Consider the following 72,089-nt stretch of genomic DNA (forward strand, 5'->3'; position numbering starts at 1 on the left):
TTTAAATGCACAGAATGAGGGACTAAAAAGATACCAGAGAACGTATATGAGAGTCGGGTTATTACACTCTCCCTCTCTTAAATAAGTTTGGTCCCTCAAACTTGTTTCACCATGTAACAAATTAGAAATCCCAGTCTCACATCATTGTTCGATCCTGCTATAGATGTTCACGTAATTTCTCAGTTTGAATAGGTCACAGGTTAACTCGATATCTATCACAATTATTCCAAAGTTCTCAACATAATAAGTATCTCACAGTTTTACTCAACTAATCATTTTGATGTTTATTTCAGGCATATAGGGTACAAGAAAACAACTCCATATAATGATTTCATAGGATCCTGTATCGAATGAGATAATTCTACCAGAGTCCATTGCAAGGTATCTAAGGCATAAAGTCCTTAGTAGGCAGAGTTGACAATCACAATATTTTCCTGCCGATAAGTTCCATAGCGTCGATTCTCAAATACGGAAACATACAATTCTCAAATACAGAGATATAGTAGATACCGTTTCCTTAAGTACATAATTCATACATTCCTATAGCATGTCTTACTTTCAATCACAATAATAAAAAAAATGTTCTTTACTATGCTCACAACCGGATTGACCCAGTATTAATAGTTCATGTGTAAATTTCATTACTTGGTAACTCACCTTTTACGAGTTACTTAGAGATGAGTTGTTAACTAAAGTTATATATATTGTTTTCAGAAAGAGTCAACTATGTAGTTAAGTCCAAATCGTATTATGCATAATGAGATCAGATATCAGAACCCACCAACAAGTTTCTGCCTATTGGCTAAGATATATTTCATTCCAACGGTCACAAATACGTAGCCCCTAGCTTCATAATTTGTTCGCAATATTCTCCTATTTCCAAGAGCATTTCAAAGTTACACCAGTATATTGATTCAGAATAATATGTAATAGCTCTTAACACAGTCAGTACAACAGAAAGAAGGATCACAATATACATCGTTAATTCCTTACGACATTATTTCTGAGTACAGTAACACAAAGAGAATCATGCTCCGAATTAAACAGTTATGATAATATCAAAACTAGTATCGTATACTTTTGCAAATTCATGCAGATGTGCCATGATAGACACTTAATCAGACTATTTCAAGTTCGAATCAGAGTAATAGGAACAGATAGAGCAACTATCTTCTCAAGCAAAGGGAGCCATCCAAGAATAAAGCCAGAAATCGAATTCAAAATCATGTTCAATTAATCAGTCGTAGCAATAAGGTGTAATTTCTTCCCTTAATAAGCATTTCTCTCTCTTTTTTTCTTTTTTTTCAACTGTTCAGATAATTCTTCCTTTTCTCACCGTATGACACAAGATCAATCACATGGTTTCGTATTCACAATTCATAATTACAGTGGGTCAGCAGACAGCCATACAGAGATTATAGACCAGCCGTCCGGCCCAGTCAATTAATATAAATAGAGTATCTAGTTACTCCACATACGTAGGTTTGACCAGATCCATTCGTAGGGTCATAAATTCCATTAAGTATATAGTAATCACATCTATCCGGATTCCATAATATCTAGAAATTCAATAGTATAGCGACAAAGTGATTTAATCGACTAATATTAGAGTTAGAATTCTTAGCAATATTAGTTCAACATGATAGTAAATCAATTCTGGACCACGTGGCGCGTATTGTACGAATCTGTATATACATACGAGAGGAGGTAAGTACTCGGTACGTATCGTTAGCCCATCATCAATAGGGAATACCCCCTTAACCATTTGTTTTTATCAACATTCGCACTGTCACGCAGAACAGTTCACATTATAGCCTCCAAATAGGCAATAGAGGACTAATTTGCAATATCCAACATTGACATTATTTATTTATTTATTATTTTATTTTTTTTTACAAGTATCTTGTAAGCAGACACGTAATATGGGTGAGGTTCTTCATGTCGTTCAACCATTCCTTATAAGAAATCCTAATTATGGATTACAGATTACACATAACAAAACAAATTACAGATTTCAGATTTCCATAAACAAATTTCGATTACACATAAACAAAACTTATTTGACACCATCTACAATTCCCTCGGTTCCCCATCAGAAGTCATCAATAATTTTCTCGGCTCATGAAATCATATTAATTAAAACTTGTTTCGAAATCATAGTTCATAGTGCTTGACCAAATCGGTTCAAGGTTAATAACCAAATTCCCAAACATAACTAATATGTGCGTCATTTCCTTATTTCGTATAAACCATCAGTAGGGAACAAGGTCACAATCAATTACTTCCTTACATAATTACAAGGAGAGTCACTATATGTATAACTTCTTGTCACAGCCGGTTCTTTTTAACATATTCCAAAGCGTCATGCAAAACTTATTTTATCAAGATATTGAAATACAATGACCTCTCAAACTCACAGGTTAAAACATTACTATAGTAAGGGAGGCGTGGCTATGTTACAAAAAGTACACATCGCATATATCATCTTATTTAATCGCTAAATCTCAGGAATAATCACTAAATCTTATGAATATTCAATATTTAAGGTGTACGCAATCTATCTAAACAGATACTAGAAAGCACCATTATATCGTTATCATTTCCCGCAGGTATCTATCAATCCAAAAATAACAACCAATAATAAACATTCCACCTAACTACATGCATATAAATTACCTTCCCATTCAGCTCGAATTCTTACCACACTCCCACCGTGCAACTCCGTTGGTCTAATCATATCTGCATGCCTTACATTGTCCACCAACAATTTTCCTTTCCATTCTGTCTAACCAGGTGGAGGTAGAACCCTCCGAATCTTCCATCTTTATGCTTACCATGTTCTACATCACAATCGATCACTATATACATGAAGGATATACAATAGACATGGATAATAACCATTACGGTTAGTAGATATTACACACATAAGTATCGTTGCCATCAGTCTTTTTCATATGCACTAAGAATGTCATGCACGATGCCTAGGTCTTTTCTAGACATCCTATGGCTCAATGGATTTGTGTGTGAGATAGCAACTCATGCTCTGATACCACTTGTCACGCACCAAACCCGCCCCTAAAGGTTTGGGCATGACCACTTCAGAAACGGACACTTAACGCGATATACATAAGATATAGGGCCTGAACGGAAGCATTAATATAAAAAATGAACATAAAACAATATCCATTAAGCTACCACTGCTATGCCAGGATCACAAACATTGCATAAGGTAGATGAAGATATAGTGACGTGCATCTGAGAATTTAGCTATATACCTATACATATACAGAACCAGCCCCCAAGATTGGGCATATAACAGAAACATGGAAAAGTAAAAGGATTACATACACATCAACCTTAGACAGACATTCAGGGTACAAAGCCAAAAGCTTAGCAAAATTCCACAAAATGAGCGGCCTTCATCTAAGTGCCTGGACACTCTGAGGTTGACAAAAGAGAGACTGATGCCACGAGTTAAGACCGACCTCCAGGTGAAGTGCCTACAGAAACAGACATAACATAAAGTGAGCCAAGCTCAGTGAATAATAGTACGTAAATAATCCAATGGTTAACTTGAATCACAAAATATGTAAAGGTAGAGAACTTATAGTTACACTTATCCTATAATTGTTTTCAGAATGGCCATAGGCCCAGTTTTTAATCAGAACGACTTTAAGCCCTTGAACAGAGTGGCATTGAGCCCTTAAACAAAGTGGCAGTAAGCCCTTAAACAGAGTGGCAATAAGCCCTTAAACAGAGTGCAGAACGACCTCAACCCTGTTCATGCATGTATGAACCCAAGAGGTGTCTCGTACGGATTCTAGAGGTGACTCACACTGTAGCACTTAGTTCCGTGCAGCACTTTGTTTCATACCAGAAAATACGGATTGGCCTCATGCCTAATAGATCACACAGAATGGCCCCTAGCCTAACATACCATACAAAATGGCCATAGGCCCAGATTGGCTTTAAGCCCAGTTGATGTATGTATGGACCCAAGAGGTGTCTCGCACGGATTCTAGAGGTGACTCGCATTGCAGCACTTAGTTCCGTACAACACTTTGTTCCATAACATAAATCATTAGGTCTTAAAGACCGAACAATCCATATCATGTCATAACATAGCATAACCTGAACGGATAAACAGAAACAACACAATCTCAGTTTCCTAAGAATACCATTATACCATAGTGCACATAAGTTTCTCTTGGTTTAGTTACAGATTAACATAGTTGTCTCGCGTATAACAAAATAAGAATAGTATTTATTACAGAGAGCACATAATAATGTTAAACCTTTGCATTCATATCGTGGTTTCTGAACAACCTCGGGTCCATATGTAACCCAACAGAATTATTTCAGTTTATACAGATACACATGGCTTTTCCAATTATTCTGATTCTTCGAAGATATCCACACCCGATGGCTTATAACTAAACAACCTCAGGCCCATTGTTAGCAAAACGGTATGCTCTCATATTTACACTGAAATCATTATTCAATAATGAACATAAGTTCCTTTTCATTCATTACGAACGACATAATTTACTTACGAAGAATAGAATGTTAATGTTAACTATTAATCAGAATCATATGGAGGTATACACATTTGTTCAATCGTTCATGTCACCATTTCATCGTATTCATTAATTCAGTCAGAGTGCAACATCCATAGTATATGTCATTCTCGACAATTTTATATAAATGTTAACGTAATCACTTACGAAGCATAGAACGTTAATAACATTAATTATTAACGGTATGTAAAATATATGTCTACTATACTACTACTCACAGTATGGTGGCGGAGCGTTAGTCCCTTCCGGAGTGTGTCCTGCACCCATACATAACTTGTAAATTCGCTCATTTTTCTTTGTTAAATCATTTCCTGACTTACTTGTTTCGGATGAATTTATAGCTATCAAAAAGGCGTCAAATAAAGATTTCAAAAATATCCAAAGGACAAGCACGTAAAATGGAGCTGGTGAAATTTCTCAGCATGGGCCGCACGTGCGGCTGTGAGCCCCTCACCTGCGGCAGTGGCTCCTGCACGTGCGGCAGCAGGGTCTCGCACGTGCCTTTTATCAGTGTCTTTTGCCCAATTTTCCCCTGTTTTCCGCACGTGCGGTAAGGCTTCTCGCACGTGGGGCTGTGAGCCCCGCACGTGCGGCGATTCTGCCTGTTTGTGCAGTCCAAAATTGAAGCAACCCTCATCTTGGTGAACATATAATAAAGCTCAAAAACAAGTAAACTTAACATAAGAATATGGCTCAATTACATGTAAATAGGGCTCACAAACACATATAAGATGAATTTGAAAGATCTTTACTTCCTTGAGACTTATAAACATAATTCAATTCCATAATGATTCTCATTTCTTCACACATCTATATATTCATTCATACATGGCTCTTATAATTCAGTTCAAGCAAGAAAATTGTAGACATGGGATGTAAATTTTCACAAGATAGGTCCATACAACTCTAAATCATTCCAACACAAGAAACAATAACCCAGTTAATCACTTAACACATGATTGACCCATATGTAAATCCCAACTTCCATAGTATAGAGAAATTCTTACTCAAGTCAAGAAGAGAAGTCATTTAAAATGGAGTAACATACCCTGAAGTCAACATCTCCATAACCCTCTCAAAACTTCCCAACCTTCTTCTTGATGAACTTCTCTCCTTCCTCTCAAACCCTCTTCTTCTTTTGTTCTCACCCTCAGGAGATGTTTTTGAATAATGGCTCTTGATCAAATAGGTAAAGATCATATATATATATATATATATCTAAAATGTGGATAAGGACGAAATTTAATCAGTTTAATCGTTCCAAATTGAAATTTTAAAGAAAATCATATTATGAATTAAAAATCATGCCGGTTCCAAATGTAAAATCAATTTTAGGTTATCAAGCCTCTAAGGCGCTCAATTTCTGATTCTAACATTAGAATTGTAGCAGATACTTCTCACATGCGACAGATAGGGATCCATATTCATAAGATTCACTTAATTAAACGTAATTTCACATCAAATTTCACAGTAAGCTTTTAAATGCACAGAATGAGGGACTGAAAAGATACCAGAGAACATATACGAGAGTCGGGTTACTACAATGAGCACCCCTGCTCACCCGATCAAAGGATCGGCCTCTACTAGACATGATATGTTGTTTTGAAAACACATGTGTTCTTGTCTTGATTTATTAACCTAACTTACTATGTGATGCGCACAACACACAAGTATAGACTAAATCACTCAATTTGGAGCAAAACATCTCATGTTTGTTTTTTGAAAATGGTTTAAAGATGCTACTCGCAAGTAGGCTATAGCGCAGATTTGCCACCTTCAAGTGGCCATAAGAGAACATGATTTGCCACTTCAAGTGGGCTTAAAACACACATTTTGATGAATTGTTCCAATTCAAGTAATAAAGCCTTCATCCACAGGCATTCATGCATTTTATCAACTAAGCAAATAGCCTCATGGCAAGCATGCTAACATGGAAACGTGTGCATCTCATACAGTATGCTAAAGCGTAAACACTCACAGTGTACTCCAAGCCAAACCAGAAAACTAGTTAGAAATCATGCATGATCCTAGCTATGTTCAAGATGCCTAATGCAACGCATGCAAAATGCAACTAAATAGGCTCGACTATCTAAAATGGCATATGAATGCAACTTGATAACATGTATTCAAATAGGTATTGAAATACGATGCAGTATGAATGATGCGCCGATCCCAGTGCATGCAATACGATTGAATGATGCAAACATGCAAAGCGTAAGGTATGCTTATTGAAATATGCCCTCAACTAACCATCAAAAACGGATAAGTAAAAAGGAGAAAGACGTGGGGTTGGAAGACATTCACACACACACGCACACTTACTATAACATTTGCCCTCTCGACGGAGGGTCCGAATAAGCTAAGCTAGTCTAAGCTAAGCTAATTAACTAATCTAATAAAGCTAATTAGACTAATTATTACACAACCAAATTGGATAATAAGCAATCTACTTACTAATTATTACATCACTTCAACTAATTAACAAATTAGCTAATTAAATAAAAATTCAATGCTAACTAGCAAGTAAGCATAAAACTAAGCTGCTCTAGCTCTGTTCGAGGAAGAAGAGGATGCATGCTCGGTTTTTGCCCCGAAAAGCTCTCCGGTTGCTCCCTTGAGGCTCTGTTTGTAGGGTGTCCTTAAGAACTTGCTGCTGGATCTTACCAAAACCATGCTGGGGAGTGCACCAGTGGCCTACCGTCTATGAAAGGTGGCTACCGGCCAAGAGTGGGACTCTGCCGGCCAAGGATGGAAGGGTGCCGGCCATTAATGTGGCACTGCCGGCCACTGGTGTGCTGTGACACCATTCTGTAACAGAGCACAAAAACAGAGGAAATGGAGGGTCTCCCTAGGGTATGTACGTACAATACCACTCCTTATCATCTCAAAACATCAAGGGAGGGGTACCATTGGATCCAAAACCATCAATCAAGCATCTCAATGCATGATGGCCAAAGATCCAACTTGCACACATTCAATGAATGCAATGCAAACAAGACACTAAGACCACGACCTTATCATGAGTGATCAAAGGTAATGGAGACAAAGGGGATTGGCTCACTTTCATCACTTTGAGTATGAAATGGGCTAATCCACCTTGTGTTCAATGTAACGCCCGGTTGAACACGATGCAATGCACACAAACAACATGTTATGCAAACAATCATGCTAATCTTGACATGCTAAGATGGCATGCATGAGACTCTATCATGCAAGCAATGCATGCATCGCATGTTTAAAGGCTAAGGCATCAAAACTAGTGAAGTGCAATAGGCAAGAGACATGCAATACAATGCTCAATGGACTAAACCAGCCCCAAACAGACCTCATGCATGCCAAAACAAAGGCCTAAGCATGCTGGAATTGAAGCTCAAAGGACTAGACAAACATGCATACATGTTAGGCCACAAACAAGGCACAATGCTCAACTCTCAAACACAATTAAAGAGTGATAAACATGAGAGTATAACAAGGCTATATGCTCTGAAATTATGTATTAAATGATGCCATATCATGAAAACATCACATGTATAGCATGCAAGAGGCCCTAAAGCGTAAGGCTAGTAAAGAGCACTATACAATAAGCATGCACTACATGGCCTAAACAACCAAATCAGCTCTGGACAGAGCTCAATCATGCCAAATCAAAGGCCAAAATATGTTGAAATGATGGCCCAAAAGCTTAGACAAACATGCAAAAGTATTGGCTTACAAACAAGGCATAAGGCACATCTCTCAAAAGCATTGAAAGAGTGGAACATGTGAGAGTGTGACTACACTATGCGCACTGAAATCTTGTAAGAAATAGGGCTAGAGCATGCAATCATCGCATTCAAAGCATGCTAGCGACCTCCAACACAAAGCTAGTGAAGCCCAACTACACTATAGCTATACAAAGCTAAGCATATATGACCAAGACCACTTAAAACAGACCTCAAGCATGTTAAATCAGTGGCAAAAATGTACTGGAGCAAAGCTAACACATGCTAGAGTGATGAACTAAAACATGAAGCATGTTAGGCCATAGAGCATGATTGCACTACAAATACCAAAAGCAAGAAACCAATGACCAAATCAACCAAAAAAAGAGTTATGGTAGGTCCAAAAGGTCACAAAAACATGCTTGGACTAAGCTTAAAAGAAGTAGAAAAGCATGCTCAAGTATGAAGCCAACAAGGCAAGGAAGCAAGACAAGAGGAGAGGGGACCACCCCCTCTCATTTTGGACCTCAAAAACATCTTTCCACCACTGAAATTCCTCTGAGTTTTAGTGGTAGAAAGGCCATGCAAATGCCACTACAAAAGCTTCAAGGAATGGCTCCAAAGCTTAACAAATAAGGCATACAAGGGGGTGAAACACCCCCAACTCCCACAAGGCCTCAAACAATCATTTTAAACACTTAAAAATAAAGCTTTTTGTAGTTGAAAGCCAAGCCTAAAACAGCATGAAAAGGTGGCTAAGATGGCATACAAAGATAAGCTTAAAAGGGGAATACACTCACCCTTGAAGAACAGTAACAAAGCAGGCCTTCCTCTGAGCCAAAACTAGCCTTTTGAGTCCAAACAAGACCCTCAAGTACCTCAGCAACAAGTGATGGTGCTTTACTAGGTGTTATAGTGCAAAAGTGAAGAGAAAACACACTTTGAGACACTATTAAGCACAATATAGAGAGAGAGAGATAGTGAGAATTCCAGAGAGGGAGAGATATTTTGTCTCTAAAATTCTGTCCACCCTCAGATAGGGGGAGGGAGCTCCCCTTATATAGAGCAATGCAAGCACAAGCTTGCTTGACAAGCTTCAACTTGCCTCCATCCCTTCATAAATGTGTATGGAGGATGGCTGAGTGAGCCACAGCTGGCCAAAAGATCTAAAATATTATCTGTTGAAACAAGGTGGCCAGCCGGCCATCAGTGGTGGCCGGCAATGCCTCATTGATGGCCGACAGGGCTTAGAGCATGGCCGACAGCCCTGGATCATGGCCGGCAGTGTACTAAAACAAGCGATAGAGAGGGACCAAAGCATGGTCCAAAGACAGGGCATAAATGAAACAGGGTTTGGAAAGCTCAAACCTGTGATGTCCCGCTGCGAAGTTCGAATACTCGGCGAACAACCAAACTTGTTACTGGATGTACCTGCAAGCACAACCAAGTCTTGAGGACGGTCAAAAATGCGGTGTCCACACTGGGTTGAAAGTTTAAATCCCAAACCCATCCTATTAATATTTAAGACTGAAAATGTTAACCCAACTCAACCCTATAAATTAAAATAACCTACGATTATGTCAAAGCCCAGAGATGACCCATTTTCGACAAGGCCGAAGACTCAGGCAAACATTCAATATAAACATAGAGAGATGCGCCCGCAGGCTGGGGCAAAATGCAAATGACATGCATGATGCAAGAGCATAACATATGATTATGCAAAGAAAGCTGTAATGAAGCATTTATGCAAATAAATACAACAATTTAAGCAAACTGACAAGTTGCAGAAGTCTCACATATTTTAACAGAAAGGATGTAAGAAAATTATGCAAGCTTAACTACGCACCACGCGAGGAAGGCCAAAAGTGACTACCAGGGAACACCCAAAGTCTCAAATGAAGCACACCTCTTAGCGTATCACACGCGGGAGAGGGAAGACAACATCTCTTAACATATCACATGTGAGAGAGGGAAAGTCAACACCTCTTAGCGTATCACACGCGAGAGAGGGAAAGGCAAACACCTCTCAACGTATCACACACGAGAGAGGGAAGGAAAACACCTCTCAGCGTATCACACGCGAGAGAGGGAAAGGCAACACCTCTCAGCATATCACACGCGAGAGAGGGAAAGGAAACACCTCTCAGCGTATCACACGCGAGACAGGGAAGGAAAACACCTCTCAGCGTATCACACGCGAGAGAGGGAAAGGCAAACACCTCTCAACGTATCACACGCGAGAGAGGGAAAGGCAACAACTCTCAGCATATCACACGCGAGAGAGAGAAAGGAAAACATCTCTCAGCGTATCACACGCGAGAGAGGGAAAGGCAACACCTCTCAGCATGTCACACATGAGAAAGGGAAGGAAAACAGCTCGCAGCATATCACACGCGAGAGAGGGAAAGGAAAACACCACTCAGCGTATCACACGCGAAAGAGAGAAAGGCAACACCTCTCAGCGTATCACATGCGAGAGAGGGAAAGGCAAACACCTCTCAGCGTATCACACGCCAGAGAAGGAAAGGCAACACCTCTCAGCGTATCACACGCGAGAGAGGGAAGGAAAACACCTCTCAGCATATCACACGCGAGAGAGGGAAAGGCAACACCTCTCAATATATCACACGCGAGAGACAGAAAGGCAAACACCACTCAGCGTATCACACGCGAGAGAGGGAAAGGCAACACCTCTTAGCGTATCACATGCGAGAGTGGGAAAGGCAAACACCTCTCAGCGTATCACACGTGAGAGAGGGAAGGGCAACACCTCTCAGCGTATCACATGCGAGAGAGGGAAGGGCAACACCTCTCAGCGTTTCACACGCGAGAGAGGGAAGATAAACATCTAAGAGTGGTATAAACATCAAAAGACGTTCCAATGTTTCTAACCAAAGAAAAGAGGTATAAGCGTCGGGCATAGAGTCCAAATGCTTCTAACAGGGTCTTAGTGTAAACACCGGGCGCACCCGGGTGTTTCTAAACAATGGGGTAAGGGAGAGGAATGGTGTTACCCGAAATTCCTCTGAACGAACCATACATACAATATCGTGCATGTATGAGAAAGAAAATTGATAGGTACAATGCAATACAATGCATATCTCATGCTAAATGAAGGATCGCAACATGATGCCAAGGCATACTCAATGCTTAACATGCAAGAAATGAAACTGATGCGTGTTCTATGAGAGATAGTCAATGATGCATATTCAATGCAAGTTAATCAACGATGCATATTCAAGGCAAGATAATTGACGGTGCATAATCCAATGCAAGATAAACAACGATGTATATTCAATGCAAGATAAACGACGATACATATTCAATGCAAGATAAACGACGATGCATATTCAATGCAAGATGGTAATGCACGTTCAATGTAACTATTCAAAATACATACTCCATGCATCAATAAAAGCGATGTTCTTTCTATGCCACATCAAAAGCATATAATAGAAACAATTCAAAGGCGACTCCCGATTTACCTCTCGGAGAGTTGCACCATGCTTAAAAGGATACACCTTGTGTGGGTTGAAAGGCGATGACCTTCGCGCACTGCAAATGTGATTCTGAGCTTCCGCGGATGCATTCCGAATCAAATTTTGAACATACCCTGCATTTCTTGGAACCCAAGGATACATATCAAGGTAAAAGAGGCAAGGGAATATGGTGGATGCCTGTCGGCCATCAAGGGATGCCGCCGCCCCCCTGCCGGCCATCAGTGGCCATTACCGGCCATCGATGGCAGATTAGGGCAGAATGGTCCTTTGACCCGTGGCTCTTTAAGTAAAGGCAAAGATGGTTCATTTCCTTACAAACCCTTGCACAAAAATCATTTCTCTTGCTCTCTAGGTGTGTCTTCTCTCTAGATCCGCACGTTCTACGCGTTTCCCAACACCCTAAAAACATTTTCTTCGCGAAAACCCTTTCGTTCTCTTCGATTTGAATCGATCAAAATTAGATTTTGATGACTCTTCCGCCATTTCCACCATTCAAGGTTGATTTCCCTCGAGTTTCTCCCAAGGTTAGTACGCTTTTCTCGGGTTTTCAACTTTCTTTTAATTTTTCTCTCTCCTAGGGTTTGATTTGTTCAAAGCTTCACCCTTTTCCCCATTTTTGCTCACTTTTGCTCATTTCGCATCCATTTCAGATGGAAGACGATGTCCCACATGATGGGGGTTTCCCCGCACTACCTCCAGCAGAGTTTGCGGTAGACTTTGAGGTCGAGCCTGCGGTTGAGCCCGAGCCATTACCGCCGAGCATATGCCCAATCGACCTGATGAGGTACCATCCCGAGACGCACATTATACCAGTTACAGGAGGCATCTAGGCCTTCGTTGATTTCGGCGAGGATGTGCCAGACGACCTCTTACTGAGAGAGCCTATGTCTCACTTGTCGGGCACAGCCGTAGAGGTACAAACTTCACGTTTCTGTAATGCCATCTTTAACTGTTGCATTTCTTGCACTGCTTTGATTTGATCGCATCACACGCCTTGATCTGACTGTATTTCATACATTGCTACTTCACATTCAACTGTATTTCATACATCACTGCTCTGCATTCAACTGTACCTCATACATCACTGCTCTGCATTCAACTGTACTTCATGCATCACTGCCCTGCATTCAACTGTACTTCCTGCATCGCTGCTCCGCGTTCAACTATACTTCATGCATCACTTCTTTGCATTCAACTGTACTTCATGCATCACTGCTCTGCATTCAACTGTACTTCATACATCACTGCTCTGCATTCAACTGTACCTCAATTGCATTTTGATCTAATTGCATCACTTGCATTTACACAGGATGGATCCCGCTCCTTCCGAGCCTACAGTGCCACGACTGCTCGGGATTGGTATGAGGATCTTCCAACCGGGGTCCGTGACATCATCGACGGGATTGGCTTCGGTCTATTTTGCTCTAGCTTGACGCAGATCACAGTGAGCCATCCTCTCTTAGGGGCTCTTATGGAGAGGTAGTGGCATACCACCAACTCCTTCCACTACTCCTCAGCGGGGGAGATGACGATGACTCCATACGACTTTGCCATTATCACTGGCTTAGGCGTAGGAGGTGATCCGATTCCCCTCGATCCTGACATGGGAGAGTGGGAGGCTGCATGGGCTACACTTCTCAAGGCACAGCCACCGATACTTCGGGCAGGTATGGTTCGATACAACTGGTTTGAAGAGCAGTTCAGAGGAGTTGAGCCTGAGACTATTGAGCAGACCAAGCAATACGCCAGGGGCTTTCTCATGTTCCTCTTTGGCACCACCTCGTTCTCGAATAGGTGGAATACTATCGGTTTATATTTTCTGAGTGCATTGGTGGTGCTGTAGCGAGTCCCGTTCTACGACTGGGGCAGAGTTGGTCTCACCACTCTCTACGGATACATGAGCTCGACCTCCCAGATGTGCGGGCCTTTGATCGGCAGCTACTGGCGAGCTTGGGAGGTACAGAGCTTAGTTTCCCCCCCTCTCTTCACTTCACATTTTCGTTTAGCATTTCCTACTTTCACTTGTGCAACACATGTACTTTCTGCATTTTTCTATACCTTGCTCACACATTGTATGCTTTCTGCTTTGCATTTCTGTATGCTGTTCAAACACTGTACTGCGTTCTGCTTTCTGCATTTTCTGTACACTGTTCCTGTACTGTATTGATCATGTTTTCCATACAGCTATGGATGTATGCATACTTTCTGACTCTTGCCCCAGAGCCCATAGTGGATACCCCAGCGATGATTTCGTTCTCTCGGGTATTCGACGACCAGCTCCATCGTAGAACCTGGGAGAGCTTCATGTTCTTCTGACAGTATTTCGACACGGTCACTACGCGCGAGGTAGCCCAAAACATAGTCATGCTGCTTTTCAATTAGTTTGATACACACAGTAATCAATTGATAACGACTAATCATCTGTTCATTTTCTTATCTCCAAATCGCATGGCAGCCATGGGACGTGATACCGTCAGGGGCTAGATTTTCGTATGAGACTGCTAGGGTCGTGGCTCGCTACCACATCCTGCTGGAGGGACCGATCTGTCGCGCTTGGTTCTTGAGCGAGCGCTTTGTGCGCCAGACCTTGAGCTTGCCTACCCTGTATATGTCGATGGCACCTCCCGCATCTATGAGAGAGACACATAGGCTTTCTGACGATGAGGTGATCGAGTTCATGGTAGGACTAGATGTAGACCATTTTCGTATGGAGGGCGACTACGCGACCTTTATTCAGATGCATCTGATGCCACCTCTGACCGGCATTCGCGGAGGTAAGGGAGCGAGAGCTCTAGCTGCGAGAGGGAGAGACAGAGCAACCAGATCTCGTAGGAGGAGAGATCCAGTGGCGAGGCAGGAGATTGGATGGCCAGAGCTACTGACTACAGTGAGTTACGGGAGATGTTCTGGAGAGACTTGCCAGATCCCCATTGAGCCTGCACCAGTTGGTCATGCACTTGTTGGGATTTGGGGCCCGATTCCGATATGCACCGAACTTTATATTTTGCCTATTTACTACCTTTCAACTATGCTTTATAGAATACTAATCCTGCCAATGCACTTGCAGGCACCTATTGAGTACATAGGGTAGGCCCTTCAGCTTGTGGCTTCTTTGACAGACATGGTGCAGACATGCTTAGATCTGCTCAACCTCTACCGGATCCCGGTAATTTTTCAATTTGCATTTCATGCCACAAAGTCTTTCTGCTAACAGATTAGTACTGCGGCTGCTCCATGCTTCACTAATCTGATACATTGCACTAAAACACTACATCAATACACTGTTTCCGCACACTGCCCATGGTTACATTCACTGCAAATCTACTATTTACAGCACATCATCTGCAATCATTTACTGCTCAGGGCACCTCATCTTTTGCTTCCCATGAACACAGACTAATGCATTCTCATAAATTTCACGTTTTAGATTCCTTTCGAGATGCCAGCCCCATCGGATGCCCCTGCAGGAGCAGCAGCAACAGGACCTTCAGCGCCTCCCCCAGTAGCAGAGAGGAGAGGGAGACAGGCTCAGACAGGCAGCCGAGGTAGAGCTAAAGGCACCAGCATCGAGAGTGGTCCTTCAAAGCCTGTTCTGGGCGATGATGATGATGAGACGAGCGAGGAGGCTGAGGCAGCGAGTCGATAGTCCGAGTCATCTGATGAGGGAGACGGCGACGTTGGCTCGGATCTTGCAGGTAGTGAGGCTGGAGAGGCTGAGGAGGGTCCCGGTTCAGGCTCTGATCCAGCTTCAGACAACGGTGCTGAAGGTGGCGATGCTCCAGAGTCTGCGCCGCTGAGGAAGAGGACGAAGAGCGCCTCAGAATCCCTGGGCTTAGTGGCACCGACTTAGATGCTTTTTACTTTGTTTTCTTTTTGCTAGTAGTTTTTTGCACATTGTATAGCTTTAGGCAGTTTTATTTTCTTTAATACTTGTACTCTTTTGCAAAAAAAACCATTATGTCAATGAAAACAGCTTTTTGGTTCAAAAAGTGTTGCATTTTACGTTCTAAGCATCGCATCGCATTACACAGCATAAAAATGAGATTGATCTTTGTTCAAAAACTGCATAGACAAAATGCATTGGTCTGAATCAGGTAGTGAACCAACTAACAACCGAAAGAACAAAGAACGAATCGATAAACAACACAAGGCCTCCCAGGCCAAACAATGTATACATAACTCGATAAGCAAATTGCAAGGACTCGATAAACAACAAACGTACAACTTGATAAATAAGGTGCAACAACTCGATAATAACATACATACAACTTAAACGGACATGTCAAGCCCGAAAAGAGACAAAACAAGACCCCGAAGAATACTGATGACAGAATTCAACTACTAAAAATAGCTAAATCTTCACACTGGAGGTCAGTGAACACCAAAGAGGGGCTGCCGGCCATTGATGACCCCCTGTCAGCCATCACTGTGCTGTTGCCGGCCATCGATGGCAGAACCTCCAAATTATCGACATCTGTCCTTCACTCATTGCCTTATCTTCTATAAAGGTTCCAGCTTCATAGCTTCTTCATTCTAACTCCATTTTTTTTTGAAATGGAAGCATTTCTTTCCTAAAAACTCTCTGATTGGTTCGCACCTTTGGATGGCTCGGAAAAGTTAAATTTCTAGGGTTTTGGAATAAATGCACTATTCATGCTGAGCCACACCCTGCTACATTTTCTGTTCCTCCATGCCGCAGCTAGGTGTTGAAATCTGATAACTCATGTTTTAAGTTTTGGCGAGAAAGAGATGTGCCCCACTTTTGAAGATTTCCAAGCTTTTATGGAATCTCAGTACGATGAAGAGATCTTGCCTCAATTCCGTTTTGGCCACGTCCAACCTCTAGGACGGATGTGTGGGCTTACTTTGCATGACGCTTGGTCTTTGATTCGCGACAGAGAATTGGACATCCCCAGCTTGATTCATCGGTTTTCCGCTGCCAGTGACCGCGGCGACCATCTTCGGCAGAGTTTCCAGCGACATGCGCTTTGCTTGTGCATGTTATCTCTTTTATTGTTTGCCCCAGGCTTTGAAGGATCTAGCGTTTGTTTGATTGAGGTCGCCCAAGGCTTAAAAGAGGGCAAGAGCTGCATTCCCATGACACTAGCTGAGACACTGATGGGTTTGGATGCCTTCCAACGCCGGTAGAAAACTAGGTTTGTGGGGAGTCCACTACTACTTCAGGTAATGTTTCCCTCCCTTCTCACATCACTCGGCCCTCAGGCTTGGTTTTTCTCTCAAAACCCTTCTCATTTCTCTCCATGTACACCTCTGTATTCTTTAATCTCTCATTTTTCATCCCTCTCCAGATATAGTTGATGGACAAGTTGAGAGTGGTGGGCTCATGCCCAGCATATTCAGCAAGCGGCTATTTCTTTCGGCAACGACTAGTTGGCACCCCAGATAAGGGGTTGTGGTGTGAATGGATGTGCAGTCTGTTTGCTGTCAACATTGCTAGGCGCTGCCCCTGGCTTAATCTGCCGGCGATGAGTTACAGCATGTCTCGCTAGCCCGAGATTCAGTTGATCAGCTTGACACATTGTGTCTTTTACTTCCCATTTCAATTTCGGAGCCAATTTGGGCATGATCAAACTTGTCTGAAAGAGGGGATAGAGTACCCTACTGCATTTCTAGTCCGAGGCGCACAGCTAGCTCGGTATGCCACAACATGGAGGACGAGAGAGCTTCTGGCCCCCGCTCCCACTTTCAGTTGCATCCTTTCTGATGAGTGCATAGCTTGTCTCGATGAAGAGGCACAGGTTGGGCCTACTTTAGCATCAGAGGCTTCCACAAGCTCTGGGAGGAGATGCAGGAACACCTGACTATGCCCCGAATTTGTTTTCTTTAATCAGTTCTTTCAAGTTTCTTTATGAATGTAATAAAAAAACAACTTCAATTTGTATTCAAGAGTACGAGAACTCTGTACTGAAATCAATGTAATTGAAGGTTGTGGGTACTGAAAATTTTCCGTTTGGTCCAAAAATGGTCCAAGTCGTAAAAAGATTAATTTGAGCAAAATCAACTTTTATTAAAACTTTTCAAAACCATTTTCGATATGGATCACAACTAGACACGCCCGAGATCTATCACTGAGATGTACAAACCCGGATCCAAACAACTGGAAAGTTGCCCCTAGTCTGAACAGCACTACACTAGAGATCACAACCGAGCTCTTGAATGCAGAATAGGCAAAGATGACTAACATGATCACATGGACAAAGTCGATTTGGAAGTGTTTATGGCTAGACTTCAGAATGAAGTTTCCTACGTATTCCAAAAATGGGAATCAAGCCTTACGTAGTTCGGTTCAGGTTCACTCGTGTATTAACCATCTCCTTTTGCGCTCTAACTTTTGCGAAGGCCGCCCTTTTTGGGTTTTCAACCTTGCGAGCTCAATTTTTATTATTTCAAATTTTTCATGCTCTAACTTTTGCCTAAGTCGCCCTTTCGGGTTTTTGGCCTAGCGAGCCACTAAAGGATAGTATTTCTTCAACTGCTCCATGTTGATCAGCTGGGAGAACTCTAGGCCATTTAGGTCCATCAGAACGACAGCTCCACCTGACAAGATGGACTTGATGATGTAGGGACCAGTCCAATTGGGTCTGAACTTGCCCCTAGGGTCGTGGATGGGAGCTCGGTTGTCTTTATGCACCAAATTCCCCTTTTTCAAATTCCTGGACTTAACCTTCTTGTTGAAAGCCCTGGTAATTCTTCGTTGATAACCCTGGACGTGATATAGTGCTTTCAGCCTTCTTTTATCAAAGAGCATGAGTTCTTCGAACCTGCTTTGCTGCCAATCTGCCTCAACTATCTGACACTCAGCCAATACCCGTAATGATGGAACCTCAACTTCGATAGGCAAAACAGCCTCCATCCCATAAACTAAGGAATACGGAGTTGCTCCAGTAGAAGTTCGAATTGAAGCCAGGTAGCCCCAAAGAGCAAATGACTGCTTATCTGGCTAGTCCCTGTAGGTTTCCACCATCTTCTGCAGAATGTGCTTCATGTTCTTGTTAGCGGCCTCAACAGCTCCATTGGTTTGCGGCCGATATGTAGATGACTTATGAAAAGTCACGCTGTATTTTTCTAACAAGTCGATCACCTCCTTCTTGAAGTGGGAACCGTTATCCGAAATAATCTCATTCGGGACCCCATAGTGACAAATGATGTTGTTCCTGATGAACTTTGCAACATGCGAAGCCTTCAACACTGCGTAAGATTGGGCCTCGACCCACTTCGTAAAGTAGTCTATTGCTACCAGAATATACTCATGGCCGTTGGACCCCTTCGTAGTGACATCCCCAACCATATCAATCCCCCAGACTGAAAACGGCCATGGTGAAGTCATGTTGTACAGCTTTGATGGCAGGATGTTCATGCGGTTTGCATGGATCTGGCATTTATGGCATTGCTAGACAAAGCCAATACAATCCTCCTCCATGGTTGACCAGTAATAACCCTGCCTAAGGATCTTTCGGGCTAGCATCACCCCGCTCATGTGCGCTCCGCACTCTCTTCCGTGGATGGCCTCCATCAGACACTTGGATTCTTTAGCATCAACGCATAACTTATGCATCCCGAGATGACCCCTCTTGTACAGTTTACCGCCGTAGACGATGAACTGAGCAACCATTCTTCGAATTGCCCTCTTATCTTTGGCATTTGCCCTCGGTGGATATGCCTCCTTTTCCAAGAAGTTCCAGATGTCGTAATACTAGGGGTTTTGATCTTGTACCTCATCTATGGCAGCAATCAGCTCGTAGGCCGGCACGAATTTCTGTTCAATGATGATCGGACGCATCCAGACTCCAAAAGGGATGTCTATCATAGAAGATAGAGTTGCTAATGAATCGGCGAACCTGTTGTTCTCTCTTAACAGATTAGCAAAGTTTAGTTTTTCAAATCGAGGAATGTCCAAGGTCTAGTGATAGATTCTCATCTTTTCTTCTTTAACTTTCCAATCTCCTTTAGCTTGAGATATAACAAGGTTCAAGTCACCGATGACATCCAACCGTTTTGCCCCTAGTTCTAGGGCGGCTTCTAGTCCAGCAATACATGATTCATACTCTACCTCATTGTTCGATACTTTGAACCAGAGTTTGAAAGCTAAGGGTATGCGGGAATTGTCGGGCGCTATCAGCAACACCCCTATCCCATACCCATACTGGTTTGGCGCTCTGTCAAAGTACATCGTCCAAGTCTCTTCTTCGACATGTAGAATGGCCTTGTCTGGGAACAGATATTCAACTACTTTATCTCCCTCTACTGGGTGGTCGGCTAGGAACTCCGTTACCGCTCTCCGTTTTACTGACTTGCGCATCATGTGCTTCAGATCAAATTTGAAAAGCAGAAGCAACCAACGTGCTAGCCTACCCGTAAGTGCCGATTTCTCGAAGAGATATTTGATGAAATTTGTGGAGAATTGGTTTTGGGGATACTCTTCAGATCTTGGGGGACGGTTTTGATCCTCTTCTAGTCACCTGAAAAAGAAAGAACACTCCGGTCAGGGGTGCCGGAAATAGCACTCTGACGGGCAAGTCAGTCTCACACTCAAGATTGCTTGTATTCTAAGTTAAGCACAATAATTTTCACATACCTTTCTCAGTCTGCTATTCCTATATTTATACTCGTTCCCTGTGCCTCGGGGCAAGGCCCACTTTTCGCTCATTATCCTTCTATTCCCTCGGCTCCATATTTCAATAACTATTTGGCCTATCTATCCATTTTATTCGGCATCCTGAACATGCCGGATAGAGCTGAATGGTATCTGGCTAGAATATGCTTCTAATTCTTTTTAATATTCGGCTCCCACAATTGCCGCCCAAACACCCCACTAGCATCATCTAGTCGGCGTGGTTGGCTTTTACTCTGGGGAGACTAAAATTCGGCAGTTAATCCTCTTCCCGATGCGTGTTGGAACGTTTATACGCTTTTTGGTCATTATAACGCTTTCCTGCCTCATTCGTGCTTCTCTCGCATTTATTGTGATTTGAAGCTTAAGTCCCGTCGAATACATGCTTTTTCGAATATTTCGAACCTTCCGGACTGCCAATCGGTATTTCTTCTCTGGCGTTTTCTGCAACTCCTATCCGTCTTCTCCTTGTTTCCTTTACCTTTCGTAAGTCTTCTTCTCTTCTCTTTGCAATCCTACTTTTCGTATTTATTTTTTGATTTAGAATATCCTTGAGTCCTCACTAAAATGGCTAAGCATTTGAAAGACCTACTCCCCGAGGATCGAATTTCTGGGTTCCGGAGACATTTCTTCATTCCTGATAATGTCCATCTATCTCTAGTAACGGACAATTCCCCTGATATGGAGAGGGACGACCGAAATATAATCGTCTTTCCTCTCCTATCCATTGTGGAGGGCGGAGTTCGCTTTTCCCTACATCCATTTCTTAAGGCTGTCCTCCGACATTGGGGTCTGATTCCCTCGCAACCCAATGTGAATTTCATTCGAATCGTGATGGGAATCGTAGAGTTGAACCGGTGTCTCAGGATCAACCTTGGCATTCTGGCGATTTGGCACTACTACGCTTTAGCCAAATCCTCCGGTCAGCCCAGTCGTTCCATTCTCAGGGCCAAGGACACCGACCATCATCTGGTAACGATGCTTGCCAGCTCTGGCAAACGAGTTGACGATGTAATGGTCAATGTCCGACGCAACTGGGAATTCGGCGAAGGCGAAGATCGCCTAGACCCTATTCCTAGACGGACGGGAGAACCAGGTTGCCGTGTAACTCCTTGTTTGTTGACCCTTCTTTTATTCGCCTCCTTTTCCAAATCTAATCCTCTATTTTTGCAGGCAATAAGTTGAAGAAGGTTTTGACCTCGGCTGACGACGCAGTCCTTGCGGAAATTAAGACTGCACTAAAGTACTTTGGCCGTCCAAATGTACAGAAACAAGGTAGAGCCGCCCATATTCTTCTGCGTTATGAGCCTATCTATACTACGTTCTCGGCCACAGACAACATTCCAATCCCAACCGGTGAACAACACCATACGGCTCTTGTCTTCCCTAGCTTCAAGTCTCTTAGGCAAATTGGTCTTGAAACTCCTGATTCGGAGCAAAACTTAGAGCCGGTGATCGAGGTAATCGCCGAATCAATCTGGGAGTTCGCTGCCTAGGCCGAAGAGGTCGACGAAGCCAAGAGGTCAGCGTTTGAGGCTGCCAGTCGTAACCAGCCTGACTCACCGTCCACTTCGGGTCGGGTAGAGTTTTCCTTCGGAGATATTTTTACAGACTTGGGGATCTACTCGGGGATTTTTTGAAGGCATAGCTGGGGAAAATCTCACGCAGATGGCGCCTTTCCAGAAAGGAGATAACATGTTTGTGCGGATTGCCGGGAACCACGGATTTGCTCAATGCCGTGTACAATCGAGAAGCGCAGCAGCTGATGGTAGGTGCTTGGCACGGCTTGAATAGCATGCAACCAAGTTCGCCCCATGATGAGATTATATGGCGATAGGAGCTTGATGACCAAGAACTCTACATCCATTGTTTGGGAGCCTGCTCGAACGGGTAATGAGATTTTCCCCAACGGGTACTCTAGATTTGCGTTGAAGCTAAACAAAGGATGAGGAGCAGGAGACAAGTCTGATTCATTAAAGCCAAGTTTGATAAAGGTTTCATAATACATAACCTCTGAAGTGCTCCCTTGGTCTATGAGGACGCGCTCAACGATAGATCAACTCACGTGTAGCTCAATGACCAATGGGTCACTATGGGGGAGTGTTACGCTGATAAGACCGGAATCGTCGAAGACAATACTCGAAGCTTCGTGGGGTTGCTTCGATGGTGTGCGTTGCTTCTGGGGGGCTAACTGAATTGCGTGTACGGCAAGTGGCGTTGGAAGGCCGAAGGGCAACTGTTTTGATTGCGTTTTTTCGGACATGTTGCTGGAGTCGACCATCTTGCACCAATTCCTCAAGGTGGTCTTTCAGAGCATAACAGTTGTCCGTATCATGACCATGATCTTTGTGATATTCACACCGCTTGTCCCGTTGTCTCGTGTCGGGAGGTCCCACCATTTTGGACGGCCATTTGAAGAACGAAAGATATTGGATTTGGGAGATAACTGAGCTGATTGGTTCTGACAGCTCCGTATATTTCTTGTCGGCGCGCTTTGTGCGCCTATTATCAACTTGCAATTGCTCATTTGTTCGGTGTGAGCATTGTTCGCTTGATCGGTGAGAATCCCGTTTCTTGTCTCTTTTAGCCCGCTGTCGTGGTTCAGGGTTCTGAGGAGGTACGAAACTTATTGGCTGAGAAATTTCAAGGGGGGCCATTTTTATGGCAATGTGTCCAGCTTTAACCCGCAAGGCGTCATCTTCCACTTTGCATTATTCCTCTACTTTCTTCATCAACCCCGAGACTGTTTTGGGGGTCTTCTGGCCAAGAAACTGCGGAGGGCGCTATCCGGGTGTAATCCCATTTTGAAGGCGGTGATGGCCATGGAATCGTTGCAAGCATCATCAACAAGATTAAAGCACTCCCAATATCGTGCCGAATATGCTCTTAGTGTTTCTGCTGGCAGGATTTGTATTGCCCAAAGAGAGTCGGCTTGTTTCGGCTGAACCTCGTTGGTGATGAATCTGGCCCTGAAGGACTTCTGTAGTTGGTGGAAGGTTTTGATTGAAGCTAGTTCTAGTTTATAATACCACCTGACAGCCAATGGTCATAAACTACTGGGAAATATTCGGCATATGAGGGACTCGTCGTCTGCATGCAATGTCATGGCTTGCTTGTAGTGGCGGATGTGATTGGTGGGGTCTGACTTTCCATCATAGAGAGTGAATGACGAGGCTTTAAACTTTTTGGGAAGGATTGCCCTTGCGATCCGTCGCACAAAGGGATCATGCTGGTCCTCGTCCTCTGAGCCGTTTCTTCTGCGCTTATGCCTTATACGTGGGCCCTCTTCAGAGGAGCTAGAAGTTGCAGGTCGTCCTTTCTTTTTGGGCTCCGGAGATAGTGAGTCGGAGTCGCTATCAGTGTCTTGTTGCCGGGCTCGAGATCGTCGACCAACTGCTTTCAGAGGTTGTTCCAGATCTTGGCACACTGCTTGTTTGGACTTTGCCACCTCTAGGGCCAAATCCTGACGAAGACGCTCGTTCTCCGCGATCATGTTCTCCGACCGCTACTCATTTTGCTTTGCTTGTTCCATGATCGCTTGCATTGCCTCATGCTCTGGGGTCAAAAGTGCGGCGAAGTTCAAAGCGCATCGTGCTGGGACATTCTCCGGTCCATTCATGTTTGTTGGAGTAAAATCGTCTAACTACGTGGTTTCATCAGTGGCTATTGGAGGGTCCTCCGTCACGCCTGCCATGGATGTGCTTGAGTATTCCCACAGACGGCGCCAATTGTGGAGAAGTGGTTTTGGGGATACTCTTCAGATCTTGGGGGACGCTTTTGATGCTCTTTTAGTCACCTGAAAAAGAATGAACACTCCAGTCGAGGGTGCCGGAATTAGCACTCCGATGGGCAAGTCAGTCTCACACTCAAGATTGCTTGTATTCTAAGTTAAGCACAATAATTTTCACATACCTTTCTCAGTCTGCTATTCCTCTATTTATACTTGTTCCCTGTGCCTCGGGGCAAGGCTCCCTTTTCACTCATTATCCTTGTATTCCCTCGGCTCCATAGTTCAATAACTATTCGGCCTATCTATCCATTTTATTCGGCATCCTGAATGTGCCGGATAGAGCCGAATAGTATCTAGCTGGAATATGCTTCTAATTCTTTTTAATATTCGGCTCCCACAAAATCTAATCTTGAAACCAGTATTACAGAGTGAGCTAACAGGTAATGCCTCAACTTGTTAGTAGCCCATACCAAGGCCAAACAAGCCTTCTCCAGTGGAGTGTAGCGGGTTTCGTAATCCAGCATTTTCTTGCTCAGGTAGTAGATAGCCTTCTCCACTTTGTCCTCAGACTCCTGCGCAAGCATGCAGCCCATCGTCATTTCGGTCACTGGCAGGTACAGAATCAACGGTTTCCCTAGCTCAGGCGGTGACAACACAGGTGGTTCTGTAGATATTGCTTGATCTGCTCAAAAGCAACCTGGCATCGGTGGTTCCATTGGAACTTATTTCCTTTCTTCAGGAGACCAAACAGTAGTTCACAAGTCAAGGTTAATTTTGCAATAAACCGTCTTATGAATTGCACTTTATGCAGAAAGCCTCGCACCTCCTTTTCAGTCCTCGGTGGTGGCATTTCTAAGATGGCCTTGATTTTTGAAGGATCAACCTCAATACCCCTTTGTGTGATCAAGAACCCCAGTATTTTCCCTGCTGTAACATCAAATGTACATTTCGAAGGATTCAGCCGCAACCGATACTCTCTGATCCGTTGGAAGAATTTCTGCAAGGCAGTGTAGTGGCCCTCTCTTTCCTTGGGCTTGACAATCATGTAGTCCAGATGCCCTTCAACCTTTTCATGGATCATATCATGCAAAATCGTGGTCGTGACTCGTTGATATGTAGCCCAAGCGTTCTTCAAACCAAACGGCATCACCCTATAACAATAGGTTCCCCACGGGGTAGTGGAAGCAGTTTTCTACCTGTCTTCAGGTGCGATCAAAATCTGATTGTAGCCTAAAAAACCATCCATGAACGAGAGCAACGCATGCCCAGCAGTGAAGTCCACTAATTCGTCGATATGTGGCAGAGGAAAGTCGTCCTTCGGACTGGCTTTATTCAAATTCCTGAAGTCCACACATACCCGAATTCTGTCCTCTTTCTTCGACACCGGAACTATATTGGCCAACCAAGTTGGATACTCAGATACTAACAGGAACCCTGCGTCAATCTGCTTGGTGACCTTTTCTTTGATTTTCAGAGCCCAACGCTGGCAGATCCTTCGAAGCTTCTACTTAATAGGTTGGGCCCCTGGGTCAAGAGGGAGCCGGTGCTGTACAATCTCATGATCGATTCCAGGCATGTCTTCCTAGGACCACGCGAAAACATCTTTGAAATCTTTTAATAAGGCGACTAAGCGCTCACGTTCCTCAGAAGACCACATGGACCCAATCTGGACCAATCGCGGATTCTTCTCAGTACCAACGTTAATTAAGGTGATTTCATCAACCAAAGGTTTTACAAACCTCTCCTGCTGTTGATCAAGCAAATATTTCAAAGCCGGAGGAATTTCTTCCTCGTCGTTTTCATCAAAATTTTGAAAGTCTTGATTAATGCAATAAATTAAAGGCGTAGAAAAGTACTCGGAAGCCACAGCCGTACCATTCTCATTAATCACATCCAGTCCATCCGATCCTTCGGTTACAACAGACTCAAAGGAAAATGAAAAAGACAACCTGGACAGGTCAGTGGCATCAGGGTTATCACCCCCAAGAATACCGGACTCAGACTCAAAAGAGCTGGAATCTGATTCTGACTCCACAGACTCTGTGGAATCAGATTTCGGCTCACTACCTGATCCGGAACTACTAGATAAAAAGCCCTCCTCCTACTGCCAGACGAGGGAGGGTGTGATGGATGCATCGAGAATGCTTGAAAATGGGCCCACAGCCGCTTCATCCCCGATCATGGAAATTGAGAAGTTATCCCCCAAGCACTCCGGTATGATCCGAGGATCTGAGAGGAGACAAGCCAGCACTACCCCCATCTCAATTTTTGTGCTCTCAGAATCCTCCTCCTTGCACTGCTCAGCCTCAGCTAGTGGGTCTGTTTGCTCTTCGGCAACTTTATCCCCCGACAACTGAAGATCAAAAAAGATTTTGAAGCTGGGCAAACGCTGCTTCTTTGAATTCATCCAGGGCTTCGGAAAGCCGCAAAATGGGAAGTCTTCCCCCTCCCGGACAAAGCGTCCGTTCAGGGTCCCCTGGATGGGTCTGCGCATCAACTCGTAATGCTTCCCGGCTTGTTTGGCTCTGGCTCTTCCGGCCATTTCTGTCCCTTTCCTCGCCCAATCCTCTTTGGCAGGCAGATAACTGTAGTCACCCCATTTTTGACCGACCTTAAGACTCAGACGTCACCAATTGAGTGCTCAGTGATGTTGCATATTGTGTTCGTTCTGAGGTTGCGGAGTCTCGGCTGCGAGCCTTGCCTCCGGACTTCGGGGCTCTTTTGTGCTTTGCCTTGGTTTGCGAACCAGGTCCTATTTTCTCTGTTTTCTCTTCCCGAAGGGAGGGAGAGGTCTCGTAGACCATCTCTCAGTGGCCGTAGGCTACGTTTCGTGGTCGTACGCCATTTTCCTGTTTGGAGCCCAGTTTCCGATTTTCGAAGCTGTCGGCCGTGTGCCTCGGTTCGGGATCGCTTAACTACCTCCGTTTGCTTCGATTTTTGGCACACACCTTGTTTCCTCCCTTTAGAGGGACACTGTGGCCCGGGAGACCACCTTCGTGGTCATACGCCACTTCCGGTGCCTAACAGCCTGTTTTCGGGGCCCTAGACTGCGTGTTTCGGCCCCCGAACCTTCGTTTTGCTTCCGTCTTGGTCCATTTTTGGTAGAGACACTATTTTCATTGCTAGGGAGGCGGTAGTATGGTGGGAGGCCGCCTTTTCCCCTTGGAAACCAGTTTTCTCTTTTTCTCTCTCCCAAAGCCGATTTTTCTGACAGAAAGCTGGTTTTTTTCTCACTTTTGAGCCACAATTTCTGACTTTTCATACCACCATTGTGTTGTGCTCATCCGGGAGGCCACCAATATGGGTAGGCTGACCACCTTTTTGAAAGTGACTTTTTTGACCTGGCTGGCCGACCACAAAAAGTGGCTGGCTGACCACCTGAACCTTTTGACCTGGTCGGCTGACCAGGGCAAGTGGTCGGCCGACCACTTGAACTGGTCGGCCAACTTTCTCCTTTTTTGTCTCATTGAGTTGAAGCCAGTTGTGCTAGCTGGAAGCCTCAGAAATGATCCTCCATATGTATGGAGGATCTTTGAGCTTGGTTTAAAGCTTCTTAGAGAAGCTTTGGCTTCTCTTCTCTATAAAGGGAGGCCTCCACTTCCATTGCAAGGGTTGAATCCTTTGGTTAAGGCATACATACACCCTCCTCCATAACTCTCCATTCCAAGCTCCAAACCCTAATATTCTTGCACCATTTGCACTACACCTCATAGCCTACCACCTCCATCATCCATTCATGCATCTTGGAGGTCATTTGCAGAGCTTGAGGAGTCACATTCTTGGTCCAGAAGTTGTTGAGGGTCGGCTCTACATGGGTAAGCCCCTATTTCCCCCACTTTTGCATTATTTTGATCCGTAGTTTAGCCTTATTTTTAAGCATTTTTGGACTTCGACATAAACTAGAAAAAGTCTTGTTTTGATCTTCTAAACATGTTTGTTTAAGGACTCTTTTCCTTTTGGGGTCATCTTCCCCCTTCCATGCTTCATTTCCTCATGTTTTGAGCTTTACATTTGAGCATTTGCATTGGCCTTGGTTTGGCCTCTTAGCCACTGAAATCCAATGGATTTTCAGTGGCTTTGTTGTGTCTTTAAGCTCTAAAATCATAGAGGGGTGACCCTCTCACCCCTCATTCTCTTTACTAGCTTTGTTGGCCTTCCAAAGGAGCTCCATTTTGCATGTTGTGAAGTCACATTCCAGGACTTATTTTGTGAGTTTTATGGTCTGCATTAGCTCTGTCTGGAGCCCATTTTGCCCTATTTTATGTCTATGATGCATGTGTAGAGCAATCCTATTCAAGGCCTTTCAAAGGGACCTTTCATTGCATGCTTCCTAGGCCAATTCCAGGGCCTATTTGGTGAGTTTTAAGGTTGTCATAACTCATTTCCTGAGGTGGTTTTGAACTTTTATGTGTCCATCATATAGGTGTAGAGTAACCCCTTGCATGGCCTTCCAAAGGAGCTCATCATTTTTGCATGAATTGACTGAGTTTCAGTGGTTATTTTGGCATATTTTGGCATGGCATACATCTTTTTTTGGTTGATTTAATGAGTTTTCATATGCTTCATATAGTTGTAGAACAACTCATGGTTCACTAGCTTTCTTTGCATGCTTTGTGGGCCCTTGATTTTAGCACTTTTTGGCCATGTCATAAACTAATATTGTGCTTATTTTGGACTGCCCTAGCTCTGTTTTTGGGTCTCATGATTGAATGATGTTTGTTTTGCATGCTTGTAGTTCAATACCCATGCTTAACTTTGAGATTTGAGGTCCATTGCATGCATGTGTTGAGGTGTGTTCATGTTTTGAGAACATTTTACATCACATTTCAGAGCCTGTATGAATTCCATATTGCCATGTTTTCATCTCTTTAAGTGTGCTTGAGAGTCGGGCTTGAATGCCTTGTTTACCGACCATTGAATGAGCTTCATTTTCATGATTGTTGAGGCATCATTTTAGGCCAATTTTCCACTGTTTCAGACCCGCCTAGGGTCTGTTTGGGGTTGGTTTTGCCTTTGGTGCATTGCTTTGGGTACCTCTAGTGTAACGCACTTCACTAGTTTCGGTACCCGGGCCCCCTAGCTTGCATTGTGTGCCATGTTTGCATGATTCGGGACCATTGAGCATCATATTTCAGAGCTGTAAATTTCATGTTTGTGTGCCATCTTTCATCCCATGCCATGCTTTGGTAGAGTGGTATTTAATGCCTTAGGTTCGGTCCTTGGCATTCGTGCATGTGTGCACGCATTTCGGTTGTCTCATTTTTATCTAATGGCCACTGATGTGAGTGTGGCTGAGGTCCACTCGTGTTGGTGTAAGTCCATCGTGCATTGTGTATGCCATTTCAGTCCATAGCATTGTGTATGCTGAGTTGCATGTTAGAGCATTGTGTATGACATGTTACATCGGGCATTGTGTATGCCATTTCATAGCATTGCGTATGCCAGGTTGTATGTTAGTCGCATTGTGTATGCCATCTCATTTGCATTGTGTTTGGGATAGGAGTTAGCACAAGCATGGGAAACGAGGGATGTTACGTACTCCGAGTGACGGAACGTGTCTCGATTCTCGGTCGCCAACATTTCGGATTTCCCATGATGGAGTTTAGGCCTTAAGTGTGTATTTGTGCATTCATGTCACATTAAAACGTGCAATTCGACTCCTCGGCCATCATGCATTGAGATGCGTGGTTGATGACCCGAGGACCGAGGGCCACACTCCCTAGAGCTTGTGCAAGGACGGGGAGGAGTGGTCGCGCACACATATGTTGAAAATACCTTGCTTTCTCTCCTTCTTGCCTTTGTTACAGAAAAACCAGAGTCTAGGGCCAGAAAGTGGTCGGCCGACCAGGTTTCCTGGTAGGCCGACCACCTTTTTTGGTTTCCACCATAAGGAGTGGTCGGCAAGGGTTTTCCAAGCCAATACCTGGTCGGTGGCTTTCCCAAGGTGGAGTTTCAGCCTTCTGGAGCTTTGTGTAAGTTTCTGAAATCAGCTGTAAACAAAGGCGAGACGAGGCATCGCGATGGAATTTACCGACAAAGCGCATCGAGAATGCATGCATCCATTTTCATCCAAAACAGAGCTGAGGCAGCCACATTCATTTAATTTATTTGCTTACTTAGCTAATTTTTTAATTAGTTAGTGGTTGTGTAATAATTAATTGTAATTCGTTATTCATTCGGACTGTATTACTTTTGGACTGTATTACTTTCGGACTGTATATTATTTATTCGGACCCTCCGAGCGAGGGCAATGTTGTAATAAGTGTGCGTGTGTGTGATGTATGTCTTCAAACCCCACGTCTTTCTCCCTTTTATTTACCCGCTTATGATGGTTAGATTAGGGCATGTTTCAATTAGCATACTTATGCTTGCATGTTTGCATCATTCATCTGTATTGCATGCACCGGGCTCGGCGCATCACACTAACTGCATTGTATTTCAATTCCCAGTTGAATACTTGTTAGTTGTGGCATTTCACATGCCATCCTTAGAATAGCCGAGCCTACTATAGTTGCATTTTGCATGTGTTGCTTTAAGCATTTCTGTATATTTAGGATCACGCATGATTTCTAATCAGCTTATGTTTTGGCTTGGAGTACTCGGTAAGTGTTTATGCTTTAGCATCCTTGCATGTGTGTGAGTGACTGCCATGATGGAGATGTCTGCTTGAATTTTCTTTAGCTGTTTCAGCACAGCTTCCTCCTCTAGCAGCTTTTCTTTCTGCCTCTCTGCTTCTTTGTCCTTCCCGAATGCCTCCGGTTGGTCCAAGTGTGGGGGCTTGAAGTACCACCCGCTCCTGGTCATATGGTCAACCTCCTCAACATAACAGGTGTCATCTGGTTGGTTCGGCCCCCAGTCCTCGTCGGTGTGGGCAAAACGTAAGTCGTCGTCTTCCCACAACATCCCGTCGACAACCGACAGACAGCTATCCGGCTCCGTTGTAACTGTTTCTATGATCACAGCACATTTTGTCCCCGCAGGGGCTTTGACCTTCCTAGCCCTCTCAAGATCCTCAATCTTTCCTTGCTCAAGTCACTTTAATGCAGCCTCCTGTTCAGTGTCTACTGTACTCAAATTGCCCGAATCCCGAGAAAAATTCTTCGCACCGATGCTCTCCTGCGATACTCCCTGATTCTCTACCATTCCGGCCACTGCTGATGTTCCCGTTTCTGACGGTCCCTGTTCTGGCTGAGTGTCTTCAATAACATCTGGCTGGTCACTGAGCCACCCCGTATTCTTTGTCGATCCATCCAAGTCGAACCAGTTGATGTTCACATCCGCTGAGTCCTGCTCTTCAAAGAACTGCAGATTTGCAATGTCCTTTTCCAGCTCTGCTAGGTCATCTAATCCCTGACCAGGTCCATCCTCCCGAACTACACTAATTTATGCGCCAGTTGGCAACTCTATCCTCGGCTTAACCTGATCTGTTGACACGATATAACCGCACGGGTTGTATGCTTCCTCATTAAAGCTCTTAGATCCCTCAAGCTCTGAATCAACATTCCCATCTGCCTCCAAAGTCATCCCAGTTCTGTCTTCGATAGTCACCACCACCGGTTCAGGTTAGGTTTGGGAGATGCTCAACATGCACAAGTTCGTGCGGTCTGGGATGAACACCTCAGGCTTGGGTAGGTGAGAGGGTGTGATGTATATGCTTGGGTCATATGGAATGGCCGCGGTTTGGATCAGGTTGATGTGCTTGGGTGGTGGAGCTTATGTGGTGGGAGTGGGTTGGTGATGACATTTGGTTTGTCGGGAGGTGCAATCACCTTGTTGTCAATGAGATCTTGAATCTCATGATGTAGTCTGAAGCACTGGTCGGTGTCGTGACCATGCCGTTGGTGAAAGGCACAATATTTGGCCAGATTATGGGTTGGTGGGAGGTTATTTGGTAGTGGCCGCAATTCTAGAGGCTTCAGATGCCCTTTTCTAATTAGAACCCCGAGGGCTTTGGACAAAGGCATATACAGCGGGGTAAAAGTCCTCTGGCCTCGGGGTGGATATTTGGCTGTTTGTGAGCCGGTGCTGGACGCACCGGTGAAGGGTGTAGCTGTAGCTGTTTTTGGAGTGGTGGTGGTGACCATGCTCGCATCCGAAGTTCTGGCAGCTGCAGCACTACTCGTGCCTGCATTCGAACTGCGTGTAAATGCCCTCTTGGGCTGTTCCCTATCTTGGTTGATCAGTCCCTGCTTCATAGAGTCCTCAATCTGTACCCCAATCTCGTGTAAATTCGCAAAGGTGGGAAGGGGTAAGACGATCATTTTTTGCATCAGCTTGGATTGAAGGTTACGCACAACCATCCTTATCTGATCCTTCTCCAATGGCTGAGTTGTCATCATGGAGGCCTTGGCCCTCCATCGAGTGACAAAGTCAGAAAAGTTCCCCTTGGGCTCTTGCCTGGTCGCCTCAAGATCACGGGTCGTGACTTAGATCTGGGTGTTGTATGAATATTGTGCGATGAAGGCCTCGACCATGTCCTCCCAACTTCTTTTCATTGAGTCCTCTAGCTTGGCATACCAGATGGCCGCAATACCTGACAGGGTCCGGTCGAAGAGTGAAAGTTTCTGGATCTCGTCAAGCCCATCGGGCGAAAAATATCCGAGAACAACCTCAGATGAACCATAGGGTCGCCCGAGCCGTCAAAACGGTCTATGTGGGGCATATTGAATCTGTCCGGCAATGTTAACACCGAATCAGTGTAACCATCCTCTATGTTTCGAGATCGAGTTGACTCCCTAGGCCCATTCAAACAGCTTTTCAAGTTTACTAATCTTCAGAGCGGTTGGGTCCATTTCAGATTTAAACGGTGTATCTGTTGAGAAGGCCGGTGTCTTTGAAGTCTGTGGCAGAACTGGTGGCGGGACTGGCCCTGTTGGAGCGTCCGTATCTTCCTGGACATATGCAGTATCCCCGAGTGTTGGAACTCTAGGTGGGGGCAGGGATGGATGTGAAGCACGTGCTCCACTATGTTGCGGTTGCTGCTGTTGTTGGAGCCTGGCAATCAGTTCTACCTGTTGAGCCACAACCTCTGCCTGACGTGCGGTGACCTCTGTCTGGCGGGCAACATCCTGCTGCGTGACTTGCATGGTCTCTTGGAGCTGACGCATCATGTCCTCCATACTTTCCATAAGGTGCTGACCTAACTGAACAAGTGTATCTCTCTCTGTGGTAGAAATGGAAACCTCAACCCGACTATTCACTGGTGGGGTGGACAATGATCGCTGAACCAACGACTGTTGTACCGATACTCTCTGCCTAACAGCCCTCAGTCTTGTAACCGGGGGTAATGAAAAGAACACTGCTTGTCCGTCAACTAGATCCTCAGATCAGGGAAGCCTTCTACCTCTAACCCAGAGTGCTTTGGAGGAAACTGCCTTTTCGAAAGCAATGATGCAATACCTACCTTGCAAAAAGATAAATAAAGCATAATAAGGAAACAGTAAGCAGAAAAACGGACAGCATTTCGACTTTAATAAACACAACACACAGTTGATAATCACATGCTGAAAGAACTATTCTCAAACACCGATCTTTGCCTCCAAATCACTGCCTCAAATCTGATACCCCCAAATACTGATGTGCTCAGACTGATACTCAGACTTGCAAACTGATACATGCATTCCTGTAGAGACACACTCTAAAAGCACATAGCAAGCAAGTGACAGCCAAAACACCCCTATGGTGGGGTATGGTTTCCCTGTCCGATCTTGTCAGGAGCCAGGGTTTCACTACGTACGCAGCGGTTTCAAACAACCTACAACCGAGTAAGCAACCTGTCCTAGTTTGGAATGGTCTCTACGGCTTCCGATATGAAACTAGGTCGAATGGTCAAAAAGGGTGCCTCGGCAAAATCGAGGTTTGTGATTCCATCATGGCAGAGCCCGTAACCGGTCATCCTTATGGCACGCTTTTCCAAGCAAGCCTTCGGCAAATCGTTCAGGAATAGCAGATGGCAAACACTGTGACTTAAGCGTACCAATGCAAACGCAATGCAAATAAACACACAAGTGTAGATAAAACAACATATCATGATGTTCAAGTCGAGTTCTCTAATTCCCCAGTAGAGTCGCCAGAAACTGTAGACCGCCCGAACTTGCTCCGCTCACCCCCCTTTCGGAGAAGGCGCGAATTTGGGTTAATAGCTAATACAGTTCGAACTCCTGTCACGGTTCTATATCTAATCTCACAAAGTGCAATGTAAGACTGATAAATCACCAAAGAGTCCAAATCCGTCAAATCATTTTGGAAAATTGATTTTAAACAACGAGTGCCGAACATGGACTGCTTTGCAGATTATAGAGTCGCCACCTAAATATTTTGTTTTGAAAAATTTTGGAAACCCTGACTTGTGCCAAAGGCCATGTGTCCGTCATCACCAAAGTTGCCTCGGCTCGGGAACTTGGGTACGAGAGGGGAAGGTCATGCAATGAGCACCCCCGCTCGCCCGATCAAAGGATCGGCCTCTACAAAACATGATATGTTGTTTTGAAAACACATGTGTTCTTGTTTTGATTTATTAACCTAACTTACTATGTGATGCGCACAACACACAAGTATAGACTAAATCACTCAATTTTGAACAAAACATCTCATGTTTGTTTTTTGAAAATGGTTTGAAAATGCTACTCGCAAGTAGGCTATAGCGCGGATTTGCCACCCTCAAGTGGACTTAAGAAAACATGATTTGCAACTTAAAGTGGGCTTAAAATGCACATTTTGATGAATTGTTCCAATTCAAGTAATAAAGCCTTCATCCACAGGCATTGATGCATTTTATCAACTAAGCAAATAGCCTCATGGCAAGCATGCTAACATGGAAACCTGCACATCTCATGTAGTATGCTAAAGCGTAAACACTCACAGTGTACCCAAAGCCAAAACAGAAAACTAGTTAGAAATCATGCATGATCCTAACTATGTTCAAGATGCCTAGTGCAACGCATGCAAAATACAACTAGATAGGCTCGGCTATCTAAAATGTCATATGAATGCAACTTGATAACATGTATTCAAATAGGTATTGAAATGCGATGCAGTTTGAATGATGCATCGAGCCCGGTGCATGCAATACGATTGAATGATGCAAACATGCAAAGCATAAGGTATGCTAATTGAAATATGCCCTAAACTAACCATCAAAAGCGGATAAGTAAAAGGGAGAAAGACGTGGGGTTTGAAGACATTCACACACACACGCACACTTATTACAACATTTGCCCTCTCGACGGAGGGTCCGAATAAGCTAAGCTAGTCTAAGCTAAGCTAATTAACTAATCTAATAAAGCTAATTAGACTAATTATTACACAACCAAATTGGATAATAAGCAGTCTACTTACTAATTATTACATCACTTCAACTAATTAACAAATTAGCTAATTAATTACAAATTCAATGCTAACTAACAAGTAAGCATAAAACTAAGCTGCTCCAGCTCTGTTAGAGGAAGAAGAGGATGCATGCTCGGTTTTCGCCCCGAAAAGCTCTCTAGTTGCTCTCTTGAGGCTCTGTTTGCAGGGTGTCCTTGAGAACTTGCTTCTGGATCTTACCAAAACCATGCTGGGGAGTGCACCAGTGGCCTGCCATCCATGAAAGGTGGCTGCCGGCCAAGAGTGGGCCTCTACCGGCCAAGGATGGAAGGGAGCCGGCCATCAATGTGGCACTGCCGGCCACTGGTGTGCTGTGACACCATTCTGCAACAGAGCACAAAAACAGAGGAAATGGAGGGTCTCCCTAGGGTATGTACGTACAATACCACTCCTTATCATCTCAAAATATCAAGGGAGGGGTACCATTGGATCCAAAACCATCACTCAAGCATCTCAATGCATGATGGCCAAAGATTCAACTTGCACACATTCAATGAATCCAATGCAAACATGACACTAAGACCACAGCCTTATCGTGAGTGATCAAATGTAATGGAGGCAAAGGGGATTGGCTCACTTTCATCACTTTGAGTATGAAATGGGCTAATCCGCCTTGTGTTCAACGTAATGCCCGGTTAAACACGATGCAATGCACACAAACAACATGTTATGCAAACAATCATGCTAATCTTGACATGTTAAGATGGCATGCATGAGACTCTATCATGCAAGCAATGCATGCATCGCATGTTTAAAGGCTAAGGCATCAAAACTAGTGAAGTGCAATAGGCAAGAGGTATGTAATACAATGCTCAATGGACTAAACCAGTCCCAAACAGACCTCGTGCATGCCAAAACAAAGGCCTAAGCATGCTGGAATTGAAGCTCAAAGGACTAGACAAACATGCATACATGTTAGGCCACAAACAAGGCACAATGCTCAACTCTCAAACACAATTAAAGAGTGATAAACATAAGAGTATAACAAGGCTATATGCTTTGAAATTATGTATTAAATGATGCCATATCATGAAAACATCACAAGTATAGCATGCAAGAGGCCCTAAAGCGTAAGGCTAGTAAAGAGCACTATACAATAAGCATGCAATACATGGCCTAAACAACCAAATCAGCTCTGGATAGAGCTCAATCATGCCAAATCAAAGGCCAAAATATGCTGAAATGATGGCCCAAAAGCTTAGACAAACATGCAAACGTATTGGCTTACAAACACGGCATAAGGCACATCTCTCAAAAGCATTGAAAGAGTGGAACATGTGAGAGTGTGACTACACTATATGCACTGAAATCTTGTAAGAAATAGGGCTAAAGCATGCAATCATCACATTCAAAGCATGCTAGAGAACTCCAACACAAAGCTAGTGAAGCCCAACTACACTATAGCTATACAAAGCTAAGCATATATGACCAAGACCACTTAAAACAGACCTCAAGCATGTTAAATCAGTGGCAAAAATGTGCTGGAGCAAAGCTAACACATGCTAGAGTGATGAACTAAAGCATGAAGCATGTTAGGCCAAAGAGCATGATTGCACTACAAGTACCAAAAGCAAGCAACAAATGACCAAAACAACCAAAAAAAGAGTTATGGCAGGTCCAAAAGGTAACAAAAACATTCTTGGACTCAGCTTAAAAGAAGTAGAAAAGCATGCTCGAGTATGAAGCCAACAAGGCAAGGAAGCAAGACAAGAGGAGAGGGGACCACCCCCTCTCATTTTGGACCTCAAAAACAACTTTCCACCACTGAAATTCCTCGGAGTTTCAGTGGTAGAAAGGCCATGCGAAGGCCACTACAAAAGCTTCAAGGAATGTCTCCAAAGCTTAACAAATAGGCATACAACGGGGTGAAACACACCCAACTCCCACAAGGCCTCAAACAATCATTTTAAACACTTAAAAATAAAGCTTTTGTAGTTGAAAGGCAAGCCTAAAACAGCATGCAAAGGTGGCTAAGATGGCATACAAAGATAAGCTTAAAAGGGGAATACACTCACCCTTGAAGAACAGCAACAAAGCAGGCCTTCCTCTAAGCCAAAACTAGCCTTTTGAGTCCAAACAAGGCCCTCAAGTACCTCAACAACAAAGTGATGGTGCTTCACTAGGTGTTGTAGTGCAAAAGTGAAGAGAAAACACACTTTGAGACACTATTAAGCACAATATATAGAGAGAGAGAGTGAGAATTCCAGAGAGAGAGATATTTTGTCTCTAAAATTTTGTCCACCCTCAGATAGGGGGAGGGAGCTCCCCTTATATAGAGCAATACAGGCACAAGCTTGCTTGACAAGCTTCAACCTGCCTCCATCCCACCATACACGTGTATGGAGGATGGCTGAGTGAGCCACAGCTAGCCAAAAGATCTAAAATAATATCTGTTGAAACAAGGTGGCCGGCCGGCCATCAGTGGTGGCCGGCAGTGCCTCATCGGCCTCATCAATGGCCGGCAGGGTTTAGACCATGGCCGGCAGCCCTGGATCATGGCTGGCAGTGCACTAAAACAAGCAATAGGGAGGGACCAGAGCATGGTCCAAAGATGAGGCAGAAATTAAACAGGGTTTGGAAAGCTCAAACCTGTGATGTCCCGCTGTGAAGTTCGAATGCTCAGCAAACAACCAAACTTGTTGCTGGATGTACCTGCAAGCACAACCAAGTCTTGAGGACGGTCAAAAATGGGATGTCTACACTGGGTTGAAAGTATAAATCCCAAACCCATCCTATTAATATTTAAGACTGAAAATGTTAACCCAACTCAACCTTATAAATTAAAATAACCTTCCCAAATCCTAAAAAAGTACAATTGAGCTCGGCAGGCCAATAGATTAATGTCCACCCCTACCACCATGGGATCTGTGAGTGGTTGAAAATTTTGAATTCGTTGAATATAATTTTCTTGGCAATAGTAACTTTCCCTATTCTCATTATAAGACAATCGTCTCCAAAATTTTGATTTCAAAATTAAGGGATGAGCATCCTTTATACCTTTAGCTTTTTATATTTATCCATAGTTTTTTTTATAAGTCTTAATTTGGACTCATATCAATAATTCAAACCGTCTACTTCGTAAATTATACAATAAAAGTCATTCATGTAAAAAATTAATTTTATCAAACATTTATAAATATATGAACATATATTATTTTGTGTTATAAAATAAATAACAGATATGATTGTAAATTTAAACTATCTATTTTATAAAACAAAATATATATTGTTATCATGTTTATACTTGTCTGATTAAGCTAACTTTTTGCATGGATAACTTTTACTACGAAACTTACGAAGTACACGGTTCGGATTATTTGTGTTTGCTCAAATTAGAGTCCACAAAATGAGATTTGGATAAGTATGGAGAGATGAGATATGGAAGGAAACTTTTCCCTTAAAAATGTGATTTTAAAAAATAAAATTTTCTCAATTAAACTTTTCTTACCTATGGCAATTAAAATCAATTGCATAAAAAAAAATAGTTAATTGAGGATATTATTTTCAAACAAACATTGATTCTAAATCACTTTGCAAAAACACCCCAAAATTGGTACTGTGGAAGGTGAAATTATCTCTACAGGGAAAGTGGGATGAAGTGTCTTGCCTTTTTACTCTATCAAGAGAAACCAAATATCAATGATCACCCCTAACCAAGGTTGTTCAGAAGGACCCTTCGACGATCAAGTTAGTATATTGGCCATAACGGAATATATAATTGTATTTAAAATAGGGTTTTTCAATTACCTTCTGTTTGCCCCTAGTGCTTTACCGGTTGATCCTTTTATAGTTATTTGGATTAAATCTTGTTCGTTAGTTTATCTTTTGATTGGAGGATTATGCCTTCGTCTGGTAATGACCAGACCAGTTGCCAAGTTGTTTATATCCTTGACCGTTAGATCCTTACTATGTAGATGTTACTACCCAACTTGCTGGGCATCACAACCTTGAAATGAGATTGATCAGATACTTGTACCATCAACTAGGCCCAACCTATATCTCTGCGCTTCTTGATATGTATTCTTATCCGTTGGATTGAAGCCCAATCCAACGGCTCTCCTAATTTTGCAAATCTTCCTTCTAGAAGGATATCTTCACACATGACCGAATCTGTATCCAACTGTCCTTTATGTGCTTAAGGAGCTAATTTTGGGCCTTTCCTTTTCTTTGGGCTGATGTAAGTGGAGTTGGACCTAAACCCATATCCCTACCCTCCACAATTGCTCGCATTCGTCTGCTGATCTAGGGAGGTTGTAATGCCTCGAAATAAATGCAATAACCCATTCACAATATTAATAAGTAATAATAATGATAAAGTAATCATCTTCCTTTAATTCCCAATTAAGCTTACAAAAGAGTAACATATACAGACATACATTCACAAGCCTAACCCTAAATGTATAGCATATGTTACATGATAGAACGAACAAAAAACAATTAGAAATGCCCTAAGGGCTTATAGTTTTCCAAGACGGTGCTTGGTTACAAAAAAAAAGGGGGGGGGGGCTTTTCATCCCATACAATTAAAGCCCTAGCCTTGTACAAATAAATACAACAAAATAAAAAATGAAGCCTTCGCTTCCAAGTCCTCTTAAGCTATTGCCTTGGCGGAGGCATATCATCAGCACCTGAAAATGATTTTTCCCACATAGAATAAGCCAAAGCCCATTAGAAATAATCCAACACAAGATATGAATCTTAACAAAGATATAAGAGTGAAATGCATATGCAATGCTAGTGACAAAACATCTTGTATCTCTTTCAAACCATGCAATGACAGGCTTATATGATTGTTCATAGAACATTCTCTCTTCAATGAAAGTAGGGCAGTGAATCATATCTCAGGGAATCTCCAAAACAAGTATCAGATTTCATAGAAATTTCGTTGCAGAAAACCGTAAACCGGCACCCATGTAAACTATTGCCATTTTACAGATATTTTGTCTGCAAGATCGACGCCCATGTATATGCGTGATTTTTTGGGGAATTTCACCGTAGACACACAGGCCAACTTATTTGATGTAAAAATTCCTTCCCAGATTCACCCTTTTCCTCAAAACAATATACGTTTTTCACGAAATAAAGATACCACAATGCTCAATGCAAATGGATGAGAGATTAGTTTTCAATTCTCCTAATTCCCATGCAATTTCTACAACAATCATAGCGATCCTCCACCGATAGCCCAAAAAAGACATCTCTAAACAAATAGATACTTTCAATAAAGATAAACTTTTCAAATTTTAAGATGTGAGTGATATTACATATCTAACTCTATCATCCTCATCCATAACAACTTAATGTCACCATTTTAATACCAATTCCATTTATCAATACAAAATCAACATTTGAGATTTCTAGGCCAAAACCCGTTTTCCTTTATAAAACCATTTCCCAAGGTAAAAACCCTTCATTTTATCATATCTCAACAATAAATATTTATCCACTATCATTTCCGATAAACCATTTGCAAACCCCTCTTTTGTTTTCGAACCAAAACCGAGATTGTTCAAAAATGCATTTTTTTACAAACTGATTTTATAAAAACAAATAACTAAGTTAAAACTCATAAGGAAGTGTGGAGAATCCCTATCTCAAGCTTAGAAGGTGGAAGAGAATAACTCGGAAAAGCTCAACGCCAACGAAACCACAAACCACTCGGATCAAAAGGAAGCCCTTGAGATGATCTACAATCTATTCCAAAGGACCAAGATGAGAAGGCACCTCTAAGTGAGTAGATCTAAAGATCTAAGTGAGAAAAGGGAATTTTGAGAGAAAGAGAGAGAGTTACGAGTGAGAGAGAAAAAAAAGAGAAACAACTAATGAGACAGAAGTGTCTTTAGGTCAATTTATAGTGACTAGGTATTGATAGAATAATAGCTCCAAAGACAAACGAAAAGAGCAAGTCAAAAATCCCCAAAAAAAACGTAGGGCCCAAGCAGAACAAAATTTGGAAAAAGAGTCACAAGAGTTGACCCTCGCGACAGTGGTGTCGACCCTCAGAAAGAAAAGTTAAGACACTAATGTTTTGCAACAGACAAGGGTCGACCCTAGGAGACAGTGGTGTTGACCCTATTTTTCAAAATGCAACCCAAAATAAAGCAGCAAGGGGAGGTTTGACATTAAAGACTCGAGGTGTTGACCCTATATTTTAGTATATATCCCAGGACAAAGCAACGATGGAAGGGTTGACCCCACCAGGACTAGTGTCGACAATAGAGGCCAATTACAGGGTAAGTGTCGACGCCACCAAGACTAGTGTAAACCCCAAATTTCAGTAGCTACACCAAGAGCACAGCAACAAGGTGGTGTCGACACCACCAAGGGTGATGCCGACCCTTAGAGAAGAACAAAACAAAGAAGAGAAGGCAGTGTCGACACCACCAAGGATGGTGTTGACCCTCAAGCCATAATCCAACAAGAGAGAGAGAAGGACAACCACTACGGATATGGTTTCCTGGATTCAAAAGCAATAAATGGGTCGGGTCTAAGCTCGAATTGCTATAGAGGTTGCCGAAGCACTAATGCTGATTGAAGATGACACCGAAGTGCAGATACCGAGCTATATTTATTCATGACATGCGTTATCACACTCCACCCTGCAGCTAGATGAGAAATTTCCCGTGAATAGGGTGAAACCTATACACTTGCCATGTACACATTAAGGACAATAACAAGAGATAAACCAAAAATAGCAACTAGTTGTTAATGAAAATTCAACTTCAGCCTACTACATATATACAAAATTTAGTGTGGAAAACATTTTCTCAAAAACATTTGTAAACTAGGGTGTAACTCCTACCTATGTTGTAGCACTATGAGATTTTTCTCTTCGTTTGAGCAGTATTTCTATTGGTCCAGTAATTTGGTCTGCAATTCTGGATTCTGTGAGTTCATGATGTTCGTTCAAGTGGCAGTTTGTTCACTTGAGCAGTCTATTCCTTGTGCAGTTTGAACTTCTAGGAGTTTGGTTTCTTCGCTCAAGCGAGATGTTGTGTCTGACGCTCAAGTGCAGGTTTCATTGCTCAAGTGGTCTGTCCAAGGTCAGCCACTTTAAAAGTCATTTTTGGCTTACTTTTTTGAGTTTTCTCTCTCTCTCATCTCTCTCCTATCCTCCATTTTTGGACTTTTCAAGCTTGAGTGTCATTTTTTTTTACCCATTTTCTACTCCTAGTTTCCTATACCCAAAATGTAGAGTTCGACGAGGGCTTTCTTTTAATCTGAGCGACTCGTATTGTCGTCGTTGTGGGTTTTTTGGCTTTTCTCCTCTTTGCTTCAAGAGGTAGGGATTTCTTTGCTCATTTTCAATAGCTCATTATAAATAGAAATGTGGTAGTTTTTTTATCGCATTAAAAGCATGATTTTGTTATGTGATTTTCAAAAGCATAAAAGGGGGTTTACGGTTTTTTGTTTTAGGATTTTAAATGTCACGTTCTTGTTGATTTGGTAAATGGAGAGATAGTTTATCACATATATGTTGGTAGTGGTGGAAGACCCTAATTGGTAATTGAAGGTTTAATAAAACGAACAGGTTAATATCTGGAATAATTGTTGGACTATGTGTTTTATATAAATGAATTATAGCTTGAGGGCTAAAAAGAAGTAAATCGAGTCTTGTGACTGTTTTGGTTGATGTGGAGTGTTGGGCTACAGTTGCCCATCGACGAAATTAGAATTTTGGCTATTAAAAAGGGTTTTTGGCTAATGGTTGTAGGTGTTGAAATGTGAGTTAAAGGGTTTTGATTTTGAAATAAAAATTATGCTTGTAACTCTTTTGTAAAGTGAGAATGAATGTGGGTATATACATTGGACAATTGTTGTTGACATTTTAGTAGTTGTTATTATTGTTGTTGTTGAGTTTAATGCTTTATGAGAATTGTATCATCTTATTACGTGAGTTGGACGTATAATGTTTAGAGGTTTTGTCCTTGGCCATCGGTGGATGATGGTAGTGATTGTTGGATTGACTACACGTGTTATGTCATATAGAATAACTTTGTAATTTGGAATATATATGGAATTGTGACGAATTGATGATTGTAGACCGCAAGGAGCTCTGCTCCGCGCGCGAGGGCGCGAATCATTGTTCTTAGCTACTATAGTTCGGACTCATGTCACGGTTCTGAATCTAATCTCACAAAGTGCAATGTGAGACTGATAAATCACCAAAGAGTCCAAATCCAGCAAATCGTTTTGGAAAATCGATTTTTATCAATAAGAGCCAAACATGGACTGCTTTGCCAGATTTCAGAGTCGCCACATAAATATTTTATTTTGGAGAAATTTAGGAAACCCTGACTCGTGCCTAAGGCCACACGTCTGTCATCACCAAAGTTGCCTCGGCTCGAGAACTTGGGTACGAGAGGGGAATGTCCTGAAACGAGCACCCCCGCTCGCCCGATCAAAGGATCAGCCTCTACTAACATGATATGTTATTTTTGAAAACACATGCGTTCTTATTCCGATTATTAGCTAACATTACTATGTGATGCGCACATCATACAAGTATAGACTCGATCACGCGGACTGGGACGAAACAACTCATTTTTTTTTTTTGAAGATGGTTTGAAGTTGCTACTCACAAGTAGGCTAAGTCGCGGATTTGCCACTCTCAAGTGGACTTAGAAACAAAACACGATTTTGCCACTTCATGTGGGCTTAAAACTCACAATCATCGAGTTGTTCCAATCCAGGCAACCAAGCCTTCACCCACAGGCATTCAAATAGTTATAGAAAATTAAGCAAATAGCCTCATGGAAAGCATGCTATCATTGCAGCACTTACACACATGCAAGGATGCTAAAGCATAAACACTCACAGTGTACTCCGAGCCAAAAAGGAAGCTAGTTAGTAATCAATGTATGATCCTAGCTATGTCAACAATGCCTAATGCAACATATGCAAAATGCAACTAAGATAGGCTCAGCTATTCTAAGATGTCATGTGAAATGCAACAATTGATACATGTATTCAAATTGAAATTGAAATACAATGCAGTTTGTATGATACGCCGAGCCCGGTGCATGCAAGATAAATGAATGATGCAAACATATGAGCATAAGTATGCTAATCGAAATATGCCCTAAAGCTAACAATCGAAAGCAGGTAAGTAAAAAGGAGAAAGAAATGGGAGTTGGAAGACATGCATCACACACACGCACACTTATTACAACAGTTGTGCCCTCTTGACGGGGGGTTCGAATAAATAATACAAACTAACTAATTAATTAACTATCCTAGCTGATTAATTATTACAAAACTCTTAACTAATTAATTTACAAAACCAACTAAGTAAGCAATTGAAATGGGCTGCCACAGCTCTGCGTCGGAATGATGAATGATGCATGCTCGGTCGCGTCCTCCCGGAAATCCACTGTCGTGCCTCGTGATACCTCTGTTTGCACTGTTTTGGACTTTTGAAAACTGTGCCAACCTCCAAGATACTTCTGATCCACCTTATGGAGATGCTGAGAGGTGATCGGCCAAGAGGAGTGGCCATCGGCCAGAACTTATGGCTATCGGTCAATTTTTATAGCCGATCGGCAGACTAAATGGTCGATCGGCCACTACTTCCTGCAAATTCTTCTTTTTGCTGCAACAGAGCACTAACAGAGGCATGGCAGTGTATTTACAAGAAAATGTGTGTGCAACTACACCCCTTATCATGTCTTAAGCTCAAAGGAGTGTAGTGCTCGACTCTCGAGCCACCAATTACTCATCTCAACGCATGATGGCCAAAGAGGCCGAGTTGCACGAATCAATGTTAATGAATGCACACAAATACCACATAAGACTCGATGAACCTCCACCTTATCATACATGATCAAAGGTGTCGACGACCTAAGGAGTGAGGCGCGTTTCATCACTTCAAGTATGAAATGCCCCTCGTTCTTTGTGTTTGGATCGACATCCGATTCCAAACACAATGCAATGCAATGCAAGGCATGCACACATAATGTAAAGCGACAAGCATGCAAAAATCATGCAATGCAACAAGCATGCAACAACATGCTATCTAATCAACATGCTAAACATCATGAACATGCAATATGCAAATACCATGAGCATGCAACAACATGCAAACAACAATGCCATGCAACAACATGCAAATAACAATGCAATGGCAAGAGCCATGTAATGCAACACTTAGTGGACTTAAACCGCATATGGACAGACCTAAGAGGATCCAAAACAATGTCCAACATACCAAGACTTAGGCACAAAAGGGACCAACGACACATGCTCATGTGATGGCTCCTCAACTAGGCATGAGAACACAACTCTCAAACATGATGAAGAAGTGACAAATATGAAAGTGTGGCAGTGAAGTAAACTCTGAAATTACATTCCAAATGAGGCTAAATCATGCACAAATGACAAACAAAGCATGCTAGTGGACTCAAGGCTTAAAGCTAGCCAATAGGCTTACACCATGGCCACATCAAGGAAGCCCCAAAGGGCCAAGGTGACTCAAAACAGTCCCATGGCAGGTTAAAATAAGGCCAAAACATGCATGGAATAAAGCTAAAACAAGTTAGCATGGTAAGAACAAAACATAACACATAGAAGGCCAATGAGGACGATTACACTACACCTACCAAAACCAAGCATGAGATGACTTCACCCACTAAAATCAGAGCTATGGCATGTCAAAACAACACCAAAAATGCACTGATATGGTAGCCCAAAGGTCTAGGCAATAAGGCATTCATATAGACTCACACTTAAGGCATAAAACATGACTTACCAAAAGCATCGAAATAGCGAAGCATGAGAGAGTATGGCCACACTATACATACTGAAATCGTGGTAGAAATGAGACCAAAGCATGCAAATGACCCAAGCAATGCATACTAGAGACCATGAAACTCAAAGCTAATGAGCAAGAATGCATTATGGCTATACAAAGCATGGCATGCATGAACAAAACAAAATCAAACATAGTTTAAGCATGGTAAAACATGAGGAAAAACCTCTTTGAGTAGAGCCAAAAACATGCTAGAAGGATGGTCAAAAGCATGATGCATTTTAGGCTATTGAATGAATTTTCACTATAAGTGCAAGGAGCATGCATGATATGATCAAACCAAGCCAAAACAGTGTTATATCATGGAAAAACAAGGCCTAAGACATGCTGAAATGGAGCCACAAAGAGGTAGAAAAACATGCCAACTTGGTGAGCTATCAACACAAGCATTCAAGAGAAGAGGAGGAGGGGACAACCCCCTCCTATTTGAGGCCTCAAAATACACTTTTTACCATTGAAAATCCACTGGATTTCAGTGGCAAAAAGGCCAAAAGGAGATGATCTCGAAGGCCTAAAGAGGTGGCTTAAAACAAGGCCAAACAAGGCACAAAGGGGGGGTAGACCACCCCCAACACCAAAGAGGCCTTAAACAAACATGTTAAGCACTTCAAAACAAGACTTTTTTTAGTTGAAAGCTAAACCAAAAGAAGCATGCAAAGTTGGCTAAGTACTCAAGCAAAATAAAGCTTAAAAGAGGATATGGGGCTCACCCTTGAAGAACAACAAAACCAGCAACTTCTCTGAGCCAAAACCAACCTTAGGAAGCTAAAACAAGTCCTATGGAACCTCAGCTCCAAGGTCAAGAGGTTTGGCTAAGGAGTTCTAGGAAAAATGTGTGAAGAACACTCACTTTAAGGCACAAACAAGGGTCAATAGAGAGAGAGAGAGAGAGAGAGAGAGAGAGAGAGAGAGAGAGAGAGGGAAATATATATATAGAGAGAGATATATATCATTCTCAACCAATTTTTAGGATCTTTGGAAAGGGTGAGGGGCCTCCCTTCTTATAGAAAATGAAGTCCCAAGCTTGTTTAGCAAGATAGAGCTTGGTTCAAATCCATCCATACACGTATATGAAAGATACACCAAGTGACCAACAGCTAGCACCAGCTGGAAGAAAAATATCTGCAAAAGCAGAAAAAGGGCCTCCGCCAAAAAAATGGCCGATCGACCAAAAAGAGTGCCGATCGGCCAACGCTTATGGCCGATGGCAAGAAGGAGAGGCCGATAAGCAAGAGGCCTGGTCGATGGGTTGTGGGACTAGCCAACAAGCCACCTCCTTCCCTTAGAAACGAAACCACAAGCTCTTGGTCCACAACCAAGTACAAACACAGACAGGTTGAGAGGCTCCAAGGCAAGGCGCGCAGCTGTAGATGTCCCTGAACGCCCCGGGAGGGTGAGTCCCGTTCTGTTCATTTGGGGTCACTACAGCTTAGGACTCTCAATTGTCACGGTTCTAAGTCTGAACCAAAGAGTCCAAATCCGGCAAATCGTTTTGAGAAAACAGATTTTTGAAAGAAGTGCCAAACATGGACTGCTTTGCCAGATACAGAGTCGCCACCAAAATATTTTATTTTTTGGGGAAATTTAGGAAACCCTGACTCGGTGCCAAAGGCTACGTGTCCGTTATCACCAAAGTTGCCTCGGCTCGGGAACTTGGGTACGATTGGGGAAGGTCACTTCGTGAGCACCCCCGCTCGCCCGGTCAGAGACCGGCCTCTACTAACCATGATATCTATTTTTGAAAACATTGTATGTTCTTATTTCGGTTATTAGCCTAGGTTACTATGTGATGCGCACAGCATGCAAGTATAGACTGGACCGTCTGAATTAGAACAAAACATTTCATGTTTGTTTTTGAAAGATGGTTTGCTACTCGCAAGTAGGCTTAAAATGCAGATTTTGCCACCCTCGGGTGGGCTTTAGAAAAGATGGTTTTGCCACTATCTAGTAGGCTTAAAACGAACATTTGATGAATTGTTCCAATCCAAATAACCCAACCTTCACCCACAGGCATTCAGGCAGTTATATCACATAAGCAATTAGCCTCATGGTAAGCATGCTATTCATGGCAGTCACTCACACGCATGCAAGGATGCTAAAGCATAAAACTTACCGAGTACACCAAGTCAAAATAGAAACTACATTAGAAATCATGCATGATCCTAAGTATACAGAAATGCCTAATGCAACACATGCAAAAATGCAACTATAGCAGGCTCGGCTATTCTAAACATGACATATGAAATGCTACAGCTAACATGTATTCAATTTGGAATTGAAAGTACAATGCAGTTAGTATGATGCGCCGAGCCCGGTGCATGCAAAAACGGATGAATGAATGCAAACATGCTATCATACTGTATGCTAATTGAAATATGCCCTAATCTAACCATCATAAGCAGGTAAATAAAAGGGAAGAAAGACGTGGGGTTGGAAGACATACATCACACTCACGCACACTTATTACAGTTGTGCCCTCGCGCAGAGGATCTGAATAAATATACAGTCCCGAATAAAAGAATATTACAGTCCAAATATTACAGTCCGAATAATATACAAATTCCTAATTAATTAACAAATTAACTAAGAAAACTGTAAAACTGGCATGCGAGCCAGGGACTGCCTTGCTTCTGATGAATGATGCATGTCTGGGCTGCCTTGCGCGGAAATCCATCGAGATGCCCCAATTAGCCTCTGTTTAGCAGTTATTCTTGGAAAGCGTGCCAAACTCCGAAAAGTTGCTGATTCTTCATTTTGCTGCAACAGAGAGCAGGAAAGGGGCATAGCAATGTATTTTCACAAATATATGCATGCCTCGATCCTCGTGCCACCAATCACGCATATCGAGGCATGATGGCCGAGGAGTCGAATTGCACAATTTAATATGGGATGAATGCACATGAAAACACAACAAGACCTAACTCCATCATGGATGATCCGGAGTGTCGGTGACTGGGGAATTGAGGCACGTTCCGTCACTCGGAGTATAAAATGCACCTCGTTTCCCGTGCCGGGGTAACTCCTACCCCGAACACGATGCAATATGCATGAGGTGCATGAATGCAACTAAGATACAACCTAGCATGCACAATGCTATGAAAATGAGACGCCTCGAAATACGTGCACACGGGCACGCAAACCGAGGCAATGGCATATGCAATGCAATATGACATGGAAATATGACATGGGCTTATACCAACATGAGAGAGCCTCAGCCACACTCACATAAGAGGCCGATGGATGAAAATGAAGTGCCTCGAAATGCATGCACACGGGCACGTAAACCGAGGCAATGGCATACGCAATGCAATATGGCAAAAATGGCATATAGAATGCAACATGGACTTACACTAACATGAGAGAGCCTCAGCCACACTCACATAAGAGGCCGATGGATGAAAATGAAGTGCCTCGAAATGCGTGCACATGGGCACGCAAACCGAGGCAATGGCATACGCAATGCAATATGGCTAAAATGGCATATAGAATGCAACATGGACTTACACTAACATGAGAGAGCCTCAGCCACACTCACATAAGAGGCCGATGGATGAAAATGAAGTGCCTCGAAATACGTGCACACGGGCACGCAAACCGAGGCAGTGGCATACGCAATGCAATATGGCTAAAATGGCATATAGAATGCAACATGGACTTACACTAACATGAGAGAGCCTCAGCCACACTCACATAAGAGACCGATGGATGAAAATGAAGTGCCTCGAAATGCGTGCACACGGGCACGCAAATCGAGGCAATGGCATACGCAATGCAATATGGCTAAAATGGCATATAGAATGCAACATGGACTTATACCAACATGAGAGAGCCTCAGCCTCACTCACATAAGAGGCCGATGGATGAAAATGAAGTGCCTCGAAATGCGTGCACACGGGCACGCAAACCGAGGCAATGGCATATGCAATGCAATAGCATGGAAAATGATATGCAAACATGCTAATGGAATTTCAGCACTGAAATGTGGGGGAAAACAGCCCCGAAATGAGGCGAAAGTACACCCGATGCGTGGAATCTCTCCCGAAATGCAAAATTAGGCACATAGAATGAACTACAGCTATACAAAGCATGCATAATTGGTACATGGAATGAAAAGACAGAAGCAAGGCAGCCCCAAGATAAGCATTTTTACAGTTCAAATCATGGCCAAACAGCAAACATAAATAGGGCAAAACTAGCATGCAAAAATGGCCCTAAATATGAGACAAAGAAGCAACTCACAGCTGCTGACCCCAAACAGGTTAGGGACCTTCTACAATATCGAAGAGGGGCAAAAAATATGATGTTTTACAGAACTGTAAAAACCCCCAAAACAAACATAGGTATGGCTAAGCTCTTATGCAAGAATTGGACCGAAAAATGGACAAAGAAGCAAGTGGTAGATGCAAAGCCCAAAAAAAACAAACTCTTCTACAACACTAAAAAGGGGCTAAAAATATGAACATTTACAGTAGATGGCAAGCCCCAAATCAATATACAAACATGCTCAAAATGCAACGCAAGATATAGGCCAACAAAGGGGTATAACATGAAGTATGCAAAATATTCATCAAACAGCCAAGGACCCTTAATGAAACATGACAAGGGGGTCAAAATATGGCCACTTTCAGTTCTGATCATGGCCGAAAAACAGAAGCAAGATAAGCTAAAAAAACATGCAAAAATGAGGACCAAAGAGGGGTATAATGGTAAGTGATACATGGAGGTCCCAAATAGGGTAAGACCCTTAATGAAAGATGAAAATAAGCTCAAAATATGGCCACTTTCAGTTTTTGTCGGAGCTCAAATGTATAAGCAAGAAGGGCTAAGATATAGACCAAGAAAAGAGCAAAAAAGGGAAAAACGAGACTCACCCTTGAAGACTAGTCTTTAGCAACCTCTTGGCTTGAGAAAAAGATGCTCCTTGCCTCTGGAAATGACCTCCAAACTGCTGGTATAGAGTGGTGGTGGTGGTGCTAGGTGGTGGTGAAGGAATGGTGAAGAAATGGTGTAGGGGACTTGGAGTTTTGATGGTTGGAATATAGAGAGAGAGAGATATATAATATAGGAGCTCTAAACAAAAATTTCTAACCCTTAATACAGACCTGGGGTGCTGTATATATAGGCAAAAGGGGTGGAAAAAGGGGGGGGGGGGGGAAATGGAGGGAAAAAATGGAGGGAAAACAATCCAAGTTTCCCTCCAAAAAGGCCAAAAAGTGAGATATAAAGGCAAGTGGTAGCTTCTGGACTCAAATGGCTGAGAGCCCTTCAACAAAGTTGAAGAGAGGCTCAAAAAAAGACACTTTGTAGTTTATGACCAAGTCCGAAACAGCTCACAATTAAGCCTAAAATACCGGGCAAAAATAGGCCTAAAAGAGCGTTAAAGAAGCAAGTGATAGATGGAGATGTCAAACATCAAGAGGTCCTTAATCAAACATGAAAAGGAGCTCAAAATATGACTATCTCAAGTTCAGGTCAAAGCCTAAAAATGCAAAATGAAGGTTCGGGAGCCAAAACACGCAGTTTGGGGCCCCGAAAGTGGGCTGTTAGGCATCGGAAGTGGTGTCCGACCACGAAGTTGGTCTCTCGGACCACAGTGTCCCTCAAAAGGGAGCAAATAATATGCATGCCCAAAACCAGAGCAAATGGAAGTGGTTAGGAGGTCCCGAACCGAGGCACACGGCCTGACGGCTCCGAAAATCGGAAACCGGGCTCCAAAACGGGCAAAATGGCCTACAACCACGAAATGTAGCCCACGGCCACTGAGAGATGGTCTATGGGACCTCTCCCTCCCCTCAGGAAAAGAAACAGAGAAAACCGAGTCTGGTTCGCGAACCGAGGCAAGGTACAAAAGAATCCGGAAGTCTGGAGGCAAGGCTCGCAGCCGAGACTCTGAAACTTCTGAACGAGCACAATATGCAACATCACTGAGCGCTTAATCGGTGACGTCTGAGTCTTAAGGTCGGTAAAAAATGGGGTGTCTACAGCAGCCGAGACCTTCAGAAACTCAAAACGAACACAAGCATGGATGATCATCGAGTGTTCAAATGATGATGTCCAAGTCTTGAGGATAGTCAAAAATGGGGTGTCTACACTCTCCCATTGTCAATTCCCAGACAAAACATTCTAACAATCATTCTGAGCAAACACATGCACTAGACACAAACTCCTAACCACTCGAAACTCAGTGTGAAGCGAACCACCTATAGAGATTATAGAACAATGCACGCAAAGAAATAGCCAGATATAATAACCATAACCATAATCCAACACAGTTCAAAATCCAAACAACCACAAATATCAAATAACCAAAAATATCACTCCCCTTTTTTGTCCGGTAGAGACAAAGTTGCACAAGACTATCCAAAGAAACATAAAAAACATGAACAGTAAAAACAAGTCCAAATAGAGATAAAACAAACAACAAGACACTGATATGGTGGAGGTGGAGGCTACTGTATCTGAAGAAGAGAGAGAATCTAGGCGAGCTGTAAAGATGACTAATTAATGGTATGCTCAATGCCACCTAGGTGGCCATCAAAAGCATCGACCTGAGCATCAATCTGACCAAGGCACTGGGTCATGGTATGTTCAAACTGACGTAGCTGGCCTCAAATAGTCTGTGGACGGACAATATGCATTAGAAGTACCCACTCCGGAAGACTCCCCCTTAACATGTGCTTGACTTTGGGAGATAGTCTTTTTGGTAAAAGATTTGATTGGGGTTGCATACTTATCATCATTGGAGGATGGAGTCTCAAGGGAGGTGAGAAGTCAATTGATTAGGCAACCATAAGGAGGCCCTAAAGACTTTTTACCCCCAAAAACCGCTATTATTTTTTGGATGATTAGGGTGACTAGATTTGTAGGCAATTGGCGGTCTATGTAGTATAGGACATATCCTTATTCTTGGGAAATATCATAACTGTGGGTTATAACAATGAGGTTAGCACATACACAATCATATTGAGTAGCCTAAAATGAGGGAGGAGATCGTATTGTTTGATTAAAGCCCTTTTAACCGAAACTTTAGGTGTACCACACAAATCAGAGGCTACCAGGTTAAAGTCACAAGTGGGAGGAGCAAGGAAGGGATAATGGCAATTTTTAATGGGGAAAATCCCTAGCAAGTCACGAATCATGTCAAGGTTGACTTTAATTGCCTTAGACCTTACCCAACTGCAAAAAGAGGGACCTACATCATCCACTGTGTGAATATTGCCGTAAAACTCCCTAACCCAGTCTAGGTTTTGACTTCTAGAGAAAGAAATCACCTTGTCCCCACCTAAAGGATCAAAAATAGGGTGAATAAGAATTGACTCGAAGGTATTGGGTTGGACATTATGCTAGAGATGAATGGTCCTAGCCTTGTAAAAGTCCCTAAACAATTTGGGCTTTTCTTTGTACTGAAATTTCTCGACATTATAACTTGGGCGATTAGCTATGGATTTTTGACGCTTCGATGCAGACGACATGGTGAGGTCTAATGATAAGAGACATTAACCACCAAGACCAACTGATAACCAAAGAAAGACACAATATATATATATATATATATGTATGGAAACTTCAACTCTATAAGTATGAATATGACAGATTATATAAACAAGAACATAAAACCATAAGACCTAAATATATAGACCTAGTTGAAACCCACCCACCCCGCCAAAAAAAAAAAACTAGATGCAACCTAGCATAGCAGTAAGATTACAAAAAAAAAAATGACATGATAATGCAAAGAGTAAGTCTAGGAGAAGTCAATAGAAACCCTAGATAGTGAATACTCACAAACAATGGAGAAAGAGAGAAAGAGAATAAAACACAAATACTAAAAGAGGAGAGAAACTTACCAAATAAGGATGAAAACCGCTTGATTGGGTATAAGATTGCCCAAAATCAAGCGACAAGGAGACACACAAAGAAAGGGAGATGAAGTCGCCCTAGGAGAGAGAGAGAGAGAGGGAGAGAGAGAGAGAGAGAGAAGTCAACTGGATTTGGGGAAAAATTGACTGAAAAGATGGGTTGTAGGCTTTTATAACACGCAGACCGCTCGAGCAAACCTTTTATCAATTCAGCGAACTTATTTAAGTGTGTCCTCTCACTTGACCCAGGACTTAAGTGCTCTAGCATCGATCTAAAGCTGTTAGAAGTTTGAACCCTCTGCAAAATTGCTGGATGATGGTTAAGATCGCTCGAGCACAAGACACATGTAGACCGCCCGAACTCGCTCTGCACGCCGCCCTTTCGGAGAGGGCGTAGATTGGGTTCATAGCTACTACAGTTCAGACTCCTGTCACAGTTCTGAATCTAATCTCACAAAGTGCAATGTAAGATTGATAAATCACCAAAAAGTCCAAATCCGGCAAATCGTTTTGGAAAATCGATTTTAATCAAAAAGCGCCAAACATGGACTGCTTTGCCAGATTTCATAGTCGCCACCTAAATATTTTGTTTTGGAAAATTTAGAAAACCCTGACTTGTGCCTAAGGCCACATGTCCATGATCACCAAAGTTACCTCGGCACGGGAACTTGGGTACGAGAGGGGAAGGTCCTAAAATGAGCACCCCCGCTCGCCCGATCAAAGACCGGCCTCTACTAAACATGATATGTTGTTTTGAAAACATATGTGTTCTTGTTTGATTATTAGCTAACTTACTATGTGATGCGTACAATATACAAGTATAGACTAAATCACTTGATTTGGAACAAAACATCTCATGTTTGTTTGTGAAAATGGTTTGAAGTTGATACCATCAAGTAGGCTAAAATGCGGATTTGCCACCCTCAAGTGGGCTTAAAACAACACGATTTGCCACAACCAACTGGGCTTAAAACTCGTATTTTGATGAATTGTTCCAATTCAAGTACTGAAGCCTTCATCCACAGGCATTCAGGCAGTTAAACACTTAAGCACATAGTCTCATGGCAAGCATGCTATCATGGCAGTCACTTACACACATGCAAGGATGCTAAAGCATAAACACTTACAGTGTACTCCGAGCCAAAACAGAAACTAATTAGATATCAAAGCATGATCCTAATTATACAAGATGCCTAATGCAACACATGCTAAATGCGACTAAAATAGGCTTGGCTAGCTAAGATGGCATACGAATGCAACACTTAATGACATGCTTTGAAACACATATTCAAGTAACTGTATTGGAGTACAATACAGTTTGAATAATGCGCCGAGGCCAGTGCATGCAATACGAATAAATGATGCACACATGCAAAGCATAAGTATGGTAATAAAAACATGCCCTAAAACTAACCATCAAAAGCTGGTAAATAAAAGGGAGAAAGACGTGGCGTTGGAAGACATGCACACACACTTATTACAACATTTTCCCTCTCGACGGAGGGTCCGAATAAAATGAAAGCTAACTAGCTATGCTAATTAAGCTAACTATTACAAACCAACTAATTAACTAACTATTCTAGCTAATTAATTATTACAAACCAAATTGAATAACTAGCTAATCTAAGCTAATTAGAATATTACAAATCACTAAGCTAAATTAATTACAACACAGGTAATCAATTACAACTAGCTAACAAAAGCAATAAATGGCCTCGCGGGCGAGGGAGATATGCATGCTCGGTTGCGTCCTCTCGGAAATTCACCGCTTTGCCTCAAGACGCCTCTGTTTGCACTCTTTTGAACCTTTGAAAATTACATCGATTTCCAAATTGCTTCTTTCTGATCTCAAGAACACCTTGAGGGCTGAAATTCCTCCTGTTGCTGCAACAGAGCACAGACAGAGGCAAGACAGTGTATTTACAAGGAAATGTATGCACTTCCACACTCCTTATCATACCTCAAGCTCAAAGGAGTATGGCACTTGACTCTCGAGCCAACAACCAAGCATTTTCAATGCATGGTGGCCAAAGGATCAAGCTTGCTCAAAACTCATCGAATGCACACATAAGACTCGAAAGGCCTCCACCCTATCATACACACTCAAGGGGGACGATGACCAAGAAATGAGGCGCGTTTCATCATTTCAAGTATGAAACGCCCCTCGTTTCTCGTGTTTGGATTAATGTCCGATCCAAACACAATGCAATGCAACACACATGCAAAAAACATGCTTATCTATCAATGCTAGAGTGGCATGCACAAGGCTCTATCATGTAAGCAATGCATGCATGGCATGTTTAGAAGCTAAGGCATTAAAGCAAGTGAGGTACACAACATTAGGACTATGCAATACTATGCACAAACAACCAAACCATCCCAAAATAGAGCTATATCATGGCAAATTAGCAGCAAAAACATGCTCAAACTAAGGGTCAAAGGAGTAGAAAATCATGCTCCTTTGGTAGCTCACAAATAAGGCACAAAGGCACAACTCTCAAAAGCTCTCAAGGACTGAAAGAACTGAGAACGTGACAAAACATGCAACCATCACAAATATAGCATGCTAAGGTGCGCAAAACTCAAGACTAGCTAAGGCACTTGCACCATAGCCATATCAAGCAAGCCCCAAAGGACCAAGATCACTCAAAATAGTCCTAAGGCAGGTCAAAACATAGCCAAAAATGTGCTGGAGTAGAGCATACACATGCTAGATCAATAGGCTAAAACACCAAATACACTAGGCTAGTGAACAAAATTGCACTACAAGTGCAAGGAGCATACAAGAGGCAACCAAACCAACCCAAAACCGAGTTATGACAGGTCTGAAAAGTCACAAAAATGAGCCTAAACAAAGCCTCTAAGAAGTAGAAACACATTCTCTTTTGATGGGCCATCAACACATGCAAACAAGAGAAGACGAGAGGGGGACCACCCCTACCCATTTGCAACCTCAAAAATACCTTTTCACCACTGAAATTCCTCTAAGTTTTAGTGGTGAGAAGGCCAAAAGGAGATGATCCCAAAGGCCTTAAAAGATGGCACAAAGAAAAGCAAAACAAGCCACCAAAGGGGGTAAACCACCCCTAACTCAAACAAAGACTCCAACAACCTCTTTAAACACTTTAAAACAAAGGTTTTTGTAGTTGAAAGATAAATCTAAAATTGCATGCAAATGTGGCTAAATAAGCAATGAAAATGAAGCTTTAAAGAGGCTATTACTCACCCTTGAAGCACAACTTCAAAAACAGCAACTTCTGAGGCAAAACCAAGTCAAAACCACTCAAATAAGGCTCCCAAGTACCTTAGCAACAAGATGGAGGTGTTTGAGTAGGTGTTTGTGTGCAAAAGTATGAAGAAACAACACTTTAAGGCACAAATATGGAGAGAGAGAGAGAGATATAGAGAGAGAGAGAGAGAGAGAGAGAGAGAATTCTATAGAGAGAAGGAGAGTTTTTGCTCTTTAAAATTCTGAACCCTCTCTAAGGGGGAAGAACCTCCTCTTATATAGAAATGCAAGACAAAGCTTGCTTGAATCCCTCCCTACCCGTGAAGGGAGGATGCATTCTGTGCCTAACAGCTGGCACCAAAAATATCTGCAAAAGCAGAAAAAAGGCCATAGACCACTTAAAGTGGTCGATCGACCACCCCATCTAGTCGACCGACCACCTCAGGTGGTCGACAGGGGAGAAAACTAGCTGGCAGGGGAGAAAAAGGGTCTACAAAGAGAGGAGAAGGTGGTGGCAGGCTGCAGACCACTTAGGTTGGTCGACCGACCACCCACCCTAGCTAACTGACCACCAAAAGCGGTCTACAGGGGAGAAAACTGGCTGGCAGGGGAGAAAAGTGGTCTACACCCCTACTTCTCCCTCCAGGAAAAAGGGGGCACCAAGGTTTGGCTTAAAACAAGCACAAAACTAAGAGAGTTTAGAGACTTAGAGGCAAGGCGCGCAACCGAAAACCCCAGGGACTCCAAACGAGCGCAAACATGCGCAATCATCAAGCACTCAATCGTTGACGTCCAAGTCTTTAGGACAGTCAAAAATAGGGTGTCTACAACACACCACTCAAGCAGTATCCATAGTCAAACAAAGCATGTTTTACCTAAAACACGTACCCTTAGTACCCAAAAACCACTCATACAATGAAGCATCACTTGAAGCAAAGATGGATTAGTATGATGGCAACAATAGGACACTAAGATGAGACAATTCACATATCATGAAACCCTCAATCTTGCAAAATAGACAATACGAACATGATATCATTAGCAAGCAAGGTAATCGTGTATCAATGAATATAGGCAGCATAAGGGTGCAAGACTCAAGGGAAAACATGAGAGCTCATATAGTTAGTGTGTGTGTGCAATCCTTGAGTGTCTACAATTGCTAGAGTTAATCCTAGTAATGATTGGATGGTTGGATGTCCAGCAAGAGAATCTAAACACAGCTAAGGAAAGTCAAACCACTAGGAATAAAGGGGTATTTGTTAAGTAAAAGTGGAGGCTCCCCCTCAATCAATGAATCATATTTATTGATTTTTCTAGCTTTCTTTCTTTTGGGCACTCATCGATGGCTTCCACACTCAAGAGTATAGAAACCAAACTAGAGTAGCATGGATAAAATAAGGATTGCCTGGTTGGTGCCTCTAAGGTATCCTTTTGTCATGCCTTAACTGCAAAGAACTGAAGGGAAAGCCGTAGAAATGTAAAAAGATGGTAGGTGGTTAAGAGACTCAATATCACTCATGATATGCTAGTATAGGTCAATTCCTCTAGAAATACATAAGACACAATGCTAGTAGTCCATAGAGAAATTTGAAAACTTATGTGAAAACCTCTACAACAGTTTAACTCAAGGATGTATACAGAATGAGATCATGAAGTCAATGAGCATGTACATTCAAAATGAACCATAGAAAAATACATGTAAAACCTTGCAAGCAGCATGATAGGTGTTAAAATAAATCTATGTGCAAAGAGATTATAACATCCAAGTGTGCAGAACGCCAATCACACAAAACCATTCATGTAACAAGTCATACTCTAGTTTATAACCACTACTCCCAAGGTCTTTCTAAGGAACTCAAACCTAAGAAGATCAAGGGGTTTTGTAAAACTTTCTGCTCTTTGATGCTCAGTGGGTACATGTTCAAGAACAACAAGGCCCTTCTTAAGTAACTCTGAAATGAAATGGTGACGAATGTAAATATGTTTAGTGCAAGAGTGTTGAGCTGGATTTTTGGAGATATTGATGGCACTAGTGTTATCATAGAAAAGAGTGAGTGTGTCTTAGTCTATACCATAGTCATGAAGCATTTGCTTCATCCAAATCATTTGAGCACAACAACTCCCTGCAGCAATATACTCAACCTCGATGGTCGAAAGTGAGATGGCATTTTGCTTTTTGCTATGCCATGCAACCAGATTATTCCCGAGGTAAGAATAACCTCTGGATGTGCTTTTGCGCATCAGCACACCCTGCCCAATCGACATTAGAATAGCCAGTGATATCGACTATGGTGTCAGACGAGAACCAAATCCCATACCCCAAAGTCCCACTATCATACTTGATAATTCGCTTGACAACTAGAAGATGAGACTCTCTGGGAGAGGCATGATAATGAACGCCTACACTAAATGCAAGGCCGGGTTGTAACATCGCCCGGGGGTTACCTGCACGTGTTAAATAGTTCGGACCTTTGATTTCTTTCATCTAGTCTCACGAGTGAAATGTGAAACATAGATGAGAGTTCAGATTTGACAACTTTTATGGAAAATCCATTTTATTCCAAAAACCATTGCCAGAAAAGGATTGCATCATCAGATCTCAGAGTTGCCACCTAATATTTTGGAAAAATTAGAAAACTCGTGACTCGTGCCAAGACCACTATTCATCGTAACCAAGGATGCGTGGTTCGGAACCTTAGGTATGAGAGAGGAAGGTCATAAATTGAGCACCCTTACTCACTCGATCAAGGATCGACCTCTATTAAACCATGATATGATTTTTATTCACTTTAAATGTTCATATTCTGATTATTTAATAAATTCTAAAATTTACTATGCGAAGCAAACAAGTATAGACTATGTCATTCATTTTGGAACAACTTGATTTCACGTATTTTGAAAGAGTTTGAATAATATTCAACTCAACAAAAATTGAGCCGACAAATATGAAAATCGATATTATTCCAAACTGAACAACACAACATCCATCCACTGGCATTCATAGAGATATATCAAATAAGCAAGTAGCCACATGGTACAATGCTAAACATAGTAAGAAAAACGCACACAAGCGAGATGCTAAAGCATAACAACTTACATATTTACCGATTTCCTGTGAAGAACTACAAAACAAAGGAAAAATATGCATGATCTTATATACAAAATTCTAATACAATTCACTTATGAAATGCAACTAAAGATTCGGCTTCTAATATATAATATGTGAATCATCTCAAAACATAAGGTAGCGCACGAAATCACATAATAATCGATTAAACTCACAGATGCAAAGCATGGATATGATGAAAAGAAAAATATGATGCATATTTACAAATAAGAAAAGAAAGTAAAAGAATGGGATAGAAAGAAGCAGGGTGGGGAATTATTACAACACTTGAATAATTGCATATCCGAATAAAGGAGGAGAGGAAGAAAATATTATAACAAAATAAAAACCTTACAACTCTCTCAAATTAAAAGAAAAATAGAAATGTCATATGCCTCGGAGACCGCCGGAAACTATTATGCTCATCATCAGAAGATTGCTTTGTTCTGTTTTGGAAAAAGTTGGCCGACCAATTAGGCCCGGCCAAAGAAATCTATTTTGTTGCAACACTAAAAAAGAACAAACGGGGAATATGTACATGGCTCAACTAATCACTTCTAGTTAGATTACAACAGGTTTATAATATGAAATTGAAGCAAGAAAACCAAATATAAGATAGAAAATGCAAGAAAATGAAAGTTTACAAAATTCACCTTCCAAGGAAAGGATGAACTTCTTGATTTCCAAACTTCCTTTCGATCACCCTCAAGGTTGTGCATTATATTCTCAATTCTCAATTCAAAAACTTGAAATTCTAGCTAAAATGGTGTTTTGGGGTTGTTTAACAGTATGCATGGGGGAAATTACTTAACTCACCAATTTTTCTCAAACTTGGCAATGCTTACTCTTTCTCTCATCAAAGCTCTAGAACTTACTTACAATGAGTTTCTGGATGGGTTTGGCAATGAAAGATGAGCTATAACAGTGTATAGCTACAAAATGGAAGTTTTGGCCAACTCTCTAATTTAAGAAAGATTCTCTCTCTTTCTCTCTATCTCTCATTTCTCTTTTTGAATCCATCCCCTCTCCCAACAATCTGATGTTGTTTGTATAGGGAATGATGGAAGGCTAAGTCAAGAAGATGATGGGAGACAAGGTGGAAGACATGGGACCATGGGGTGACAAGGATAAAGCACTTGACCCTTGCTTTAGCTACTCTTTTCTTTGAAGTGGAAAGTGCTTTTGACAATGGAGGCTGCGTGTATATGCATCTCGTCCCTGAATGTATCAGAAATATCTGAGTGGCATGTGCCACATGCAGTAAATAAGAATTGTATCGAAACTGCCCTGTTCCTGGACAAATTAGACGGTCGACCAGAAAGTTGGCTGGCTAGCCAAAAAAAGTTGGCTGGCTCGCCAAAATATCGCCTTGGCCTAACTATTTTGCACGAAACAGGATTTTTTGACAGAATTATCATTCTTTCCTCCTATTTCCACACTGTTCTTTGCTCAATTTCCTGAGAAAACATTTTATTTTCAAATTTAAAAATGAGCCTCATAATAGTACGGAAATGCTCGGAACAAAGCATTGAAAGAAAGTTTTGAAAGAGAGTATTGAACGAGTCTTAAACACTTGGGTACAACAGGCTTAAGGTAGAAAAGAAAGCTCAAATTCCATCTTTTTTATTGAGGATTTTGTGAGATAGCATATTCTTATTTCCGTCATCGAGTAATCAAAAGAAAGCACCCAAATCTTAGGGCTGGTCAAAATGGGGTGTCTACAGTTGCCCGTCTTTGACAGAACTAGAAGTCATTTCATGACATGAGTGAATGTCAAAGCCCGAAGATGATCCTTTCGACAAGGCCATAAAACTTGGGCAAACAAACAAAATGTAAATGCAGTTGGCTAAACCCAAAGGTTGTGAGAACCTGAATATAAAAATAAAATAAATAATTAAATAATAATTATTTTACAAATCAAATATTTTACTTGTAAATCTTAAGGTGCAAATTAAATATTACTGAACGATCTTTCAATTAATTTTAAATCTAAAATAAATTTATAGTGAAAGTCTTTAATTTAGAGGTATGATTTAATATTAAAAAAAAATATGAGACAAATTAGTTAGTATACTTTGATCTAGTAATAGCTGTATTTTATTTAAATTAATGAAGAGAGAAAATAAAATAAAACAAAAGATATTAATTTAGAGCCTTTCGTTTATATATATATATAGGAACCCTAGGTTGCCTAATATAATTTATAGTAGCAGCAGCAGCAGCAGCCACGGGAGAGAGACTTTCAGAGAAAAGAAGAAGGAAAAAAAAATGAGGGGGGGGGGGGGGTTGCGAATAAGGAAGGATTTTTGGGTGTGTGGTAGGTCTCTATCTTTCTTCCTTTTGTTTTTGTTCTTTATCCTCACTCTATAATTATTTAATTCAATGATGGAGAGATTGTAGGTCTATTCATTTTATATATATATATATATACTGTTAAGAAATCTGAGAAGCTAAATTCATGTGTAAAGAATGGGTGTAATTCTCAGTCCAAAAAATTCTGTACAAGACCGCAAACTTTAGAAATTTTGAAACCATATTAAACGAATAAATTTTAATCTAAATTTTTACAGTAATCTAATTGCATATTGAATTTCATACAAAAATTTTCTTATAATTTTTGGGATTCAAAATCTATATAAACCGACGCGTTCAAATATGTCCATAAAACTAGTACAAAATAATAAATTCGGAAGTCTCGTTCTCTTTGGATATAAATTTGAAAATTATGAAATTAGTGTCATTAGAACCGGTTATGAGTCTAGTTTCTTAAAGTTTTGGCATTGTATTGATTGCTCGTGTATACTAAGAGAACCATTAATTTCCTTAAAGTGTTGCAAAAAGCAACCTGTTTGGATATAATTAACTGTAAATAATTATTTTGATAAGAAAATCAAGTAAAACCAATTGCGTTTGAAATTAAGGATGGATTGCGTTTGAAATTGCGTTTTTTGAATAGCGTGGAGTGGGTTTTTAATTTTTGAATTTAGCAAATGGATTGGGAAAACTTGAGTTTTTCTTTCATGGAGATAAGAGAGTGTCTTCTGTCTGTTTTACTTCTTCCCTTCAGGCTAACCGAATGTTGAGAAAAAGGTGTCGTGGTTACTTAGCTTGTGTGGTGAGTACCGAACAGCCAGAGCAAAAGTTAGAGGAGTTGCCTGTAGTGAGGGAATTTGTTGATGTTTTTCTAGAGGATCTACCTGGTCTTCCTCCAAACCGTGAGGTGGAATTTTCCATTGACTTGGTCCCCAATACAGCACCTATCTCTAAAGCACCATATAGAATGGTATCGTTGGAGTTGAGAGAGTTACAAACTAGTTATAGGAGTTGTTAGACAAAGGTTTTATTAGGCCTAGTGTTTCACCTTGGGGAGCACTTGTGTTGTTTGTGATGAACAAGGATGGGTCTATGAGGTTGTGTATTGACTGTAAGGAACTGAACAAAGTCACAATGAAGAATAGGTATCCTTTGCCATGTATTGATGACCTATTTAACCAATTACAGGGAGCTCTAGTATTCTCTAAGATTGACTTGAGGTTAGGCTGTCACCAGTGGAAGGTAAGGAATGAGGATGTTCCCAAGATAGCTTTCAGAACCCATTATGGGCATTATGAGTTCTTGGTGATGCCTTTTGGTCTCACAAATGCATCAGCCGCATTCATGAATTTGATGAGCAGAGTATTTAAACTCCAGCTGGATAAATTTGTAGTGGTATTTGTTGATGACATCCTAATTTGTTAGAGGACTAAGGAGGATCATGAGCAACATTTGAGGGTAGTACTTCGATCCTTAGAGAGAATAGACTATACACAAAATTTAAGAAGTGTTAATTCTGTTTGAACAGTGTATCATTTTTGGGTCATGTGGTGAGTAAAGATGGGGTATTTGTGGATAGCATAAAGGTGGCGACAGTTGTTGATTGGCAATGACCCACTTTTGTGATAGAGGTACGCAGCTTTCTAGGGCTTGCTAGATATTACGGATGGTTTGTGGAAGTATTTCCCCGTATTGCTTGGCCACTGACCAATCTCACAAGGAAAGGGATAAAGTTTGAGTAGAATGATGATTGTGAGTGTAGCTTCCAAGAGTTCAAACAGAGGCTGAGATCAGCTCCAATCCTTGCCTTACCTACAGATGGGGGTGGTTTTGTGATTTATAGTGATGATTCATGGTAGGTTTTAGGATGTGTGCTTATGCAGCATGGGAAGGTGATTGCTTATGCGTCACAGTAGTTAAAAGTACATGATAGAAATTTTCCTACGCATGACTTGGAGTTAGCAGTAATGATTTTTTCTATTAAGATTAGGTGACATTATTTGTATGGAGAGTCATGTGAGATTTACACTGTTCATAAGAGTTTGAAGTATATTTTCACACAGAAAGAACTAAATTTGAGGCAAAGAAGATAGCTTGAGTTGTTAAAAGATTACGATGTGAATATTTTGTACCATCTAGGGAAGGCAAATGTGGTGGCAGATGCCTTGAGTATGAAAGTCACAATTGGAGATGTAGTTGCTTTGTCTATTGAGAGGTTTTTGGTGTAAGACATAAGACTTTTGAGGCTTGGGGTTGTTACACCTGGTGATAGGGCATACTGTAGCCAATTGACAGTTCAGTCTACCTTGAGAGAACAAATTCATTTAGCTTAGGAGATTGACCCCCAGTGTAAGCGTATTGGCAAGGGTAAGCATGTAGACTTTGTGGTTAGTGATAATGGGTTACTTAGATTTCGTAGTCGAGTTTGTCTTCGTACTGGTGGTGATTTGAGGAAGGGGATTATGACGGAGGCACATAGTTCTAGTTACAACATTCATCGTGGAAGCAATAAGATATATCGGGACCTTCATGAACATTTTTTGTGGACTGGTATGAAAAGAAATATTGCAGAATTTGTGGTTTAGTGTTTGGTGTGTCAACAAGTTAAAGTAGAACATCCAAAACCTGCAGGGAACTATAACCCTTACCTATACCAAAGTGGAAGTGAGATCATATTACCATGGACTTCGTGTGTGGATTACCTCGTACTAGTAGTAATCACGATGTAGTTTGGATAATTGTTGATAGATTAACCAAGTCAGCTCATTTTATTGTTGTACGAATGAACTATTTCTAGCTCGATTTGCATAGCTATATGTGAAGGAGATTCTTAGATTTCATGGTGCACCTGTGTTGATATTGTCAGATCAGGACCCTCATTTTGTGTCTAAGTTTTGGGGTGCGTTACAGTCAACTTCAGGTACTCGGTTAAATTTTAGTTCAGCTTATTACCCTTAGACAGATGGGCAATTGAAGAGGACTATTTAGACCTTTGAGGATATGTTGAGGGCTTGTGCCTTGGAGTGCAAGGTAATTGAGATGATTATTTGCCGCTCATGGAATTTGTATATAATAATAGCCATCATTCTAGTGTGGGAGTAGCTCCTTATGAGGCTTTGTATAAGAGGATGTATAGGTCTTCTTTGTGTTAGTATGAGGTAGGTGAGAGGAAATTGTTGGGACCTAACTTGGTAGAGAATGCTACACAGAAAATTGTCACAATTAAAGAGAGAATGTCGACTACTCAGAGTAGAGAAAAAAGTTATGCTGATCATCATAGGAGAGATTTAGAGTTTCATGTGGGGGATATGGTATTCTTGAAAGTATCAGCATGGAAAGGAGTCATCAGGTTTGGAAAGAAAGAAAAGTTGAGTCCTAGATACAGTGGACCATTTAAGGTATTGGAGAAGGTTGATGAGGTTGTGTACCGTGTTGCTTTATCCCCCTAGGTTGGCAGGAGTGCATGATGTGTTTCACGTGTCTATGCTAAGGAAATATGTGCACAGTCCATCGCATGTAATAGATTATGAGCCAATTCAGATTAGGGAGGATTTTTTTTTATGAGGGGATGCCTGTTCAGATCTTGGATTCAAAAGAGAAAATGTTGCGTATGATGGCCATTAAATTGGTTAAGGTACTATGCCGTAATAATCTAGTTGAAGCGGCGATTTGGGAATGCGAGGACCAAATGCCCGAGAGGTACCCACATCTATTCTCATGATTTACTCAGGTTAGTTTCGATGACAAAACTTTTCTTCTAGGGGTAGGGGGAAGGGGGGGGGGGGAGAATGTGAGAACTTGAATATACAAATGAAATAAATAATTAAATAATAATTATTTTACTAACCTCAAATATTTTACTTGTGAATGATAAGGTGCAAAATAAATATTACTAAGCGATCTTTTAATTAATTTTAAACCTAAAATAAATTTATGGTGAAAATCTTTAATTTAGAGATAAGATTAATTATTAAAAAAAAATAGGGGACAAATTAGTTACTATATTTTGATCTAGTACTAGTATTTTATTTAAATTAATGGAGAGAGAAAATAAAATAAAACAAAAGATAATAATTTAGAGCCTTTTGTTTAGATATATATACATAGGAACCCTAGGTTGCCTAACACAATTTATAGCAGCAGCAATAGCCATTGGAGAGAGAGAGGTTAAGGGCAAAGAAGAAAAAAAAAAAAAGGTTGCAAACAAAAAAGGATTTTTAGGTGTGTGGTAGGTCTCTATCTTTCTTTTTCCTTTTGTTTTTGTTCTTTGTACTTACTCTATTATTATTTAATTCATTGATGGGGAGATTGTCGGTGTATGCATTTTGTATATATACTGTTAAGAAATCTGAAAAGCTAAATTCATGTGTAAGGAATGGTGTAATTTTTAGTCTAAAAAATTCTGTACAAAACAGCAAACTTTAGAAACTTAGAAACCATATTAAACAAATGAATTTCATATTGACTTTCATACTAGAATTTTCTTATAATTTTTGGGAGTCAAAATCTATATAAACCGATTTGTTCAAATCTGTCCAGAAAACAAGTACAATACAGTAACTTCAAATGTCTCGTTCTCTTTGGATATAAATTTGAAAATTATCAAATCAGTGTCATTAGAACCAGTTACGAGTCTAGTTTCTTAAATTTTTGGCCTTGTATTGATTGCTCGTGTATACTAAGAAAACCATTAATTTATTTAAAGTGCTGCAAAAAATAACCTGTTTGGATATAATTATTTGTAAATAATTATTTTGATAAGAAAATCAAGTAAAACCAATCGGGTTTGAAATTTATGATATATTAGTTGATGTCTGGAGGGTTTTGGAATTTTTTGAATAGCGTGGAGTGGGTTTTTAATTTTCAAATTTAGCTAATGGATTGGGAAAACTTGTCTGTTATTCTTAGTTGTTTAATTTTAAAAGTTACTTTTAATTAAGTTTCGATTTGAACCCATATCTTGGGTAATTTTAGACCTTTAAGAACATGAACTTAGGTATTATTTAAGAGTAACAGTGAGTAAGGCTAAGCTGTGTTAGTGCGCTTTAGTGTGGGGTATTTAGTTTGTTATTCTTTTTAGTATTTTTGCATTAGTAGTGACATGTAGTTTCATACTTGGTTCAGGACACTAGTTGGGCTTTTATACTCTATTAAAGGATTACATTATTTCATTTTCAGGCGAGTAGTTGCATGCTATGTATTTTTATAAATGTTCCCCTATCCTGAACATTTGAAAAATTAAATTGTTGTTCCAGGACTAAATTATTCTGGTAAAATTATTATATTATCAATAGAATTAAATTATTTCTGAAACATGTGTAAACTTGGCATACTGTAAACTATTTGTTATGGTCTCATGTTTATAATGGTGAACTACCATGCTTTGCGAAACTAAATTGTATTGCTTATTGGACCATCTATATATAAAAGTCCAACGAATTTATTCCACTGTGTGCAGTGACTTTGGCCACTAGGGAACATATCCGGGTTGGGTTGTGATTACTCTAGTGCTCAACGATTGTAAGGAGAAGACCTAGGCTAGGCTAGGTGACCTTCAATCGGATCATCTTAAAGAAAAGGCTCAGGTTGCCACCCCGAGGATGACTCTTGGTTTGATATTAGATCCAAAAGGCTTATTGCCTTGAGAACTTTGTGGCGTGTTACTTGTTATTCTTGGTACCTAGAAAATTATTGATGATCATGTTGTAATCTATTTTAAGTGGAGAATGTAATTTTTTATGTTCTTGAGAGACATGGGTATTTTAACTATTGAATTGTGGAACCTTCTTTTTGAAACAAATTTTCTTTATCAAAACTGTATGCAAATCTACTTTCTATGATATATATCTTATTTCAGAATTAAACCCTATTTTTTCAAAACTGTATTTACTATCCATGCTTTTACTCATTGAGCTATCAGCTAACTTAGTTGTTTATCATTTCTTGGTGATAGAAGGATTTAGAGCGGACTCATGGCCTAGAGGGGACTCAATTGCATAGACCTCTAAGACATTCATTTTTCTTTTATTTTTTTAATATTTATTTTTCAGATTGTTATGTCAAGTTTGTACACACACATATGTGTATATATATATTTTTATTGAGGTTCATTTAGGATTATTTTGTTATTTGGGTTGTTTATATCTCATTGGTTTGGATGGTATTGATTAGGGTTGGTTTTGTTGTTTATGCTTGTGACTTGTAACTGGATTGGGTTTTGATTTATTTATTTTTGGACTATCATTATATTTATTCTTTGTGATATTGGGTTTGTGTTTAGGCTTACGTGTGCCTTAGACTAAGTCCTTGTGGGCCACGGCCGGTCATGCTTGGATTTTGGGCGTTACAAAGGTTGCCTACATTTCCCTTTACAACAAATCAAACTGGCATAGTGCAGGGGCAAAATGCAAATGATATGCTCAAAATAGAATCGAAAGTTGGATTTACATGCTTCACAAAGCCGATATTTTGAAAATTCATCATTATGCAATGCACTGCATTGGAGTGATGATAAAGATATAGAGGTGGCAACATGAGAGGCAAGCCTGGTGCAAATGATATGAAGCGTAATACGGGGTGCATCGCACACAAATGTGTCTTCACACAAATAACAGAAGATGTGCATCGGATACAAGTGTGCCTTTACACAAATGATAAAGGATGCATCATATAGAAATGTGCCACAACACAAATGATAGAGCGGGGAGCATCACATACAAATGCGCCAAAGCATAAATGATGGGGAGGTGCATCGCATACAAATGCGTCTTCACACAAATGATAGAGGAGAGCATCGCATACAAATGTACCAAAACGCAAATGATAAAGGAAGGTGCATCGCATACAAATGTGCCATAACACAAATGATAGAGGGGGTGCATCACATACAAATGTACCATAGCACAAATGATAGAGGGGGTGCACCACATACAAATGTGCCATATCACAAATGATAGAAGGGGTTCATTGCATACAAATGTGCATAATGCACAAATGATAGAGAGGGGGTATCACATACAAATGTGCCACGCCACAAATGAAAGATGGGGGTGAATCACATACAAATATGCCACAACACAAATGATAGAAGGAGGTGCGTCACATACAAATGTGTCACAACACAAATGATAGAGATGGTGCATTGCTTACAAATGTGCCACAACACAAATGATAGAGGGGGTGCATTAGATACAAATGTGCCACAACACAAATGATATAGGGGGTTCATCGCATACAAATGTGCATGCCGCACAAATGATAGAGATAGTGCATCATATACAAATGTACCACAACACAAATGATAGAGGGAAGTGCATCACATACAAATGTGTCTTTTAAAAAATGATAGAGGGAATGCATCGCACCAAATTTTGAAAAAAAATTTGGAACTCAATGTATGGAGCCATTTTGTTCTGAGAGCCATTTTGTTCTGAGAAGCAATATTTCGTTGAATGTGTCTTGGGAAGCGGTGTTCTGGAAAAGCACCTCTTGGGAGAAAGTATTGGGTTCCTATAGACACCCCATTTTTGACAGTCCTCAAGACTTAGACGTCATCGTTTGAACACCCGATGATTGTGCACGCTCGTGTTCGCTCCGAGTCCCTAAAGGTCTTGGCTGAGTGCCTTGCCTTGGAGCCTCTATTCTTGTCTGTTTTGCCACGCCCTAAACTCGCCCCTAGAAGTTTGGGCATGACCACTTCAGTAACGGACACTTAACCTGTTATATTATATCATATGGGGCCTGAACGGAAGCATTAAATATCAAAATTTGACAATAGAAACAAACTCCATTGAGCTACTATTATCATGCCAGGATCATAAACTTTTAAGAGACAAATAAAATCTAAAACATACACCTAAACATCGGTTATATACATACATATATACAGGCCCAGCCCTGTAATTGGGCATATATCAAAAACATTAGAGAACGAAGTGTTGCACACATGTCAACTTTAGGCCAACAACTAGAGTGCAAAACCAAAGTTCGTCAAAACTTCATGAAAATAAGAGAAGCTTCTCTTAGGCTTGGACATGGACAGGTTGACCAAAGAGGACAAGCGTCATGGCTTAGGACTGACCACTTGGTTGGTCACCTACAGAAACAGACATAACATAGGGTGAGCCAAGCTCAGTGAATAGTATGATACATAAATGCACAATTTAAACATAATACATAACAATGCATAAATAAATGCGAAGATTATGTAGTTAATCTGTTCCTGTTTTCATTTTAAATGGCCTTAGGCCCCAATCGTGAGTCGTAATGGTTTTAAGCCCTTGAACACATTAACATTAAGCTTTTAAACATGACGGCATATAGCCCTTGAACATATGGCATGGAGCCCTTAAACATGGTGGCATATAGCCCTTGTACATATGGCATGAAGCCCTTGTCAGAATGGCATAAAGCCCTTATCAAAATGGTATTACAGCCCTTGAACATATAGATATATGAACTCAAGAGGTGTCTCACACGGATTCTAGAGGTGACTCACATTGTAGCACTTAGTTCCGTGTAGCACTTTGTTTCATATTAGATTGGCATAAGCCGTTATCAAATTGGCATTACAGCCCTTATCAGAATGGCATTAAGCCCTTAAAACATATTGGCATTAAAGCCCTTGAAACATATCGGCATTAAAGCCCTTGAAACATGTCGGCATTAAAGCCCTTGAGACATATATATATCTATATGAACCCAAGAGGTGTCTCACACGGATTCTAGAGGTGACTCACATCGTAGCACTTAGTTCCGTGTAGCACTTTGTTTCATTTCATAACAACTTATACAGATGGCCATGAGCCTCATAACTTTCACAGAATGGCTTTCAGCCTCATAATTTTCACATATGTATGGACTCAAGAGGTGTCTCACATGGACTCTAGCGGTGGCTCACAATGTAGCACTTAGTTCCAAGTAGCACTTTGTTCCATACCAATAATTAGCAGGTCTTACAGACCAAACCATACATAAATGTCATACCATAACGGAAATAAATTCATACATATGCATTATGCTTGAATCATTAACAGAAATCAGAATTCATACTTACTTATACTTAGCCTTTTAATAGCGCTGGCAAATCAATAAAAAGCATTCTTGCTAGTTCCATAAAGAAATTCCTCAACATTGTGAACTTATAGTACACTTGAACTTGTACATATGTAAGCATGTAACGTAGCTTGTAACATACTTAAGCTTGTATCGTACTTAAACTTGTAACATACTTAAGCTTGTAACGCACTTAAACTTGTAACATACTTAA

The sequence above is a fragment of the Camellia sinensis genome, chromosome 8 (assembly GCF_055761805.1).
Source record: "Camellia sinensis isolate YWXY chromosome 8, ASM5576180v1, whole genome shotgun sequence".
In the NCBI taxonomy this organism is placed as follows: Eukaryota; Viridiplantae; Streptophyta; class Magnoliopsida; order Ericales; family Theaceae; genus Camellia; species Camellia sinensis.